At 46.9% G+C, this 60,948-nt stretch overlaps 1 protein-coding gene across 1 annotated transcript; it reads right to left on the bottom strand.

Moving 5' to 3' along the window:
• Nucleotides 1-10,403: 10,403 nt before the first annotated feature.
• Nucleotides 10,404-55,263, bottom strand: uox (urate oxidase). The gene is made up of 8 exons (XM_072274582.1): nucleotides 55,196-55,263; nucleotides 43,356-43,571; nucleotides 31,476-31,592; nucleotides 30,070-30,148; nucleotides 21,467-21,653; nucleotides 18,806-18,929; nucleotides 14,074-14,157; nucleotides 10,404-10,581 (listed from the first exon to the last, which is right to left on the bottom strand). Exons 1-8 carry the CDS (start codon nucleotides 55,226-55,228, stop codon nucleotides 10,507-10,509), a joined length of 915 nt encoding a protein of 304 aa, XP_072130683.1. The 5' UTR covers nucleotides 55,229-55,263; the 3' UTR covers nucleotides 10,404-10,506.
• Nucleotides 55,264-60,948: the final 5,685 nt, after the last annotated feature.

The raw sequence follows: 60,948 nt of genomic DNA, 5'->3' as shown, positions 1-60,948 counted from the left end.
TTCCTGAGTTGTTATGTGTGTGTCTTCAGGTTCCTGTACTTCCTTCATGGTAACAATAAGAGGAGTGCTTGCCCTGGGTGATGGGGCCCTTAAGGTGTCTTTTTGAGGCATAGCACATTGAAGATACCCTGGATGCTGGGGGAGTCTGCAATTTCCTGCAGCTTATCTTGATCCCGTGCAGTGTGTACACCCCCATGCCAGACGGTGATGCAGCCCGTTAGAATGCTCTGTAGAAACTTGCAAGTGTGTTTGATGGTACACCAAATCTCCTCAAAATCCTAATGAATATAGCCACTTTCGTGCTTTCTTTGTAACTGCAAAGGAACATGCTCACCCTTTCCAGTACTGACCCCCCGATGATGACTGGTCAGCCAAGCCTCCTCCCTCTTCTAAACCACAGGCCCAGTTTGTCCATTTTTTTTCCGTGTCTTATGAAGATACATTGAACGAGCTGGGGCTTTTCTCTTTGTGGAGGAGGAGGATGAGAGGTGACTTGATAGAGGGGTACAAGACGATAAGGGGCCTAGATCGAGTGGGTAGCCAGAGCCCAGAGCCGAAGTGGCTAATATGAGAGGGCAAAACTTGAAGGTGATGGGAGGAAAGTTTAGGGAGGATGTCAGAGGTTAGATTTTTACACAGAGAATGGCGGGTGCATAGAATGCCCTGCCAGAGGTGATAGTAGAGGCAGATACGTTAGAGAGACTCTTAGATAGGCATATGGATGATAGAAAAATAAAAGGTTATGTGGGATGGAAGGGTTAGAATGATCTTATAGTTGGTTAAAAGGTTGGTACAACATTGTGGCCAAAAGGCCTGTATTGTGCTGTGATGTCCTATGTTCCGTGATGTCTGTTTGCTTTTAACCAAAATCATTTTGTCTTTTATTTGCATGTTTGCACTTTATCCCATGTAAAGCTCTTTGAATTACATCGTCCGTGTGAAAAATGCTCTATAAATAGATTATTAGTAGTAATATTAATGCTAGTATTGATTTCTGTTGTAGATTGGGGAACACTTCATTGAGCACCTCCCTCTGCTCCATCTGCCAAAAGTGGAACGTCCTCGTGGCCAAACATTTTAATTTCTATCCCCATTCCCGTCCTGACATGTTGGTCCACAGCCTCCTCTTGTTGCACGATGAGGCCACCCTCAGGGTGGAGGAGCAGCACCTCTGGGTAGCCTCCAACCTGACGTCATGAATATTGAATTCTCTTCCCAGTAAACAAATCTTTCTCTCCCCTTTCCCTCTTCTGTTTCCCACTCTGACCTCTTACATCTTCTCACCTAAACACAAAATACTCTGCAGATGCTGTGGTCAAAGCAACACTCACAACACGCTGGAGGAACTCAGCAGGTCGGGCAGCATCCGTGGAAAAGATCGGTCGATGTTTCGGGCCAGAACCCTTCATCAGGACTGTAGAGGGAAGGGGCAGAGGCCCTATAAAGAAGGTGGGGGGAGGGTGGGAAGGAGAAGGCTGATAGGTTCCAGGTGAAAAACCAGTAAGGGGAAAGACCTCTTCTCACCTGCCTACCACCTCCCCCTGGTACCCAACCAACAGGATTCTGCAGATGCTGGAAATTCAAGCAACACACATCAAAGTTGCTGGTGAACGCAGCAGGCCAGGCAGCATCTCTAGGAAGAGGTGCAGTCGACGTTTCAGGCCGAGACCCTTCGTCAGGACTAACTGAAGGAAGAGTGAGTAAGAGGTTCCATAACTTCCGCCATTTCCAACGGGATCCCACCACTAAGCACATCTTTCCTTCCCCCGCCCCCCCTGCTTTCCGCAGGGATCGCTCCCTACGCGACTCCCTTGTCCATTCGTCCCCCCCATCCCTCCCCACTGATCTCCCTCCTGGCACTTATCCGCGTAAGCAGAACAAGTGCTACACATGCCCTTACACTTCCTCCCTTACCACCATTCAGGGCCCCAAACAGTCCTTCCAGGTGAGGCAACACTTCACCTGTGGGTCGGCTGGGGTGATATACTGTGTCCGGTGCTCCCGATGTGGCCTTTTATATATTGGCGAGACCTGACGCAGACTGGGAGACCGCTTTGCTGAACACCTACGCTCTGTCCGCCAGAGAAAGCAGGATCTCCCGGTGGCCACACATTTTAATTCCACATCCCATTCCCATTCTGACATGTCTATCCACAGCCTCCTTTACTGTAAAGATGAAGCCACACTCAGGTTGGAGGAACAACACCTTATATTCCGTCTGGGTAGCCTCCAACCTGATGGTATGAACATCGACTTCTCTAACTTCCGCTAATGCCCCACCTCCTCCTCGTATCCCATCTGTTACTTATTTTTATACACACATTCTTTCTCTCACTCTCCTTTTTCTCCCTCTGTCCCTCTGACTATATCCCTTGCCCATCCTCTGGGTCCCCCCCCCTTGTCTTTCTCCGCGGACCTCCTGTCCCATGATCCTCTCATATCCCCTTTGCCAATCACCTGTCCAGCTCTTGGCTCCATCCCTCCCCCTCCTGTCTTCTCCTATCATTTTGGATCTTCCCCTCCCCCTCCCACTTTCAAATCTCTTACTCACTCTTCCTTCAGTTAGTCCTGACGAAGGGTCTCGGCCTGAAACGTCGACTGCACCTCTTCCTAGAGATGCTGCCTGGCCTGCTGCGTTCACCAGCAACTTTGATGTGTGTCCCCTGGTACCCCTCCCTTTCTCCCATGGTCCAATCATTAATAACTTAAATTCAATAATTAATAATCATTTACCTCTTCAAGAGGAAGTGGGCGCAGGAGTTGAGGGAGGGAGATGATTGATTTTAAAAGGTGACATGTAACTGGGGTAGATGGGAATAAATTTATAATTGTGATGTGTAGAGAGATACAGTAAAAATCTTTTGTTTGCAATACCATCCAGGCCGATTGTTCAGCAAAAGAGCAAAATAAAATTGATCAGATAGGGTGAAGTAGAACAAAACAGCAATCTGGCAAGATGTATGAAACAGACCATAAAACTGTCTGCAGATATGTAGAAATTTACAAGGGCCTTTAAATTTTAAACTCTTAATTCTTAATAATTTAGATCTATTTTAACTGGTTTTAAAAATCCCTGATAATAGGAGACATTACAATAGTTTAAACAGCCCACTGGTAACAAAAGAAAGACTGGAACTATGTACACAGCAGGACAATATCCCAGCTGCTATGCTCCAAAATTAGTTATAGACTCACAATTCACAACAGCACAGAAACAGGCCCTTTGGCCCATCTAGAAAGTGCTGAAGTGTGACAACAAAGGTCAGCTCAACATTGTAGGCCCATTGGCCTGTACTGTCCTACACCCAATGACCACTTTATTAGGTACCTCGTTAATGCAAATATCTAATCAGCCAATAATGTGGCAGCAAATCAATGCATAAAAGCATACAGGCATGGTCAAGAGGTTCAGACCAAACATTAGAATGGGGAGAAATGTGAGCTAAGTAACATTGCCTGTGGAATGATTGTTGGTACCAGATGGGGTGGTTTGAGTATCTCAGAATCTGCTGATCTGGAGTTTACAGAGATTGGTGTGGAAAACAAACAAAAAAAGTCCAGTGAGTGGCAGTTCTGTGGGTGAAAATGCCTTGATAGTGAGAGAGGTCAGAGCAGAGTGGCCTGACCATTTCAAGCTGAAACTCAACCGCACATTACAACAATAGTACAGAAGGGCATCTGTGGATGCACAACATGTTGAACCTTGGAGTGGGTGGGCTACAGTCGTGGAAGACCACGAACATACACTTAGTGGCCACTATTAGGTACAGGAGGTCGCGAAGAAAGTGGCCACTAACTGTGTTCTAATGTACTGAACATGTTGTTGGTGACAGGAGAAAGCTTAGCGAATAACACTGTAGTCAACATTTAACCCACAATCTTGAACAATCACACATAAGGCATAAGAAATAGGCCATTTGGCCTATCTGCTCTGCCATTCCAGCATAGCTAATTTATTCCCCCCCCCCCCCATAATTTGACATCCTGACTAAGCAAGAAACTATCAACCTCCCTACTGTTCTTGCAGTGCATTGTGTACAAAGCTAGGTAGGGAGTTAAACACCTTCTCAGGGGTTTAGATGGGGTGGAGTTTGTTAGGTGTGTTCAGGAAGGTTTCTTGGCACAAGAAGAGAGGCTGTACTTGATCTGGTATTGGGAAGTGAACCTGCTCAGGTGTCAGGTCTCACAGTGGGACAGCATTTTGGAGATTGTGATCAGAATTCTACCTCCTTTACCACAACATTGGAGGGGATAGGAACAGACAAGTTAGGAAAGCGTTTAATTGTTGTAAGGGGAAATATGAAACTATAAGGCAGGAGCTTGGAAGGATAAGTTGGGAACAGATGTTCTCAGGGAAATGTAAGGCAGAAGTGTGGCAAATGTTCAGGGGATATTTGTGTGGCGTTCTGCAAAGGGATGTTGCAATGAAACAGGGAAAAGATGGTAGGGTATAGGAACTGTGGTGCACAAAGGCTGTTGTAAATCTAGTCAAGAAGAAAAGAAAAGCTTATGAAAGGTTCAAAAAACTAGGTAATGATAGAGATCTAGAAGATTGTAAGGCTAGTAGGAAGGAGTTTAAGAATGAAATTAGGAGAGCCAGAAGGAGCCATGAGAAGGCCTTGGCAAGCAGGATTAAAGAAAACCCCAAGGCATTCTACAGTTATGTGAAGAGCAAGAGGATAAGACATGAGAGAATAGGACTAATCAAGTGTGACAGTGGAAAAGTGTGTATGGAACTGGAGGAGATAGCGGAGGTACTTAATGAGTACTTTGCTTCAGTATTCACTACGGAAAAGGATCTTGGCGATTGTTAGGATGATTTAGAGCGGATTGAAAAGCTTGAGCGTATAGACATTAAGAAAGATGTGCTGGAGCTTTTGGAAAGCATCAAGTTGGATAAGTCTCCGGGACCGAATGAGATGTACCACAGACTACTATGAGAGGCTGAGCCTCTGCCAATGATCTTTGCATCATCAATGGGGACGGGAGAGGTTCCGGAGGATTGGAGGGTTGCAGATGTTGTTCCATTATTCAAGAAAGGGAGTAGAGATATCCCAGGAAATTATAGACCTGTGAGTCTTACTTCAGTGGTGGGCAAGTTGTTGGAGAAGATCCTGAGAGGCAGGATTTATGAACATTTGGAGAGGTGTAATATGATTAGGAATAGTCAGCATGGCTTTGTCAAGGGCAGGTCGTGCCTTATGAGGCTGATTAAATTTTTTGAGGATGTGACTAAACACATTGATGAAGGTAGAGCAGTAGAGGTAGTGTATGTAGATTTCTGCAAGGCATTTGATAAGGTATCCCATACAAGGGTTATTGAGACAGTAAGGAGGCACGGGATCCATGGGGACCTTGCTTTGTAGATCCAGAATTAGCTTGCCCACAGAAGGCAGAGTGGTTGTAGACGGGTCATTTTCTGCATGGAGGTTGGTGACCAGTGGTGTGCCTCAGGGATCTGTTCTGGGACCCTTACTCTTCATGATTTTTATAAATGACCTGGATGAGGAGGTGGAGGGATGGGTTAGTAAATTTGCTGAATACACAAAGGTTGGGGTGTTGTGGATAGTGTGGAGGGCTGTCAGAGGTTACAGCGGGTCATTGATAGGATGCAAAACCGGTCTGAGAAGTGGCAGATGGAGTTCAACCCAGATAAGTGTGAAGTAGTTCATTTTAGTAGGTCAAATATGATTGCAGAATATAGTATTAATGGTAAGACTCTTAGCAGCGTGGAGGATCAGAGAGATCTTGGGGTCTGAGTCCATAGGTCACTCAAGCTGCTGCGTTGGTTGACTCTGTGGTTAAGAAGGCATACGGTGCATTGGCCTTCATCAACTGTGGGATTGAATTTAGGAGCCGAGAGGTAATGTTGCAGCTATATAGGACCCTGGTCAGACCCCACTTGGAGTACTGTGCTCAGTTCTGGTCGCCTCACTACAGGAAGGATGTGGAAGCCATAGAAAGGGTGCAGAGGAGATTTACAAGGATGTTGCCTGGATTGGGGAGCATGCCTCATGAAAATAGGTTGAGTGAACTCGGCCTTTTCTCCTTGGAGCAGCGGAAGATGAGAGGTGACCTGATAGAGGTGTATAAGATGATGAGAGGCATTGATTTTTGTGGATAGTCAGATGCTTTCTCCCAGGGCTGAAATGGCTAGCTTGAGAGGGCATAGTTTTAAGGTGCTTGGAAGCAGGTACAGAGGAGATGTCAGGGGTGAGTTTTTTACTCAGAGAGTGGTGAGTGCGTGGAATGGGCTGCCAGCGACAGTGGTGGGGGAGGATACAATAGGGTCTTTTAAGAGACTCCTGGGTAGGTACATGGAGCTTAGAAAAATAGAGGGCTACGGGTGACCCTTGGTAATTTCTAAAGTAAGTACATGTTCGGCATAGGTTTTCTATGTTTTAAATCTCCGATCTGAAAGCATTCTTCAGGGTTTTTAATGAGAAAACTTTGCGAAAAGATATTTGCTGTTTCAAAGGCAAGGAAGGGGGTAGTGGATTGAGATGGATACCTTTCTCCATATTTGCCCCAAGTTGAAATCCAAATTAACCCATGCAGGAAATGATGTAAAAACAGCTTATGAACAGGAAGTGATGTTTGTACAAAACGAACTCTGCCTCGAGAGGCAGAACAACATCCACTTTTAAATATACCCAATGATTTGGCCCCCACAGCAGTCTGTGACAATGAATTCCACGGATTCACCACTCTCTGGCTAAAGAAATTCCTGTTTAACCCAGTTCTAAATGAACGTCCCTCTATTCTGAGGCTGTGCACTCTGGGCCTAGACTCCCCCTCTGTATGAAACATCCTCGCCATGACCATCCTGTCTAGGGCTTTCCATACTCAATAGACTGTAATGAGATCCCCCGTCATTCTTTGAAACTCCAGTGAGTACAAGCCCAGAGACATCAAATGTTCCTCATACATTAACCCTTTCATTCCCAGAATCATTCTTGTGACTCTCATCTGAACCCTCCCCAATGACAGGACATCCTTTCTTAGATAAGGGGCCCAAAATTGCTCACCATACCCCAAACAAAGTTTACAATTTTATTGGAAGAGGTGCAGTCGACGTTTCAGGCCGAGACCCTTCGTCAGTTCTAACTGAAGGAAGAGTGAGTAAGGGATTTGAAAGTTGGAGGGGGAGGGGGAGATCCAAAATGACAGGACAAGACAGGAGGGGGAGGGATGGAGCCAAGAGCTGGACAGGTGATTGGCAAAAGGGATACGAGAGGATCATGGGACAGGAGGTCCGGGAAGAAAGACGGGGTGGGAAGGGGGACCCAGAGGATTGGCAAGGGGTATATTCAGAGGGACAGGGAGAAAAAGGAGAGTGAAAGAAAGAATGTGTGCATAAAAATAAGTAACAGATGGGGTACGAGGGGGAGGTGGGGCATTAGCGGAAGTTAGAGAAGTCGATGTTCATACCATCAGGTTGGAGGCTACCCAGACGGAATATAAGGTGTTGTTCCTCCAACCTGAGTGTGGCTTCATCTTTACAGTAGAGGAGGCCGTGGATAGACATGTCAGAATGGGAATGGGATGTGGAATTAAAATGTGTGGCCACTGGGAGATCCTGCTTTCTCTGGCGGACAGAGCGTAGATGTTCAGCAAAGCAGCCTCCCAGTCTGCGTCGGGTCTCGCCAATATATAAAAGGCCACATCGGGAGCACCGGATGTAGTATATCACCCCAGTCGACTCACAGGTGAAGTGTTGCCTCACCTGGGAGGACTGTTTGGGGCCCTGAATGGTGGTAAGGGAGGAAGTGTAAGGGCATGTGTAGCACTTGTTCCGCTTACACGGATAAGTGCCAGGAGGGAGATCAGTGGGGAAGGATGAGGGGGACGAATGGACAAGGGATTCGCATAGGGAGCGATCCCTGCGGAATGCAGAGAGAGGGGGGAGGGAAAGATGTGCTTAGTGGTGGGATCCCGTTGGAGGTGGCAGAAGTTACGGAGAATAATATGTTGGACCCGGAGGCTGGTGGGGTGGTAGGTGAGGACCAGGGGAACCCTATTCCTAGTGGGGTGGCAGGAGGATGGAGTGAGAGCAGATGTACGTGAAATGGGGGAGATGCGTTTAAGAGCAGAGTTGATAGTGGAGGAAGGGAAGCCCCTTTCTTTAAAAAAGGAAGACATCTCCGTCGTCCTAGAATGAAAAGCCTCATCCTGAGAGCAGATGCGGCGGAGACGGAGGAATTGCGAGAAGGGGATGGCGTTTTTGCAAGAGACGGGTGAGAAGAGGAATAGTCCAGATAGCTGTGAGAGTCAGTAGGCTCATAGTAGACATCAGTGGGTAAGCTGTCTCCAGAAACAGAGACAGAAAGATCTAGAAAGGGGAGCGTGGTGTCGGAAATGGACCAGGTAAACTTGAGGGCAGGGTGAAAGTTGGAGGCAAAGTTAATAAAGTCAACGAGTTCTGCATGCGTGCAGGAAGCAGCGCCAATGCAGTCGTCGATGTAGGGAAGGAAAAGTGGGGGACAGATACCAGAATAGGCACGGAACATAGATTGTTCCACAAACCCAACAAAAAGGCAGGCATAGCTAGGACCCATACGGGTGCCCATAGCTACACCTTTAGTTTGGAGGAAGTGCCACTGCTTTATTTTCACCATGGATGTCCAGTCCTTATATACTTCCATTCCCCATCAGGAAGGTCTCAAAGCTCTACGCTTCTTTTTGGATTCCAGACCTAATCAGTTCCCCTCTACCACCACTCTGCTCCGTCTAGCGGAATTAGTCCTTACTCTTAATAATTTCTCCTTCGGCTCCTCCCACTTCCTCCAAACTAAAGGTGTAGCTATGGGCACCCGTATGGGTCCTAGCTATGCCTGCCTTTTTGTTGGGTTTGTGGAACAATCTATGCACCGTGCCTATTCTGGTATCTGTCCCCCACTTTTCCTTCGCTACATCGACGACTGCATTGGCGCTGCTTCCTGCACGCATGCAGAACTCGTTGACTTTATTAACTTTGCCTCCAACTTTCACCCTGCCCTCAAGTTTACCTGGTCCATTTCCGACACCTCCCTCCCCTTTCTAGATCTTTCTGTCTGTCTCTGGAGACAGCTTATCTGCTGATGTCTACTATAAGCCTACTGACTCTCACAGCTATCTGGACTATTCCTCTTCTCACCCTGTCTCTTGCAAAAACGCCATCCCCTTCTCGCAATTCCTCCATCTCCGCCGCATCTGCTCTCAGGATGAGGCTTTTCATTCTAGGACGAGGGAGATGTCTTCCTTTTTTAAAGAAAGGGGCTTCCCTTCCTCCACTATCAACTCTGCTCTTAGACGCATCTCCCCTATTTCACGTACATCTGCTCTCACTCCATCCTCCCGCCACCCCACTAGGAATAGGGTTCCCCTGGTCCTCACCTACCACCCCACCAGCCTCCGGGTCCAACATATTATTCTCCGTAACTTCTGCCACCTCCAACGGGATCCCACCACTAAGCACATCTTTCCCTCCACTCCTCTCTCTGCATTCCGCAGGGATCGCTCCCTATGCAACTCCCTTGTCCATTCGTCCCCCCCAACCCTCCCCACTGATCTCCCTCCTGGCACTTATCCGTGTAAGCGGAACAAGTGCTACACATGCCCTTACACTTCCTCCCTTACCACCATTCAGGGCCCCAAACAGTCCTTCCAGGTGAGGCAACACTTCACCTGTGAGTCGACTGGGGTGATATACTGCATCTGGTGCTCCCGATGTGGCCTTTTATATATTGGCGAGACCCGACGCAGACTGGGAGGCTGCTTTGCTGAACATCTACGCTCTGTCTGCCAGAGAAAGCAGGATCTCCCAGTGGCCACACATTTTAATTCCACATCCCATTCCCATTCTGACATGTCTATCCACGGCCTCCTCTACTGTAAAGATGAAGCCACACTCAGGTTGGAGGAACAACACCTTATATTCCGTCTGGGTAGCCTCCAACCTGATGGTATGAACATCGACTTCTCTAACTTCCGCTAAGGCCCCACCTCCCCTCGTACCCCATCTGTTACTTATTTTTATGCACACATTCTTTCTCTCACTCTCCTTTTTCTCCCTCTGTCCCTCTGAATATACCTCTTGCCCATCCTCTGGGTCTCTCCCCCCCCCCCCGTCTTTCTACCTGGACCTCCTGTCCCATGATCCTCTCGTATCCCCTTTTGCCAATCACCTGTCCAGCTCTTGGCTCTATCCCTCCCCCTCCTGTCTTCTCCTATCCTTTTGGATCTCCCCCTCCCCCTCCAACTTTCAAATCCCTTACTCACTCTTCAGTTAGTCCTGACGAAGGGTCTCGGCCTGAAACGTCGACTGCACCTCTTCCTACAGATGCTGCCTGGCCTGCTGTGTTCACCAACAACTTTGATGTGTGTTGCTTGAATTTCCAGCATCTGCAGAATTCCTGTTTGCGTTACAATTTTATTGCATTTATTCAGAACGCTTCAATCATACGGCTACATCGGTGGTTATTTCTGCTGTGTACATGATTAGCACTATCTCCAGTAGGACATTTTCTACAGCTTGGATGCAAATCTCCTCCGTACAGTTCCTGTAATATTCCCATACGGATTATCTGTCGGCAGCAGAACCTACAGGAGGTAAATAACAGACATCAGTGTTGGAGTTAGTTAATTGAATTCACTAACTTTAGCCTTTCACAGATTCAAGATCCAAGTTTATTCATCACGAGTACATTCAAGCACACAGTGAAATTCTCAGTGTTTTGAAACACCCAGCAGGTCAAGCAGCATCTATGGATGGAGAAACTAGTTATTAATAACAATAACATCCAGGAACGTCTGTACCCAGATGGGTGGTGTTCCGGTCAGCGTCTTTTCTTCGTGTCAGGAATAAAAAGCAATGCCTTCTCACTTCAGAAATGGAGACATGTCTACGTAACAGAGTGACACAGCCACTGTCTGGGGATCGCCAGGACGTGCCTGGAGCGAGCGCTGTGCAGGACAGTAAGCGAACTGCTGGCAGTGCACTGCTGAATCGGCGGGTGGGCTCCGGGAAACCCAAAAAAAGGTACTACCAGCATTCAAAGTAGCCCCTCAGCACCACAGGCTGTGACTGCTACATGTACTGCTCAGGGGAGCAGTTCACTTACAACTGAGCCCACTCAAGCAGTTAAGAGAAGAAAGACACACATGAAATGGTCATTAGAAGTAAACACTTTCATAATGCGTGTATACTACCAAGTAATGGAACTTGGGACCAACAGGACAGCATAGAGGCAAACTTCATCAACAGTTGCACAGTTTAGAAAGCCAGAATACTGTACTAAACACCACTAGAGTAGTCTGAAAGTTCCTAGCAACTGAGAAATGAGTGTGCTTGGCTATGCCCGTACCTCAGGTTTTAGCATCTTGAGCTAAGAAGAAAAAAATAATAATAAGGATAATATTAACTCTATCAAGCACTTATCACACAGATGATGTAGTTCAGAATGCTTTACAATGGGATAAAGTGCAAGTGTCAAAATCAAAAATCAAAATGAAGATAGAAGACATAAATATCAGTTAAAAGCAAGGTTAAATAAGTTTTGAGCTAGTTGTTAAAAGTGTCAACTCAGTCTGCATCCCTTATAGTTTTAGGTATTGAATTCCACAGTTTGGGAACATAGGTCAGAAAGGCTGACCTGCCTGTTATCTTTTGAGGGAGATTGTTTAATTTCAAGAGGGCAGCAGAAGAAGAGCTGAAAGCTCCAGCATGGTTGTAAAACAAATGTATCCCATTCTGTGATGTAACCCGGTTCCAGATCATTAAGAGCTTTAAAGACAAGAAAGAGAACTTTAAAATCAATTCTAAAAGATACAGGCAAAGGAACCAGACATGGAATGGAGGGATATTGGCCACGTGCAGCAGCTGAGCAGATTGAATTGGCATCATGGTTGGCATCAGCGTAATGGGCCGAAAGGCCTGTTTCTGTACCTTTCCATGTACTCCTTTTAGAACCTACAGCATTACAGCACAGCTCAGGCCATTCGGCCCACAATTTCGTGCCAACCTTTTAACCTACTCCAAGATCAATCTAACCCTTCCCTCCCACAGAGCCCTCCATTTTTCTATCATCCACGTGCCTGTCTAAGAGTTTCTTAAATGTCCCTCATGTATCTGCCTCTAGTTCCATGCATCTATCGTTCTCCGTGCAAAAAAAAAGCTACCTCTGACATGCCCCGTTATACTTCCCACCAAACACCTTAAAATTATGCTCATTTGTGTTAGCCACTTTGGCCCTGGGAAAAAGTCTCTGGCTGGCTGAAGGGTCTTGCACATTATTTTGACATCATCTTTCCTCTACACTCTGAACCCCTAAATACTACCTTATTATTATCTTTTGATCTGCTTATTTATTTTGTGATTTATAGCATTTTAAGTCTTTGCACTGTGCTACTGCCGCAAAACAACAAACTTCATGCCTCTTGTGACGTTTAAACACAGAATAGTGTAGAGTGTGTGCCAGGAGTGCTGGTGGAAGCAGATACACTGGGGGCATTTAGGAGATTCCTAGATAGGCACATGGATGATAGAAAAATGGAGGGCTATGTGGGAGTGGAGGGTTAGATTGATCCTAGAGTAGGTTAAAAGGTCAGCACAACATCATGGACTGAAGGGCCTGTACTCTGCTGTAGTGTTCTATGATACAAGGGATTCTGCAGATGTTGTGCAATTTTAATTGGTCACTGTAAATTGTCCCCAGTGTGTGGATGAGGGGTGGAATCTGGGGTGAGTTGATGGGAATGGGGGTGAGGGGGGAATAATGACAGCACAAAATTGTGGGCCGAAGGGCAAATACTGGTTCTATATAAATCAGTGATAATGAATCTGATTCTAACCCAATTTCTCAGATGTTTTCACCTCATCACTCTCTCCACAGAAGCTGTCCGACCTGCTGTGTGTTCATGGCACTTTGATTTTATTTCAGATTTCCAACAGCCGCAGTTGAATGAATTCAATATAACCAGACCAGCGAACTCAAAAACAGTTCCTTTCCCCAAGCAGTGAGGCTGATCAACACCTTCACCCACTAACCCACCTCTCCACACCCCCAGCCACCACTACTTCATCATTTCCTGTCAGAGTCACCTAACGTACAAACACTCCTGTGCCTATCGTCACTTTATGGACAGACAATCAATCTCTGTATACAAGCTATTTCATGTAATTATATTTACTGTGTTTTTATTATTAGTGTTCTTTATCTTATTGTGTTTTTTTGTGCTCTATTGGATCCAGAGTAACGGTTATTTCATTCTTCTTTACACTTGCATACTGGGAATTACATGAAACGATCTTGAATCTTTAACTGTGTTACGACAAATGACCCTGCTGGTACTTCTGAAATTTGTACTTATTATGATCAAATTGCATTGTTATCTTACATGCTGCATTTAATTTATAATACTGTGGCATTTCAGATGGCACTCTGCTTCTATAACATTTATTTTTACACCCAACAACATACAATGTACCAAGCCCCTTTGAAGCTGTCACGTGCTTCATTAAGACCACAGGGTCCAACATCAAGGAGTCTTTACAGATTTGATGAATCCAGTGAGCTTGTTGCTGTCTCCAGAAACTTAGCTCACTCTTTCCGACAGAACACGTGGACTCATGTTGGATTAGACTGTTTAATTGTTATTTTGTTTGCAATTTAACAATCTATGCCCGATTGCATTTTTTATAACTACGTGTAACTGTTTAGTATGTTCCCTAGTGGTCACAGTATGTATATGCAGTTGTTCAGAATGTCCCTGGTGGATATATTTGTATGATTCTGGAACCTTCTCCAGTGTTGTGTTATTTAAATAGGAGATATCTGATTGGTTGATTCTTATCTGTGAATTTGAATGGAAGTTTTTTTTATCTATAGAGCATAAAAAGAGCTACTAGGTGCCCTATTTCTTTTTGCTTCTCCTTCTCTTCACACATTAGTGTCTGGTCCTGTTACTGTCCATTCAAAAATTTTCTTTGTTCTATTAACACTCAATAAAATAATCATGAAGCAACAAGCTTTGTGCTTCTTTCCTGACTTCTGAAAGAACCTTGGGTTAAAAACATCAGAATCCAACACTCACCTCATTATTGTTTGAAATCCCGAACTTTGTCATATCAATTGTGAAGTAATGCTTATTTGGCATAACTATTTCAATCTCTTCCATCTGAAAAACAGAGGCACACAAAGGTGAGTGTTACAGCTGGCAGTGTGTGTCTTCCTGGATTAAACACAGTGTTACAGCGCTTAAATCCACATCTGATCAGAGCTCCTAAAGCTGCTTTCCAGCTCTGGAGACATCCACAATTCCAAGATTTCATTAAACTCCATTTAAAAAGGTAACACTCACAACACGCTGGTATTTGTTTTCTCATGGTAACTACATTATGAAGCTGCTTTTCTCATTTTTATCATCTTTCTGAGCTGTATTAATCCCAGATTGATTCTTGGGATGGCAGGACTTTCATATGAAGAAAGACTGGATCGACTAGGCTTATACTCGCTGGAATTTAGAAGATTGAGGGAGGATCTTATTGAAACGTATAAAATCCTAAAGGGATTGGACAGGCTAGATGCAGGAAGATTGTTCCCGATGTTGGGGAAGTCCAGAACGAGGGGTCACAGTTTGAGGATAGAGGGGAAGCCTTTTAGGACCGAGATGAGGAAAAACTTCTTCACACAGAGAGTGGTGAATCTGTGGAATTCTCTGCCACAGGAAACAGTTGAGGTCAGTTCATTGGCTATACTTAAGAGGGAGTTAGATATGGCCCTTGTGGCTAAAGGGATCAGGGGGTATGGAGGGAAGGCTGGGGCGGTGTTCTGAGTTGGATGATCAGCCATGATCATAATAAATGGCGGTGCAGGCTCGAAGGGCCGGATGGCCTACTCCTGCTCCTATTTTCTATGTTTCTATGTATTCCAGTTTGGGATGAAAACACCAATGCATTTGAATGGAAAAACCAACTAGAAGTGGGTAAAGCCCTCCCCACCACTCAACACATCTACATGGAGTGCTATTACAGGAATGCAGCATCTGTCATCAAGGACCCCGACCACCCAGGCCAGGCTCTCTTCTCACTGCTGCCGTACTTTGATAATAAATTTACTTTGAACTTTGAACTTTAAAATTTGGCTATGTTCTCATATTTATTTGACTTCATGCCACATGGGGAAGCCACTTCGCCTATCAAATCCATGCTAGCTCTCGGCACATTTCCATCAGTTCTGTCCTTCCACACAATTCCTTATATCCTGTTCCCTCTCACCTGCCCATTGACTTCCCACTGGTACTTAAACCACCCCCCCCCCACACACCTTTTGATGAATAACATATAGCCATACTCACTAACAATCCATAGGGTGTGGGAGGAAATGGGGGGAGTTTGCTAACTCCACACAAACAGCTCCAGGGGTGAGGACCAGTTTGATCACAGAGTGATACAACACAGGGAAAGGTCCTTCAGTCCATCAAGTCCATCCCATTCATCAGAGGAGGACCTCCAGTGGCCGGGGTCAACCATGGATCTTAAGACTATAAGACCATAAGATATAGGAGCAGAAGCAGGCCACTCAGCCCATCGATTCTGCTCTGCCATTCAATCATGGGCTGATCCAATTCTTCCAGTCATCCCCACTCCCCTGCCTTCTCCCCATACCCTTTGATGCCCTGGCTAATCAAGAACCTATCTATCTCTGTCTTAAATACACCCAATGACTTGGCCTCCACAGCCACTCATGGCAACAATATCCACAGATTTGCCACCCTCTGACTAAAGTAATTTCTCCGCATCTCTGTTCTAAGTGGATGTCCTTCAATCCTGAAGTCGTGTCCTCTTGTCCTAGACTCCTCTACCATGGGAAATAACTTTGCCATATCTGATCTGTTCAGGCGACATGCAAGTACAGCTAAGAAAGAGAGAGGTAAGCAATGCAGCTTAATTTAATCAATTAACTTTAAGTATGTTTTCTTTTAGAAGATGACCAAGACATTTAAAAATATTCAAACTTTTGACAGTGTGATAGTTAATTCATCTTGGGGCATTTATGTGGGTGGGGCTTGCTATTTATGAGCCAAAGTGTTCGTGTACCATACAGCCTTGCCATTTGGGATGAAACTGACTGCAGGGACTGCTGAACCCACTCTAGGTAAGTACAGGAAAGTGGCAAGCATAAGCGTCTGCCAGCTCCAAGGAAATTCTGGGTGGACATAAAGAATCTTCCAAGTTAAATATTATGTCCTAGCTGTCATACGCAAGCCAGGACAGTACAACAAGGAGAGAAAGCTGTTGCCTACATAACAGTCTCCCCCTCTCCATGCAGCTGATGAACCTAAAGAAAGAGCAGAGACCGACACAGCTTGGCACCAGCAGTATCACAGGAGTTGCTATTCAGTGTTGAACTCAACGTAGGACTGCCTTAGCAACTCCATCTCAGGATTTTTCCCTCTGGGTTTGCTCCCAAAGCCTTCCCCGTGAGTGAATAGAGAGGCAGCAGAGCTTTGAGCTCAGAGTTTTCCTTCTCCTAGATGAGCTGCCAATCACAGCTGATAAGCCCCATCTGCCCAAAGCAACTGGTCTTAAGGCACCAGTAGCCTCTTTTTGCCCTTCCCCTGTCAGTAGAGATGATTCCGCCGGGCTTAGTAGCTAAGCCAGATGTGAAGGTCAGGAGCTGGACTTGGTCGTCAGTGGCTATTGAGACGTACACAATTGGGGACACTTAATAAGTAGTGGGAGCTCGTCCTCAGTACCTCCCCTGGCTATGAAACCTGCCAACCATCAAGCTCTCATTTTGACAGATGTCCTACACTGGAGGTCCCTGGGGAGTGTTGAACAGAAGGACCTAAGGGTACGAATACATAGTTTCCTGGCCACAGGTGATAGAGTGGTGAAGAAGGCTTTTGGCAAGTTGGCTTTCATGGGTCAGGGCATGGAGCACAGGGACAGTGACGTTACATTGCAGAAGGTTGTGTGCTTCTTGTTAGCTAAAAAAGTTAAGAATCCTAGAAAGAGAAATTGGGATTCAAAGATGAAGAAACAATGTTTTAATTAAGGTTGGCATGTTAACGTAACGATTAGCACAATGCTCTTACAGCGCCAGCAGCTGGGGTTCAATCACACAGTACAGGAGACCCTGGGGGTTCAGTTCCCACCTGTCTGCATGGAGTTTGCACACTCTCCCCATGACCCCGCGGGTGCTCCAATTTCTCCAAAGACATACAGGTCAATTGGTTTGGAGGTTTGGAGACCTGATCAAAGGAAGAATGTGACGCAGACAGAATATAGCAACGCACACAAAATGCTGGAGGAACTCAGGCCAGGCAGCATCAATGGAAGGGAAAAAACTGTTGGTGTTTCGGGCCGAAACTGGCCATCTTGATGGAAGATTTCAGCTCGAAACGGTGGTGGTATATTCCCCTTCATAGATGCTGCTGAGTTTCTTCTGAATTTTGTGTGTATTGCTCAAGATTTCCACCATTAAGCATAAGGTGGCATCCATCAGTAAGGACCCCCATCACCCAGGACAGGCCCTCTTGTCATTGCTGCCATCATGGAGTTGGAACAGGAGCTCGGGGACTCACACTCAATGTTTCAGGAACAGCTTCTTCCCCTCCACCATCACGTTTCTGAATGAACAATAAGCCCATGAGCACTCATCATCATTATATGCTGTGTTGTTTGAGGTGGGTGACCTCGGTCTTTCCAGAACCATGACTGTTCTTGGCAAATTTGTCTACAGAAGTGGTTTGTCATTGCCTTCTTCTAGGCAGTGTCTTCACAAGACGGGTGACCCCATCCATTGTCAATTCTCTTCAGAGATTGTCTGCCTGGTGTCAGTGGTCACATAACCAGGATTTGTGATATGCACCAGCCGCTCGTACGACCATCCACCACCTGCTCCCATGGCTTCACGTGACCCTGATTGCGGTGGGGGGTGCCTAAGCAGGTACCACGCCTACACCCTGCCGGCTAGCGGAGGGAAGGAGCTCCCTATACTTCCTTTGGTAGGGAAGTATCTCCACACTGCCTTACTATTTTTTGTTCTCTTTTTGCACTATTCATTTAATGTAATTTTTAATATACAAACGTTTGTATATTTCTTATAGTTGTGTGGGCATATGGCCAAGTGGTTAAGGCATTGGACTAGCGACCCGAAGGTCGTGAGTTCGAGCCCCAGACGAGGCAACATGTGTTGTGTCCTTGAGCAAGGCACTTAATCACACATTGCTCTGCGATGACACTGGTGCCAAGCTGTATGGGTCCTAATGCCCTTCCCTTGGACAACATTGGTGTCGTGGAGAGGGGAGACTTGCAGCATGGGCAACTGCTGGTCTTCCATACAACCTTGCCCAGGCCTGCGCCCTGGAGAGTGAAGGCTTTCCAGGCGCAGATCCATGGTCTCGCAAGACTAACGGATGCCTTTTTAAAAATTTATTACAGTTGTTATTATTATGCATTACACTGTACTGCTGCCGCAAATCAACAACGTTCATGACATATGCTAGTGATATTAAATCTGAAACAGTTTCTGTTTTCCAGCATCTGCAGAATCTCTTACATTAATGAAGACAGAATATAACTCCAGTGACGGGGTCACTCCTGTGACCTTGTTGATATAGAATCCGTCAGTGAGGATTAGTCCACAAGAGAAAGGTAAGTTGTTGAGGAGAGTGGGCAACTGCTGGTTGAGGTTGGGTTGCTTATTGAGAGTGGAGTGGTCCAGAGCACGGGCAGGTATTGAGTGAAGATGGGTCCAGATTTATTGGGTTCTCAGGGGTTCATGATGGGAGAAACCAACTCCACAGAACAAGCACTGACCTCTGGAGCCCTGCTCAGACTGAGACACTGAGCTTCGTAGAGAGAGTTCTGAACAGACCGGGAATAGATTCCACAATCGTAGGGACCAGCGAACGACTCGAGGATGGAATCCTTCACAGTATTCCTAGGAGGAACGATAAACTCAATTTCAGCTGCTTCCTCAGTTTCCCCGCTCTCTCAGAGGCTGCAAGATCCCCAGTGGCATTAGGGTGGTGAAAGGCAGACCCTTACTGGTAAATGTGTGGACACATAGGGAGGAGCAACATCTGGGTAGCCCCTATCCTTACGGCATGAACACTGAATTCTCCAGCTTGCAGTAATTCCTCCCACCTCCCTCCTCCCCGTTCTCTGTGGGTCACGTTCGATGTACTGCTTGTTGACTTTTTCAAAAACTGTTTGTGCAATTTGTCCTCTTTTGCATATTGGATGTTTGTTGGTCTTTGTTGTGGGGTTTTCTTGTGTGGATTCTTTGTGTTTCTTTTGTTTCGTGGCTGCCTGCAAGGAGATGAATCACAAGGTTGTATGTGGCATAAGTACTTTGATAATAATAGTACTTTGAACTTGGAACTTCTCTCTGTTTCCATTTCCCATTCTGGCTCCCCTCTTGCCCCTTCTCTTCTCATCAGCTGCCTATCACCTCCCTCTGGTTCCCCCTCCTCCCCTCCTTCGCTCTCTTCCATGGTCCACTCGGCTCTCCTATCAGACTCTGTCTTCTTCAGCCCTTTACCTTTTACACCTACCAGCTCCCAGCTTCTTATTTCATCCCCCCTCCCCTATTTCCCCCTCACCTGGTCTCACCCATCACCTGCCAGTTTGTTCTCCTTCCTGTCCCGGCTTCTTCCTCCTTCGTCCCAGTCCTGATGAAGTGTCTTGGCCTGAAACATTGACTGTTTATTCATTTCCATAGATGCTGCCTGACCTGCTGAGTTCCCCCAGCATTTTGTGTGCATTACCCCATTTACACTGATGAAGGGTTCTGTGTGTGAGTGGGTGGGTGGGTGGGTGGGGCAGAGAAAGGGGCTTGTTTCCTTGTTGTTGTTTTGGTTTGTAGTTGTTTGTGTTGTTCTGCCAAGCATTGTGGGAATGCAATGCTGGCGCCGGAATGCGTGGTGGTTCTTGCAGCTGCCCCCAGCACATCCTTAGCTTTAGAAGATAGGAGTTTAGCTCTGTTAGTCACACGGACGTCGAAACACTGAAACCCACAGAGAAATGTGTCATTTTGCACCCAATCAAATCAGCAAGGATTGTGCTGAACAGCCGGCAAGGGTCACCACACTTCCGGTGCCTACGACGTTGTACAAACCTGCCAGAGCCACTGGCACCTAATCTCTTCTGCCTCCACATGGTCCATATCCCTCCCTCTCCCTCCAATCTCTGCTCATTCATGTGCCTGAAAGAAATCCTCCTGAATGCCCCTATCGTATCTGTGTCCAAAACCGTCCCTGAGAGTACCCACCACTCTGAGTACAATCCGTGTGGAGGAAAGACCATAGAACATCACACTATAAAACATAGGAGCAAAATCAGGCCATTCGGCCCATTGTGTCTGTTCCACCATTCCATCATGTCTGATTTATTATCCCTCTCAATCCCATTCTCCTGCCTTCTCCCATGACTATTGATGCTTGACTAATCAAGAACCCATTAACCTCCACATTAAATATCAAAGGTTCAAAGATTCAGTTTAGTGTCAGAGAAATGTATACAATATACATCCTGAAATGCTTTTTCTTTGCGAGCATCCATGAAAACAGAGAAGTGCCCCAAAGAATGAACGACAGATAAACTAAGAACTCCAAAGCCCCCCCAGCTCCCCCCTCTCCCGCGTGGACGTGGCAGCGAGCAACGATCCCCCTCCCCCCACCAGCAAAACAAAGCAAACATCGCCACCGCGCACTCAAGCGTGAGCAAAGCAACAGTAAAGACACAGACTTGCAGTTACCCCAAAGACTTCGCGTTTCACCCGGCATTCGACATACCACAGGTTCTCTCTCTCCCCAATAAGGGAGAAAAAGGTGTCTCCATTTTCCCAGTGAACGGGGAGACATAATAGACAACTCACTGGTTTATGATGTTAAAAACTCCATTACGTCGCTACTTTTGAGCTCTATACCCAATGACTTGGCCTCCATATCCATCTGTGGTAATGAATTCCATCGATTCACCAACCTCTGGCTAAGAAATTCCTTCTCATCTCTGCTCTTAAGACAAGTCCTCCTATTCTGAAACTGTGCCCTCTGGTCCTAGACTCCCCCACTACAGGAAACATCCTCTCCACGTCCACTCTACCCAGGCCTTTTAATAGTTTATAGGTTTCACTGAGATTCCCCCCCACCCCCACATTCTTCCAAGCTCCGGCGAGTACTGGCCTAGAGCCATCAAACACTCCTCACACCAGAACTGTTTCATCCCTGGAATCATTCTCGTGAACCTTCTCTGGACCCTGTCCAATGCAAGCACGTCCTTTCTCAGATAAGGGGCCCAAAACTGTTCACAATGATCTTTCCAAGGAATCTGTCCTTGTTCCTTACAGGGCTATGCGTGGTCTAAACACATTCCCAGTGACATGGTGGCCGAGACATTCGAGGAGAGTGGGGTTGATGTGAGGGAATTGCCTTGAATGACCCCACCAATAGCAGCGCTTTGGTTACACCAATGTACCAGACGGCATCGAAGTTGATTGGCCTTGACGTGCTGTAGCGCCACTTGGCGTACACAACGGTGGAGAAGATCCGATCCTTCACTTCAGGAAGTGTGGTGAAGCGGTCCTTCTGAAAGCCCTCGAACCCAGATTGCATTGTCTTCAGCACCTGCATGTCTTTGATTCCAGAATGAATCACGGCTGGCTCTGCAAACCAAAAATATGTAATCTGGTAAGTCACCAAAGACTATCAAATCTATACAGGTGTACCGTGGAGAGCATTCTCAAACACAAGAAAATCTGCAGACGCTGGAAATACAGGCAATACACACAAAATGCTGGAGGAACTCAGCAGACTAGGCAGCATGACTGATGAAGGGTCTCGTCTCGAAAAGTCAACTGTTTACTCTTTCCCATGGATGCTGCCTGGCGTGTTGAGTTCCTCCAGCACTTTGTGGAGAGCATTCTGACTGGTTGCATCATCGTCTGGTATGGAGACTCCAATGCACAGGATCGGGGAAAGTTGTAGAAGATTGTAGACTCGGCCAGCTCCATGATGGCTCCTAACCTCACCACCATTAAGGACATCTTGAAAAGAAGGCAGCACCACGGTAGTGTAACGGTGAGCGCAATGCTATTACTGCTTGGGAACTCATTGTCTGGAGTTCATTTCTGGTGTCGTCTGTAAGGAGTTTGTGTGTTATCCCTGTGGCGATATGGATTTCCTCCTGGTGCTCTGGTTTCCTCCCTCAGTCCAAAGACGTACAGGTTAGTAGGCTAATTGGTGTTGTCAATTGTCCTGTGATGAGGCTAGTGTTAAATAACTGGGTTGGTTGGTGGCACAGCTTGTTCTCTGCTCTACATAGATCTAAGCAAATTAGACAGGCAGACAGACAGGTAGACAGATAGATAAATAAATAGATAGATCCAGCATGAAGAACCTACACCACCTAGGACAGGGTGTCCAGGGTACTGTACCTTATGGTGATGGAGACGCTTGTGGGATCCTGAGAGTGATGCCGTCTGGAGTTTAGCTCCTGGTAGGGTGAGGATGCAGATGATGCATGGTGCAACTAAGGCCTCAGCAGTAGAGCAGGTGGAAGATTATGGTAAATCAGAGTCTCCGGAATCTCGGAACTACAAGGCCCACCACAACGGCTGTGCAGGTGGAGGAGGGCTGCAGCGGAAGAGGGCTGCCAATCGTCTCGGTCTCCATGCCATTGGATTTTGGCCCTTTCTCTGTCAAGGACTGTGAGGCGGCTGCTTGTGCATCAGTCTCCCAATGCTAAAAGGCCTCACGCACAGGAATTTTTCCTGGCTTGGCAATCTTGTGGCAATCAGGAAGCGGTGACTGAAGCAAGACAGTGAAGTCTGGGAGCTCTCAGCCACAACCTGGCACACAGGGTGTTAGGTACAGTTGTCTTGCTCTTGGATTGAGACAGACAGAGCTTTTTGACAGCTGCCCCCATGGCCGAGCACCTCTATTCTGGACCCACTCTGCTCACCTCTCGCGGGAAAGGTACCCTAAAAATAGCCTGCCTCCTCACTCCTGACTGGATTACCGCATCCAGTGGGATCACCATACTGCAGTGTGAAATAAAAGCAGATGAACTTGGAGCCTGGATTGTGCTGAACACTTACGGAGAGCGAAACCAGCAATCACCCTGAAAGACGTACTGCCATCATCTCAAGAGAGCCGAAGAGATTCCGAATTGACCTTGCCACTCTCTCTGAAATGTGATTGGCCAAGGAAGGACAATTGAAGGAGAAGAAGGGTGGTTACATCTTTTCCTGGAAGGGGAAATCGGCAGATGAACCCAGAATCCACGGAGTTGGATTCACCCTAATGAACAGCATCATCAGCCACCTTTCCAAATTGCATCTCATGACCATGCATCTTCAACTCGCTAACAACCAAATGGCTACAACTGTGAGTGCTCACGCTCCAACCCTAGACTCACCAGACGATGTTAAAGAGACATTCTATGTTGACCTAGACCGCATACTATCAGATATATTGTCATTCTTCTTGGAGATTTCAATGCTAGAGTTGGCAGGGACAGTGACTCATGGAAAGGCACAATTGGGAAGGAAGATGTTGGTAACATCAACTCCAGTGGAGTGCTCTTACTCTCCAAGTGTGCTGAACATGACTTGACCATCACCAACACCCTGTTCCGCCAGAGAAATAAGGTGAGAGCTTCATGGATGCATCCCCGTTCAAGGACTTGTCATCTTATCGACTATGTCATTGTTTGGAGGAGGGTTGGCAGAGGTGTAAAGAATATAAGAGCCATGATCAATGCTGATGATGGTGGGACAGACCAACAGTTTACTCACTCACAAACGTCCATCAAAATCATGCGGAGGAGTAGAGTGTAAAAGAAGCTGAGCCATCCCAGTTTCAACATCGAGAGCCTAAAGAAGATACAGTGAATGTACAACATCTCCAGGCTGCCCTTTCTGAAAGATTCCCAAAGCACACTGAAGACCACCATCCTTGATACTTGTAAAAGCATCATTGGGTACAAGACCAGGAAAAACAAAGACTGGTTTGATGAAAATGACAATGAAATAGAAGAGCTAATGAACAACAAAACGAAAACTATCTGTGCCTGGCAGAAGAACATCAACGGTAACGCAAAAAGATAAGCCCACTCCACAGCTAAGCCCGTAGTCCAGCGTAGAGTAAGGGAAAAAAAGAATCAGTGGTGGACTGAGAGATCCCTAGAAACACAGCAGCCTGCTGACTCAGGTGATATCAGGATTTCTTTATTGCACTCAAGGTAGTCTATGGTCCAAACCATCATGGCCTAAACCCCTTTCGCTCCAAAGATGGACAAAGGCTGCCCAAGGACAATGATGCCATCAATTCTCAATGGAAGGAACGCTTTCCAGGGCTACTTAATCCTAACACCTCTGTTGACATTGAAGTTGTCAACCCCTCCCACAAGGACCCATGAAAGAAGAGATGAGTGAGCCACCCAGTATCAAAGAGGTGCAGACAGCTTGCAAGAAATTGAGGAACAACAAGGCCACTGGACCTGATGGAATTACAACAGAAGTCCTCAAGGAAGGAGGCACAGAACTTTTAAATCATATTCATGACCTGCTTGTCAAGATGTGGGACCAGGAGAAGATTCCAGCTGCACCCAGGGATGCCCTGATTGTCACACTCTTCAAAAAGGGTGACAAAGCTGACTGTGGAAATTATAAAGGCATCTCCCTCCTCTCTACAACAGGAAAGATGTTCACCCAAATTTTATGTGACCTGCTTTCACCTCTGGCAGAAGCTCTCCTGCCTAAGTCTCAGTGTGGCCTCCGTCCAGCCAGAGAAATATCTGACATGATTTTTACACTACCCCAATTGCAGGAGGAAGCCTGGAACAAAATCTCCCACTTTATATGGCCTTCATAGACCTTACAAAAGCATTTGACTCTGTAAAATGCCTTGCCATTTGGCGGGTGTTGTCCAAAATCGGGTGCCCAGAGAAATACCTCAAGATCCTCCAGCTCTTACGCAATGATATGAGTGCAACAGTCATCAGCAACAGCGGTTCTGAAACAGCACCTTTTAATGTTGAGACCGGGGTCAAACAGGGGTACATCATTGCCCCAACTCTTTGCTTTTTTTATTACAACCATTCTTCACATCACAGGCCAAGTTTTCATACAAGGAGTCCAGATTCTCTATCAGACAGATAGGAGGCTCTTTAACCTTAACAGGTTCAAGGCAAAGAGCAAGGTGTCAACTATATCCATCATGGAGCTCCAATCTGCAGACAACAACACAATCGTAGCTCACTCTGAGGAGGATCTGCAGTGCATCATGGGAGCTTTTGTCAGAGCATACAAGCTCCTGGGACTTGATGCAAACATCAAGAAAACCCAAGCCCTGCACCAACCTGCTCCAGATTGAGCTCCTAAACCTCCAACCATCCAAGTTGAAACATCCCTCTGCAGAACGCTGATCATTTCCCATATCTTGGTAGCCTTTTTTCTTCAAGAGCCAACGCTGACCTTGAAGTAAATCGCAGAATAGGGTGTGCGAGTGGAGCTTCTGCCAGGTTGAGAAACCTTTTGAAGATCAGGATATTAAGACCAACACCAAGCTTCTGGTCCAGCAGGCACATAAAATCCCTGGAAACTTACATCGAAGATGCCTCAGAAAGATTCTGAGTTAGCTGGAAGAACAGGCGTACTAACTCCAGCATCCTGGAGGAAGCTAACATTAAAACCATAGCCACAATCGTGACTCAACACTGATTGTGATGGGTCAGCCACATTATCGATGTGCCTGACTCCTGCTTCCCTAAACAATTCCTGTTCGGCCAACTCAAGGATGCGAAGCGCACTCCTGGAGGGCAGAGAAAGCGGTTCAAGGAGACGATCAAGACCCAGCTGAGGAAGTGCCACAGCAACCTGAGTGGATGGGAGAAATTAATACAGGGTAGGGGAAGCTGGAGAAGGACTGTGGATGAGGGGACTGCACAGCTCGAAGAATATCTCCACCGTCCCACTGAGACTAAGCACCTTCAACGTAAGGAGAGACTAGGAAAGGCCCAACCAGTTACATCCATCACCACCTCAATGACCTACACCTGCCAACACTGCAATAGAACTTGTGGATCACAGATCGGCCTCTTCAGTCATCTCAAGACCCACGAGTGACCAGATCAACCACCAGGAGAAGAATCATACTCGACTACGAATGATCACTCATGATGATGATGATGACTGGGGGGTGTTGTTGAATAGAGGGAGTGAGGGGTACAGGTACAGGGTGTCCCGGGGGGTGTTGTTGAACAGAGGGAGTGAGGGGTACAGGTACAGGGTGTCCCGGGGGGTGTTGTTGAACAGAGGGAGTGAGGGGTACAGGTACAGGGTGTCCCGGGGGGTGTTGTTGAACAGAGGGAGTGAGGGGTACAGGTACAGGGTGTCCCGGGGGGTGTTGTAGAACAGAGGGAGTGAGGGGTACAGGTACAGGGTGTCCCGGGGAGTGTTGTTGAACAGAGGGAGTGAGGGGTACAGGTACAGGATGTCCTGGGGGGTGTTGTAGAACAGAGGGAGTGAGGGGTACAGGTACAGTGTGTCCCGGGGAGTGTTGTTGAACAGAGGGAGTGAGGGGTACAGGTACAGGGTGTCCTGGGGAGTGTTGTTGAACAGAGTTAGTGAGGGGTACAGGTACAGGGTGTCCTGGGGAGTGTTGTAGATAGAGGAAGCTACATGTGCAGTTTCAAAAATAAGGAAGTTATGTTGCAGTTTTATAAAACTCTAGTTAGGCCACATCTGGAGTATTGCATACAGTTCTGGTCACCCCATTACAGGAAGGATGTTGAGAGATTGGAGGGGGTGAGAATAGGTTTACCTGGTTGCTGCCTGGATTAGAGGGCATGTGTTATAACAAGAGGTTGGACAAAATTGGGCTGTTTTCTCTGGAGTGGTGGAGGCTGAGCGGAGATCTGATGAGAGTCATGGATAGAGTAGACCGACAGTATGGTTGTAATGTCCAATATAGTGGGGTAAAGGGAATTATAGAGGAATGAGAGAGGAGTTCGCCAGAATTGATCGGATAGGAATACTAGCAGGGATGACGGTAGAGCAGCAATGGGTGGAATTTCTGGAAGCAATTCAGAAGGCACAGGATATATACGTCCCAAAGAGGAAGAGGTATTCTAACGCAAGATGACACAACTGTGGCTAACAAGTGAAGTCAAAGCTTTCAAAACCCAACAGAAAGTAACTAAAAATGTCATTTCGAAGGTAAAGATGAAATATGAAAGCAAGCTCACCAATAATATTAAAGAGGATACCAAAAGTTTCTTCAGATACTTATTGTGTAAAAGAGAGGCGAGAGTGGATATCAGACTACTAGAAAACGATGTTGGAGAGGGGGTAATGTGGGACAGGGAAATGACGGATGAACTGAATAAATATTTTGTGTCAGTCTTCACTGTGGAAGCCACAAGCTGTATGGTGGAAGTTTCACTCTTCAGGAAGGGAGAGAGGCAGAAGAAAGGAAACTATAGGGCAGCTAGATTGACCTCAGAGTTTGGGAAGATATTGGAGTCGATTGTTAAGGATGAGTTCTCAGGGTGCTTGGAGGCACATGATAAAATAGGCCGTAGTCAGCATGGTTTCCTCAAGGGAAAACCTTGTCTAACAAATCTGTTGGAATGCTTTAAATAACATGCAGAATAGACAAAGAAGAATCGGTTGATGTTGTGTACTTGGATTTTCAGAAGGCTTCTGACAAGATGCCACACATGAGGCTGCTTAACAAGCTACGAGCCCATGGCATTACAGGAAAGAGTCTAGCATGGATAAAGCATTGACTGACTGGCAGGAGGCAAAGAGTGGGGATAAAGGGAACCTTCTCTGGTTGGCTGCCAGTGACTAGTGATGTTCCACAGGGGTCTGTGTTGGGATCTTTATGTTATATGTCAATGATTTAGAGGATGGAATTGATGGTTTTGTTACAAAGTTTGCAGCTAATATGAGGATAGGTGGAGGGGCAGATAGTTTTGAGTAAATATAAAGGCTACAGAAGGACTCAGATAGATTAGGAGAATGGCAAAGAAGGAATACAGTGCTGGGAAGTGTATGGTCATGCACTTTGGTAGAAGTAATGAAAGGATGTACTATTTTCTAAATGAAGAGAAAATACAAAAAAGCTGATGTGCAAAGGGGCTGAGGCGCTTGGCCAAGTGGTTAAGGCGTCAGTCTAGTGATCTGAAGGTCGCTAGTTCGAGCCTCAACTGAGGCAGCGTGTTGTGTCCTTGAGCAAGGCACTTAACCACACATTGCTCTGCGATGACACCAATGCCAAGCTGTATGCGTTCTAATGCCCTTCCCTTGGACAACATCGGTGGCGTGGAGAGGGGAGACTTGCAGCATAGACAACTGCTGGTCTTTCATACAACCTTGCCCAAGCCTGTGCCCTGAAAACCTTCCAAGGCGCACAAGACTAACGGATGCCTAAAAAAAGGGGCTTGGGAGTCCTTGTGCAGGATTCCCTAAAGGTTCATTTGCAGGTTGAGTCTCTGATGTGGAAGGCAAATGCAATGTTGGCATTTATTTCAAGAGGACTAGAATATAAAAGCAAGGATGTAATGTTGAGACTTTATAAAGCTCTGGTGAGGCCTCATTTGGAGTATTGTGAGCATTTTTGGCCCCTTATCTTAGAAAGGATGTGCTGAAACTGGAGAGGGTTCAAAGGAGGTTCACAAAAATGATTCCAGGATTGAATAGCTTGTCATACGAAGAGCGTTTGATGGCTCTGAGGATGTTTCCTATGGTGGGAGCATCGATGGCCGGAGGACACAGCCTCAGAATAGAGGGGTTTCCTTTTAGAATGAGGATGGGGAGGAAGATGAGGAGTGTGGTGAATCTGTGGAATTCCTTGCCACAGGCAGCAATGGGGTCCAAGTCTATATATATACTTAAGCAGAGGTTGATAGTTCCTTGAGTGGTCAGGGCATGAAGGGATATTGGGGGGGGGGGGAAGGCAGGGGATTGGGGCTGAGAGGAAAATTGGATCAGCCGTGATGAAATGACAGAGCAAACTCAATGGGCATATGTCTTAATCCTGCTCCTTTATCTTATGATCTCATGGTCTAATACCAGAGGGCACACACTGAAGATGAGAGGAGGTAATTTCAAAGCACATGTGAGTGGCAGGTCTTTTACACAGAGAGTGAAGGGTGCCTGGAATGCGTTACCTGGAGAGGCAGATACAGTAGCGACTTTTAAGGAATGTTTGGATAGAGACATGAATGAGGAAAATGGAAGGATAGGTACATTGTGCAGGCAAAGGAGATTAGTTAGTTGGCCATTTAATTACAAATTGAATTGTTTTGACACAACACGGTGGCTGAAGGGCCTGTTTCTGTACTGTGCTGTTCTATGTCCTCTGAGCCATGCCTCCTGTGAACAGGCGATGGATCAGCCTCTGCATCCAGCACATAATTCTCCGAAACATCCACCATATCTAATGGGATCCCGCCACCAAGCACATCTTTCCCTCCACCCCACTCCCACTTCCTGCTTTCCACAGGGATCGCTCCCTACACAACTCCCTTATCCACTCGCCCCTCCCCACTGATCTCCCTCCTGGCACTTATCCTTCCCCCTTCACCATTTTCCCTCTCTCACCTTATCTCCTTGTCCACCCATCGCCTCCCCCCTTCTCTTTCATCCATGTTCTTCTGTCTCTTATATCAACTTCCTTCCCAGCTCTTTATTTCATCCCCTCCCCCTCCAGGTTTCACTATCACCTGGTGTTTCTCTCTCCCCTCGCCCCACCTTTTAAATCTACCTCCTCATCTATTTTTCTCCAGTCCTGCCAAAGGGTTTCGGCCTGAAATGTCAACTGAACTCTTTTCCATAGATGCTGCCTGGCCTGTTGAGTTGCTCCGGCATTTTTGTGGGAGTTGCTCGGATTTCTGCACCTGCAGATTTTCCCTTGCTTGTGATGTTTATCAATCACTCACTGAGGCCATCCCACACGGACTGGGAATCACAGCATTGCCCAGGCTACACTGACCGTTTCAGAGGTAGCCCACCGCCAAGCTCAGCTGGATGGACTCTATGACCCTGAGCAGATCGGGGACTAGGAACGTACCATTCTGGGTCTCCTCAACCACGCAGAAACGGGTGGTTTCTCCGCTATGAATGAAGGCATGGGTGTGCTCCTGTCCATCCTAGGGGAAGGAATGAGCCCATGTTAGTTCTGGTCAGCTAGTTACCGAGGGTCGTTAACTAACCCTAATAACTTTAGTGTCCTCCTGACAATCCAAGTCCAACCTGATGGGGTTGATGGGACGATAAGAAAGACATACGACGTAGTTAATTAAGTCCAGAGACAGGATGTTATGTTGCATCTTTAGAGAGCTCTATCTTGGCCACATCTGGATTATTGGGTTCAGTTCTGGTCAATGCATTATAGGGAGGTTGTGGAGGCTTTGGAGAACATACAGAAGAGGTTTACCTGGACGCTGCCTGGATTGGAGGGCATGTGCTATAACAAGAGGTTAGACAAACTTGGATTGATTAACTAGAGCTGGAATCACAGACTGGGGTTCAATTCCTTCCACTGTCTGTAAGGAGTTTGTACGTTCTCCCCATGACTGCATAGTTTCCTCTGAGAGCTCTGGTTTCCTGCCACTCTCCAAAGACATCCGGGTTAGAGTTAGTCAGCTGAGGGCACGCTATTTTGGTGACAGAAGCATAACAATGCTTTTGGGCTGTGTTGGTCGTTGACACAGATGACGCATCTCACTCTATGTTTCGATGTTTGGATGTAACCGTGACAATTAAAGCTAATCTTCCCCTTTCTCTGGAGCGGCAGAGCACTTGAATAGGCACACAGGTGGCTATGGGCTGACCGCAGGAAAATGGGACTGTTTGGGTAACAATGTGGTCAGCATTGACCAGTCGGGCCGAAGAGCCTGTACTTGTGCTGTATAGCTCTGTGACTCAATCAGGTTAAGGTACATGGTGGACAATTAAAATTAGATATGTACATTAGATAGGAACAGGGGAGCACTGAGGTCAGAGAGCTGAGAGGCTGGAGGACATTACGGAACGAGAGGGAAGGAAAACCACGGAGGAACATGATAAGGTTTGAGAAGGATCCACAGAACGTAGGCAGGATAGAGGTGAGCAAATAATGAAATTACAAAGTGTCCTCAGCACTCCTGAACTGTTGCCCTGAGTCACCTCATGCCTGGTAGTGCAACGCTTTACAGTACCAGCGCCCCAGGTTCAATTCCCACCACTGCCTGTAAGGAACTTGTATGGTCTCTCCATCCATGAAGGCGTGGGGTTCCTCGGGGTGCGCTGGATTTCTGCCACATTCCAGTCATACAGGGCAAGCTTGTGGGCATGTTACACTGGCGCTGGAAATGTGGCAACGCTTACGGGCTGCTCTCAGCACATCGTCGGACTGTGTTGGTCGTAGACGCAAGCAAAACATTTCACTGTATGTTTTGGTGCTTCGATTACATGTGACAAATAAAGCTAATCTACCTTATGTAGGCGCTTCCAGGGTACCTCCTTGATGTAGACCTGTGCCCGAGAAACCTGGTGGAAGGACATCAGGAAATGGGTGCAGATATCCAGCGCAAATTCTTCAATGGTTTGAATCTGACAACACAGGATATTTCAATGTACACAGGAGTCTTCCCTCATTTCATTCCGTTATCCAACATGATGCGTAAATTGGCTTACTATTGTCACTTGTCCAGCGAAAAACTTGTATACTGTTTGTACAGATAATTTATGAATGGCTTTTCATATGAGGAGCGTTTGATGGCTCTGGGCCTGTATATAATGGAATTCAGAAGAGCGAGAGTCTGGTTGAAACCTATCAAATGGTGTAAAACCTCAAATGAGTGTATGTAAGGAGGATGTTTCCTGTGGAGGGAGAGTCTAAGACCAGAGGACACAGCCTCAGAATAGAGGGATGTCCTTTTGGAACGGAGATGAGGAGGAATTTCTTTAGCCAGAGAGTGGTGAATCTGTGGAATTCTTTGCCACAGGCAGCTGCGGAGGCCAAGTCTTTATGTATATTTAAAGCAGAGATTGATAGATTCTTCATTGGTCAGGGATACGGGGAGAAGGCAGGAGATTGGAACTGAGAGGAAAATTGGATCAGACATGATGAAATGGTAGAGTAGACTCGATGGGCCAAATAGCCTAATTCTGCTCCAATACCTTATGGTCTTTTTTAATCACATCAGCGCATGAGATGGAACAAGTGGTGCTTTGGAAAATGTGAAGTACTGCAGGTCTACTCCGTCAGCAAGTTGCTCACTGGTGGAGAAAGTGAAGGAGATGTGCATCATGCTGCAGGCTGAGACAAAGGAGGCCTACAGTCTAATAGTGAGTGATCTTCTTGTGATCGCTAGACCCCTTTTGGAGATTGTGAATGTGGTATGCCGCAAGTTCCATTCACTGATTGATTGGCCGAGGGCAGGGGCAGATGGCGGGGGAGCCACGTGGCCTCAGACATGGCAAGGACTAGGCCTCAAGCCAGAGTGTCGCCTGCATACAGCTGCCGGGAGAGAGGCGTTGGAGCTGGTGCACTCCACCAGGGGCCGAGTGGCACGACGTCCAGGCTGGAGTTGGTGCTTCCTCCAGCCAATGTATTTACTCAGCAGAAGACAAGCTTGGTTGAGGTCCTCTGCAGATTTTGGCAGCATTGGATGGCTCGAGTTTGGACTATCTGAGTTTCTATCTTATACATGCTATGTGTGCTTTGTACTGTGTGTGTTAGGGTTAGGGTGTGTGTGTGTGGGTGTTTTGTGTGTGTGTGTGTGTTGTGTGTGTGTGTGTGTGTGTTTTGTGTGTGTGTGTGCTTTGTACTGTGTGTGTGTGTGTGTGTTAGGGTTAGGGTGTGTGTGTGTGCGTGGTGTGTGTGTGTGGGTGTTTTGTGTGTGTGTGTGTGTTAGGGTTAGGGTGTGTGTGTGTGTGTGTTAGGGTTAGGGTGTGTGTTTTGTGTGTGTGTGTGTGTGTTGTGTGTGTGTGTGTGTGTTTTGTGTGTGTGATAAGGATGCCCCCATGTCGGCTACCCCGCAGAGTGTTATACAGCCAGCTACATCATGGTCGACGCTCAGCTGGAGGGCCGAAGAAACGCTATAAGGATCAGATGAAGAATGCTTCAAGGAAGTGCAAGATCAGACCTGAGGACCTGGAGGATGTTGCTGCTGACCGTACCACTTGGCGACAGCTGTGTAGGGACGGGGTTCATATGCTGGAGATGGAAAGAACAACCAGAAGACAGCAGAAGAGAGCCAGGAGAAATGCAGCCAAGGTTGCCACTACTACTACATATACATGTCCCACCTGCAACAGAGCTTGTGGGTCCAGGATAGGACTGTATAGTTATCAAAGATCTCACCGGTAGAGTGGACATCGTCATCGGATTTCGATGGACAACCCCGAAGAAGAAGAAGAGTGTGTGTGGGATTGGAAGAGAAGAGAGGGATTGGACAGGCTAGATGCAGGAAGATTGTTCCCGATGTTGGGGAAGTCCAGAACGAGGGGTCACAGTTTGAGGATAAAGGGGAAGCCTTTTAGGACCGAGATGAGGAAAAACTTCTTCACACAGAGAGTGGTGAATCTGTGGAATTCTCTGCCACAGGAAACAGTTGAGGCCAGTTCATTGGCTATATTTAAGAGGGAGTTAGATATGGCCCTTGTGGCTACGGGGGTCAGGGGGTATGGAGGGAAGGCTGGGGCGGTGTTCTGAGTTGGATGATCAGCCATGATCATACTGAATAGTGGTGCAGGCTCGAAGGGCCGAATGGCCTACTCCTGCACCTATTTTCTATGTTTCTATGTGTGTGTGTGTGTGTGTGTGTGTGTGTGACTGTGACTGTTGGTACTGTGTTTTGCACCTTGACCTCAGAGTAACATTGTCTCGTTTGGCTGTATTCATGGGCATTCATGTATGGTTGAAGGACAATTAAACTTCAATTGAATAGAATTGAGTCGGAGAGGATACAGAAGAGGTTCTCCAGGATCAGAGGGTGTGTGCTATAATGGGAGATGGGACAAACCAGGGTTGTTTTCTTTGGAGTGACGGAGGCTGGGGGGGGGAGAGCTGATAGAGGCATAGACAGAGTAGACAGGGAGTATCTGTTTCCCAGGGTTGAAATGTCTTATACCTGAGGGCTTGCATTTAAAGTGAGAGGGGTAATTTCAAAGGAGATGTGAGGAGCAAGTTTTTTTACACAGAGAGTGGTGGGTGCCTGGAAGGCTGGAGCTAGGGGCAGATATATTAGAGACTTTAGAGAGACGTGTAGATAGGCACATGAGTGTGAAGAAATGGAAGTATGGACATTGTGTAGGCAGAAGAAATTAATGTAGTTAGCCATTCAGTTGCTAATATAATACTCACAAGATGCAGGAAGAACTCAGCAGGCCAGGCAGCATCCATGGAAAAGAGTAAACAATTGACTTTTTGGGCCGAGACCCTTCAGAACTGATGAAAGGTTTTGGCCCGAAAGATCGACTGTTTACTCTTTTCCATAGATGCTGCCTATCCTGCTGAGTTCCTCCAGCATTTTGTGTCTATTGCATGGATTTCCAGCATCTGCAGATGTTCTTGTGTTTGGTTACTAACGTAGTTGGATCAGCAGAAGATTGTACTCAGAAGAGCCTGTTCCTGTTCTGTTCTGTTCTACGTTAAGAAGGTAAAGCACTAACAGAATGCAGAATAGAGTGTTACAGTTACAGAGAGAGTGCACAGCAGGCGGATGTCAGGTGCAAGGACCACAAAGAGGTAGAATGAAAGATCAAGAATTCATCTATATTGCACTAGAGGTCCATTCAATAGTAATGAAGAAGTCCTTCAGCCTGGTAGCTTCCAAGTCTATGTATTTTCTGCCCAATGGGATGAGTTAGGTCTTGTAGACAAATTTTCATTTCCTGGGCCTCCTACATCAACCCTAGCATGGTCACCAACGTCACTGGATCATTGAATCATGGGATGGTTGGTACAAAGTTCAAAGTAAAAAGTAAATTTATTATCAAAGTACATAAATGTCACCACATACTGTATTACCGAGATTCATTTTAGTGCAGGCAATCACGATAAATACAAAAAAATACGATAGAATCAATGAAAAACTACACACAAAACAAATCTGGACAAACAACCAAAGTGCAAGAGAAAACAAATCTTGCAAATACAAAAAGAAAAGCAAAATAATAATAATAATAGATAAGTGAGTAATAAGTAAACTGACAGCATGAGCTGTAGTGTTGGTGACAATGAGTCCACAGGTTGTGGAATCAGTCGGGACAGTGTTGGGATGACTGAAGTTCTCCATGCCTGTTCAGGAGCTGAATGGTTGAAGGGTAATTACTGTTCCTGAACCTGGTAGCGTGGAACCTAAGGGTACTGAACCTCCTTCCTGACGCCAACAATGAGAAGAGAGCCTGGTCCTTGATGATGGATGCTGATTTCCACCACCCCTCTCCTCAGTGACAACCTTTCTCATAGTCAGAGCTGTAGCGTTCTACAGGATGGAAACTGGACCTTTAGCACAGCTCATCTATGCCGATTGTCTTGCCCTATGACCTAGTCTTATCTGGCCACGTTGGCCCACACCCCTTAAATCTCTCCTGTCAATGGACTTATCTAGAAGACTTTTAAATGTTGGTAATATGCCTGGTTCAACCACCATTCCAAATACTCATCACCCTTTTGTGTTATGGAGCTGTCCTGAAGCCCCACTTACATCACTTATCTTTGATCTTAACTCTCTGCCCTCTTCTTTTAGCACTGCCTCCTTGACTATGTGCTTTCACCCTGTCAGTGCCCCATATGGTTTTCTATACTTCTATCAGGTTACTCTTTGATCTCCCACATTCCTGGGAATGAGATCCACGTCTCTACAATCTCTTCTTGTAACTCAGTCCAAACACCATCCTGGTAGATCCTTTCTGCACTTTCCAATACCTTTCCTATAATAGGGTGATCAAATCTATGTACGATACTCCCCTCACTTTCTTGTTCTGGCTTCTTCTCCCTTCCTTTCCAGTCCTGATGAAGGGTCTCGGCCTGAGACGAGGACCATTTATTCCTCTTCACAGATGCTGCCTGACCAGTTGAGTTTTTACTTATTTTGAGATACAACATGATAACAAGTACTTCTGGCCCAACGAGTCCACCCGGTCATGGGGAGAAGGTAGAAACTCCTTCCCGACAGTGGCAGGAATTAAACTCGGGTCACCGGTGCTGTAATAGCATTATACTAACCGCTAGGCCACTGTGCAGGAGTTCCTCCAGAATTTTGTGCGTGTGTTCCATGATACTTCAAGTGCACTGTGGCTCCTTGTTAGAGTGAGTTTTTTTGGATAGATGATTTGTATACACTTAAATGACTTTGGCCACCAGACTTCTATTTGACAATGCGCTTCCTAAAAAGGTATGAATACCAGATGCTTCTGGCGCTGTAGTTTGACCAGATGCTGTAGTTTCAAAGACAGTATTATCTATATATTATAAATATTTATTGTCTTCTATGTTAGCACGTAAAATGCCAAATAAATGTATTGTGGATTGAACTAAAGGCTGTGGATACCAACCCAGACATGTTGGCGTCGGAAGGAAAGGATGAAATCTGAAGGTGTGATGTTTTGTATTGAAGCACCTTCAATTACTCCAAAAGACTGAGGTTTGGTAAAATACTGAAAGGCTTTTATTCACTGTACAATACGACCTCCACAGTGAGTGTCTGCCCCCGGACTGAGGGGGAGGGGCAAGGCGAACACCTTTATACAGGACTCTGTGGGAGAAGCCACAGGGGCAGTCAGCAGAGGGGTGTGTCCAGACAGGTAACCGAGTTACAACATATATACATGGTTACAACATATATACATGGTTTACCACATTCACCCCTCCTTTTTTTTAAAAAAGAGCCCCGCGAGGTGAAGTGACTGACAATATTTACAAGAAGTATATTTACAGGTTAAGTCTATCAGGCGGTCGAGTCCGTTGCTGTGATCTACGTAGCACCGGCGATGGCGGTTGTGCTGGCTCCGGCCTGACTTCAGGTACCAGCACGTTAGGCATCCGTAATCCCTCGTGCGTGTGCCTCGCGCCCGGTATGGGAGTGTCATGTGCTGTCTGTATAGGGTTTGGGGTGCACGGTGTCTCGTAGGTACATACATTGGTGGGTACGGGGTCAATCGTCACCACGGAGTGTTCAGGGTAGGGGCCCAGAGCTCCTGCGGGCGCCAGGTCGCGGATGGAGGCCGTGTCCTCCCGCCCATCAGGTAAAACCACGTAGGCATACTGGGGGTTGGCATGAAGTAAGTGAACCCTCTCAACCATTGGGCAGTATTTATTGCTCCTCGCATGTGTCCGGAGCAGCACTGGCCCCGGGGACGTCAGCCAAGATGGTAGGGTGGTTCCAGTGGTCGATTTTCGGGGAAAAGAAAAGAGTCACTCATGAGGGGTGGTATTGGTGGACGTGCATAACAGGGAGCGGATGGAGTGGAGTGCCTCGGGAAGGACCTCCTGCCAGCGGGAGACCGGCAGTCCCTTTGACCTGAGGGCTAAGAGTGTGGCTTTCCACACTGTGCCATTCTCCTTCTCTACCTGTCCATTCCCCCGGGGATTATAGCTCGTGGTCCTACTGGTTGCAATTCCCCCAGCCAGTAGATATTGGCGCAGCTCATCACTCATAAATGAGGACCCTCTGTCACTGTGGATATAGCATGGGTATCCGAACAGAGTGAAGAGCTTGCGCAGGGCTTTTATAACTGACGTGGTAGTGGTGTCGGGGCAGGGGATGGCGAAGGGGAACCGCGAGTACTCGTCAATTACGTTAAGAAAGTACACATTGCGGTTGGTGGAGGGAACGGGGCCCTTAAAGTTGACACTCAGTCGCTCAAAGGGGCGGGTGGCCTTGATGAGTTGTGCCTTTTCGGGTCGGTAGAAGTGCGGTTTGCACTCTGCGCAGACTTGGCAGTCCCTGGTCATCATCCTGATCTCCTCAAGGGAGTAAGGCAGGTTCTGGGCTTTCACGAAGTGGAAAAGCCGGGTGACTCCCGGGTGGCAAAGGTCTGCATGTAGGGCGTATAGCCGGTCGATCTGCGCGCTGGCACATGTTCCCCAGGATAGGGCATCGGAGGGCTCATTGAGCTTCCCAGGCCTGTACATGATGTCATAGTTGTAGGTGGAGAGTTCGATTCTCCACCTCAGAATTTTATCATTTTTGATTTTGCTCCGCTGCTGATTATTAAACATGAATGCGACTGAGCGCTGGTCAGTTAGCAGGGTGAACCTTTTGCCGGCAAGATAGTGCCTCCAGTGCCCTATAGCTTCCACTATGGCCTGGGCCTCTTTCTCTACCGCAGAGTGCCGAATTTCAGGGCCTTGAAGGGTATGGGAGAAGAACGCCACTGGTCCTCCTGCCTGGTTGAGGGTAGCAGCCAGCGCAAAGTCGGAGGCGTCACTCTCTACTTGGAAGGGAATGGCCTCATCCACCGCATGCATTGCTGCTTTGGCAATGTCCCCTTTTATGCGGTTGAAGGCCGTGTGGGCCTCGGCAGAGAGGGGGAATGTGGTGGACTTGACCAGGGGGCGGGCCTTGTCTGCATAGTTAGAGACCCATTGGGCGTAATATGAAAAGAAGCCCAGGCACCTTTTGAGGGTTCTGAGGGTATTGGGAAGAGGGAGTTCCAACAGAGGGCGCATACAGTCGGGGTCAGGGCCAATGATTCCATTCTCCACGACACACCCAAGGATAGCAAGTCGGGTGGTCCCAAATACACACTTGTCCTTGTTATAGGTGAGGTTGAAAGATTTGGCCGCTTGGAGAAATTTTTGGAGGTTGTTGTCATGATCCTGCTGGTCGTGACCGCAGATGGTGATGTTATCCAGATATGGGAACGTGGCCTTCAGTTGGCACTGGTCCACCATCCGGTCCATTGCCCTCTGGAAGACAGATACACCATTCGTGACACCAAAGGGGACGCGCAGGAATTGATAAAGCCTGCTGTCCGCCTCGAAGGCGGTGTAAGGGCGGTCCTCCCGGCGGATGGGGAGCTGATGGTAAGCGGATTTTAGGTCTATGGTCGAGTACACCTTGTACTGTGCTATCTGATTGACCATATCCACGATGCGGGGTAGAGGGTACGCGTCGAGCTGCGTGAACCTATTGATGGTCTGGCTATGGTCCACGACCATCCTATTCTTCTCCCCATTCCGAACAATGACCACCTGCGCCCTCCAAGGACTTGTGCTAGCCTCAATGACCCGCTCCCTGAGCAGCCGCTGCACCTCCGACTTAATGAAAGCTCTGTCCCCCGCGCTGTACCTCCTGATTTTAGTTGCCACGGGTTTACAGTCGGGGGTCAGGTTGGCGAACAGCGGTGGGAGAGGGATCCTGAGGGTGGAGAGGCCGCAAGTGGTGTCGGTAGTGCGGCAGTTGGCATGATGTTGGGTGGGATGCGCGGGTCGGTGTGTGTGTGTGGTCAGTAGCGGGGTACGTGACATATCTCTAAAAAACAGGGGATTTATGACAGTAATTGGCGGGAGGGGCCCATCATACTTCATTGTCACGCTTTTCAGGTGGCTCTGGAAGTCTAACCCCAATAGCACAGGGGCGCACAGTTGAGGCAAGACCAGTAACGTAAAGTCCCGATATTCTGTGCCCTGCACCACTAGTGTCGCTACACAACCCCCCCGGATGTCTGTTGTATGCAACCTGGAGGCCATGGTGACCCTCCGACTTACCAGCTGTATCATGAGTCCACAATGCTGCACTGTGGCCGGGTGGATAAAACTCTCCGTGCTCCCTGTGTCAAACAGGCAGCTTGTCCTGTGCCCCTCCACCAGGATATCCATCATTGACCTTGCGAGCTGGTGGGGAGCACTTTGGTCGAGGGTCACGGAAGCCAGGGTGGGGTCGCTGTCTTGGTCCGGCGCGGTGGGATGGCCCGTGAGCACCCGTTGGTCGTAGGCGGTGGGAGGTGGCGCCGACCAAGATGGCCGCCCCCATGTCTCGCACGTGGTGGCGGCGTGCAGGGAAGATGGCGGCCTCCATGTCTCGCATGTGGTGGCAGTGTGCAGGGAAGATGGCGGCCCCCACGTCTCGCACGCAGCGCTGCTCGATCCCGCTCGCGGTTTTGACTTACAGACCTTGGCGAAGTGGCCCTTCTTTCCGCAGCTGGAACAGGTAGCTTGTCGGGCCACGCAGTGTTTCCGGGGGTGCTTCTCCAATCCGCAGAAGTAGCACTTCGCGGACTCACGACTGGCTGCAGCCGAGGTCGATTCGCCGGCGGGTTGCGGGGTCTGCGGCGCCCACGAGGTCATCGGGGGATTGCGTGCCTGGAGAGCCTCGGAGTTATGTAGAGCGGCCTCCAACGTATCAGCCAGCTCGATCGCCGAACTTAGGGTAAGATTGGCTTTTTCCAGCAGCCGCTGGTGCACGTACACTGACCTGGTCCCCGTAACGAAGGCGTCTCTCACTAGGAGTTCTGCATGCTGCATCGCTGTCAGCTCCTGGCAATTGCAGGCCCGCACGAGTGTCTGTAGGGCCCGGACAAACTCAGCATTCGATTCCCCGGACCGTTGTTGCTGTGTCGCTAAGTGATGCCGAGCATAGACGCTGTTTATCGGCCGCAGGTATTGTCTTTTGAGTGCGTTCATCGCGCCACCGTAGTTCGGCTGGTCTCTGATCAGCGAATAAACCCGTGGACTGACCCTGGAGAGTAGAACTCTGCGCTTCACTATGGGGTCGGTCGCTTTAATCTCCTCTAGATACGCTTCGAAGCAGGCCAGCCAGAGTTTGAAAGCGTTTCCAGCGTCAGGCATTTGCGGATCGAGGTCTAATTTGTCTGGTCTCAGGGCCTGTTCCATGTTTTAAAATATACAGCGAATACAATTGAAGCACCTTCAATTACTCCAAAAGACTGAGGTTTAGTAAAATACTGAAAGGCTTTTATTTGCTGTACAATACGACCTCCACAGTGAGTGTCTGCCCCCAGACTGAGGGGCAGGGGCAAGGCGAACACCTTTATACAGGACTCTGTGGGAGGAGCCACAGGGGCAGTCAGCAGAGGGGTGTGTCCAGACAGGTAACCGAGTTACAACATATATACATGGTTTACCACATGTATGTAGCTTCAAAAGGAAACATTGTCTAAGCATTGTCTATAACTTTTTAAGTAGCGATTGCCTTTGTGTTTAGCATATAAATATCGAGCCTACATTGAGCTAACAGACCTTTCTGCGGAAAGCGTCTCCGTCCGTTAAGATGCCAGCTGTACCTTGTTGTGTCGAATAAAGAAGCTGCTTTGTATCTACCAGTGACTCTGTCTCTCTGGTGATTTCATCCACGCTACAACACCCCTCACCAGCATCTTGTATAGCTGTAAGATTCCTTCCCAACTCCAATACTCAATGAGGAAGTACAATATGCAAACAAAGCCTATTACCCTGCTCTGGTGGTGCAACAGGTGACATGGAAGCTGTGTAGCCTCGGTTGCAGCAAGGACTACAAGTCGCAGGCCTGCCTACTGCTGCAGATCAGGTGGGGAAATGCCAGAGGGGGTGTCACAAGCACGGATTCATCAGCGCAGCAGTTCCCGCAATTGCGCTCATGAATATGTATACGTCAGCGAATGTGATGGTATTTCACTCCATTCTCTTTGTTGTAGTTTGTTGAGATTTGAGCAAAGCACAGGAACATTTGGCTGCCTAATTGCATTCAGCCTTGCCTGAGATTTTGGACTGTCGAGTCAAATGATTCTGAAGACTAGCGCTATTAATTTTCTATTTAGTTATTCCTTTCAGCTGCAGTGTTGGCTTTGTTTTCCATTTGAGAGTTTTAGTTATCAGCCCTGTTTGGTTGGCCTAGTGTTTATTGTTTTCTTTTTCCTCTCACTCTGTTCTCATTAAAGTCTGTGAACTATTGACCTGCTTCATTGTCGCTCGCTCTGCACTTGGGCCCGTATCCGTACGTACTGACAGGCGTTGCAGCATGGCGTCTGTGCTCAGCGGTGGTCTGGCCTCTCCTGTCAGTGCTGCCTTCCTGTGTTCAAGTGGTGGAAGGACAGGCTGGATTGTGTGAGTTTGCACACTGCCGGGAGGCTGTATCATTAATAGTGGGACGTGTCGCTGAGGGTCGTGGACTATATATATATAAATAAATGTGTGTGTGTGTTTTTGTGAATATGCTTCTTTGCTCACTTATTTTGAATGTGCTATTTTGTGAGTTTTGCACCCTGGCCCCAGAGGAACGCTGTTTCGTTACTCTTCTCCAGAACCCAGTTGTCTAACTGAGTTAGTCCTATATCCAAACCTTTCCTAACCATGTACCTTTTAAATGCCATAATTCTGCCCACCTCTCTCACTGAGGACAGCATGATTGTGACGCTTTGCAGCGCCGACTGTAAGATTGGGGTTTGATTCCTGCCACAGTCTGTAAGGGGTTTGTATGTTCTCTCCATGACCGTGTGGGTTTCCTCCATGTGCTCTGGTTTCCTCCCACATTCCAAAGACGCACGGGTTAGGGTTAGTGAGTTGTGGGCATGTATCTTGGCACTGGAAGCATGGTGACACTTGCAGGCTGCCCCCAGCACATCCTCGCTGATTTGAGTTGGCCCACAATGTTGTGCCAACTTTTTACCTACTCTAAGATAAATCTAGCCCTTACTGCCTACATCGCGCTCTATTTTTCTATCTTCCATGTTCCCATCCAAGAGTTTCTTAAATGACCCTAATGTAGCACCCTCTACCAACAGCACTGGCGTGGTGTTCCACGTAACCACCATTTTCTGTGTGAAAAAAAAGATCTCTGTACATTGAAAATTTACACTTTTTCAATGAGACAAATAAAGCTAATCTTCCCCTCCACCCACCTTTTTATTTTGGCATCTTCACATTTCATTTCCAGTCCTGACTTGGGGGGGGGGGGGGGGGTCTCAGACTGAACCATCAACTGTTCATTCATCTCCACAGATGCTACCTGACCTGCTGAGTTCCTCCAGCATTTTGTATGTGTTGCACTGGATTTCCAACATCTGCAGACTTTCTTGCGTTTATGAAAGCTAATCTTTAAATCTTTTCTCCATGGGAAAAGGACTGCGACCTCTCACCTACCATCAGGCGCAAGACTGGCCCGTCATAGACAAAGTACGTATACCATATACAACCTTCAGATTCATCTTCTTGCAGGCAGCCACTGAACAAAGAAACACAATGGAATCCATGAAAAACCTCACACAACAAAGACCGACGGACAACCAAAGTGCTAAAAAGGAACAAATCGTGCAAACAATTAAAAAAATAAGCAGATAAAAGACAGAGCATGAACCATAGAGTCCCCGAAAGTGAGATCACCGGCATGGGGTCAGAGGTCAGGAAGACACTCTGGCCGTACTCACCCCTCGGAGCTTCGCCAAGGCGTGAACCGTATTTTTTATGGTGTCGGTGGGAATGATGTCCGAATTGTCTCCATGGATATAATCCTTCTGTGACTTCAGCGTCAGCTGGACATTAGCTTCAATCTCTTTGATGTGATGATAGTTTCCCTCTCTCTTGACCCTCAGCACCTTCACCATGTCTTTCCCGTACCCTGTATGGACAAATTCCACATCTGCCTGCAGAGTGAAAGGAAATATAATTGGATCAAAGCAACAGGAACTCCACCACGTCTGTCCCGGCTGTGAAAGGAGGAGGGTTGGGTATGGGGCTAGCAAACCCATCCCGTAAAAACCCAGAGCTCCAGAAACACCAAGAAGCTCCAAAGACCTCATCCCTGAGAGGACACACCTAGAAGATGGGCTACACCTGGAGACAATGTGAAAGACTGGCCCAGGACAGCGGACAGGTGAGCTGCCGTTGGTGGCCTAGGCCTCAGCAGTGGTGAGGAGCTCAAGAAGCCATAATTATTAGAAACACTTGTCTGCTGCAGACAGTATCTGCTGAGAAGGGAAACAAAGTTTACTGGTTGTAATCTTCGGATTCATTGGGTTTGAATCCAAGACTCTAAGCTATCATTGTAAGAGCAATTCGGATTCAGATTAGTTTATGGTCATATTTTTAGGGGTGTATGGGGTATCTAGGGAGGGGTATTACCTCTGGTGAAGGGGCTTGTTGTGTCCATTCTGGGACAGCTCACTCACCTTTGGTCCCCATTTACAAGAGGACTAGAATATAAAATCAAATGTAGAATTCTAAAGCTTTATATGGTGTTGGTCAGACAGTGCTTGGAATATTGCAAGTCCCATATCAAAGGAGAGGATCCAGAGGACGTTCACAAGATCCCAGCAATGACAGGGTTAACATTTGAGGCGTGGCTACAGTCTCTGGGCTTGCACGTGATGGAGCTCAGAAGGACAAGGGGGGGTCTCAATAAAACCTACCGAAAACTGAGAGGCCTGGATAGAGTGGGATATGGAGAGGATGTTTCCATTAGCAGGAGAGGCTATGATCCGAGGGCACAGCCTCAGAATAAAGGACATCCTTTTAATAACAGATACATACTACACCCGATGAGCACAAAAATAACAGACTGGTACAGAGTGCAGTCAAGTGACCTGAGGCAGGGCAGGAAGAAATGTTGCAGGAACAATAATGAGAGAGATAGAATTCAGGGTTGGAGAATGTGGCAGCCCCACTGGGAGGGGGATGTGAGAGAGATGAGTGGTTCAGGAGTCTGACAGCAAGGTGGGCGGCGGGAGAAACTGTTCCTGAGTTTGATCATCTGGGCCCTCAATCAAGTTCCTGTATCTTCTCCCAGAAGGTGGAAGAGAGAAAAGGGAATGCATCCCTGACCTTTCACCCCTTCTCTTCTCCTCACCTCACCTCACCTGCCCAACACTTCCCTAAGATTTCCCTCCTCTTTCCCTTTGTTCCATGGTCCACTCTCCTCTCCTATCAGATTGCTTCTTCTTCACCTCTTTACCATTTCCACCTATCACCTCCCAGCTTCTTACTTCCTCCTCCCTCCCCCCCCCACCTGGTCTCACCTATCACCTGCCAGCTTGTACTCCTTCCCCCTCCCCCCTCTCCACTTTCTTGTTCTGGCTTCCTTTCCAGTCCTGATATAATCTCTCGGAGTGAAATATGGACTATATATTAGACTCATGGAGTCATAGAAAAGTAGAGCACAGTAACAGGCCTTTCAGCCTATCTAGTCCATGCCTACTCCCATTGACCTGCAGGTGGGACCATAGCCCCCCATATCCCTGCCATCCATGTACTTACCCAAACTTCTTTTAAATGTTGAAACTGGCCCCTTGGTATTATTAAGGATCTCACCGATCCATCTGGCCCCCTTTCTACCACCAGGCAGGAGACTTTGATGCATAAAGACAAGAACGGTTAGGATGGGAAACAGTTTCTTCCCTCAGGTCAGTAGACTTCTGAACTCCCTGCCGCATCACATTCAAAGTGTCACCAGTTAATCTGTTCTGTACCTGACAATATTTAATTTGGGCACTTTAATTTGTTTAGTTATGTGTAATTCATCTGTAGATTTCATCCTTGCTTTCATAAGTTACTGTGTGTTATGTGTACTACTGTGCTTTATAACCTGGTTTGGAGAAATATCGTTTTGTTTGATGATGTACATGTATATAGTTAAATGACAATAAACTTGACTTGGCTTACACCACCTGTTCCTCTCCGTAGGTGCTGCCTGACCTGTTGAGTTCCTCCACCATTTTGTGTTTGATCCCTGACAAAACTGTTGGCCTTCCTGAAGCGGCAATAATAGACTTTATTGATCCCAAAGGAAATTACACTGTAACAGTAGCATTACAAATGCACAGATATAGATATTAGAAGAGAAGTAGAAAGAATAAAAAATAAGTTACCTCAAACAATCTAACAGGAGGGGTCATCACTTGCCCGGCTACAGTTTGACTCATTATAGAGCCTAATGGCCAAGGATTAGGATGACCTCATATAGCGCTCTTTGGAGCATCACAGTTGTCTCAGTCTGTTACTGAAAGTGCTCCTCTGCTCAGCCAAGGTGGTATGCAGAGAAACATTGTCCAGAATTGCCAGGATTTTCCATAGAGTCCTCCAGTGTGTCCAGATTGACTCCTATAACAGAGCCAGCCTTTCTAATCAGTTTATTAAGCTTGTTGGCATCACCAGTGTTGATGCCATTGCCCAGCACACCACCGCAGAGAAGACTGTACTGGCAACAACGGTCTGGTAGAACATGTGAAGGAGAGGTCTGCATACTCTAAAGGATCTCAGTCTGCTCAGGAAGTAGAGGCGACTCTGGCCCTTCTTGTACACAGCCTCTGTGTTGGTGATCCACTCAAGTCTGTCATCCAGGTGCACCCTCAGGTACTTGTAGGTTCTCACCACATCCACGTCCTCACCATCTATAGTAACAGGGAGCTGTGCAGGCTGAGTCTTCCTAAAGTCCGTCACCATCTCCTTTGTCTTACTGATGTTGAGCTGCAGATGATTCAGCTTGCACCATTCGACAAAGTCCTCAACCAGGGCCCTGTATTCATCCTTCCATCCTTCCTTCATACACCCAACTATTGCTGAGCCATCAGAGAATTTCTGCAACACACACAAAATGCTGGAGGAACTCAGCAGGCCAGGCAACATCTATGGGAAAAAGTACAGTTGATGTTTCAGGCTGAAACCCTTTGGCAGGACTGGAGAAAAAAAAGACTGAGGTGTACATTTAACAGCTGGGGGAAGGGGAGAGAACCAGCAGGTGACAGGTGAAAGCTGGAGGGGGAGGGATGAAGTAAAGAGCTGGGAAGTTGATTAGTGAAAGAGACAGAAGGCCATGGAAGAAAGAAAAAGGGGGTAGGAGCACCAGAGGAAGGTGATGGGCAGATAAGGAGATATGGTGAGAGAGGGAAAAGGGGATGGGAAATGGTGAAGAAGAGGAGGGATGGGGGCCGTCACCAGAAGTTTGAGAAATTGATGTTCATGCCATCAGGTTGGAGGCTACCCAAGTGGAATATAAGGTGTTGTTTCTCCAACCTAAGTGTGGCCTCATCATGACAGTGGAGGAGGACGTGGATGGACATATCAGAATGGAAATGGGAAGTGGAATTAAAATAGGTGGCCACTGGGAGATCCCACCTGTTCTGCAAGATGGATCATAGGTGCTCGGCAAAGCATTCTCCCAATCTACATCGGGACTCACCGATATACAGGAGGCCACACTGGGAGCACCAAATGCAATAAGTGACCACAACAGGCTCACAGGTGAAGTGTCACCTCACCGGGAAGGACTGTTTAGGGCCCTGAATGGTAGTGGGGAGCTGGTGTAGCACTTGTTCCACTTGCATCGATAAGTGCCAGGAAGGAGATCAGTGGGGAGGGACAAATGGACAAGAGAGTTGCGTAGGGAGCGATCCCTGCGGAAAGCAGAAAGTAGGGGAAGGGAGAGATGTGCTTGGTGGTGGGATCCCATTGGAGGTGGCGGAAGTTTTGGAGAATTACTTTCTGGACGTGGAGGCTGGTGGGGTGATAGATGAGGACAAGAGGAACCCTATCCCTGGTGGGGTGGTGAGGGGATGGGATAAGAGCAGACTGCGTGAAATGGAAGAGATGCAGTTGAGGGCAACATTCATTCATGGCCTCCTCCACTGTCGTGGTGAGGCTACACTTAGGTTGAACATAGAACATAGAATAATACAGCACAGTACAGACCCTTCGGCCCACAATGTTGTGCCGACCCTCAAACCCTGCCTCCCATATAAGCCCCCACCTTAAGGTTGGAGGAACAACACCTTATGTTCCGTTCGTTTAGCCTCCAACCTGATGGTATGAACATCAATTTCTCAAACTTCTGGTAATGCCTCCCATCCCTCCTCTCCTTCACCATTTCCCATCCCTTTTTCCCTCTCTCACCATATCTCCTTACCTGCCCATCACCTTCCTCTGGTGCTCCTCCCCTTTTTCTTTCTTCCATGGCCTTCCATCTCTTTCACCAATCAGTTTCCCAGCTCTTTACTTTATCCCTCCTCCTCCAGCTTTCGCCTGTCACCTGGTGGTTCTCTCTCCCCTCCCCCCCAGCTGTTAAATCTACTCCTCAGCGTTTTTCTCTCCAGTCCTGCCGAAGAGTCTCGGCCCGAGACATTGACTGTACTTTCCTCCACAGATGCTGCCCGGCCTGCTGAGCTCCTCCAGAATTTTGTGTGTGTTGCTCGGATTTCCAGCATCTGCAGATTTTCTCTTGTTAGAGGATGACATGACTCAGTGTTGTAGCTGACATCTGAGGTATACAGGGTAAACAAGAAGAGAGCCAATACAGTCCCCTGTGGGGCCCCAGTGTGCTTTTAGCCACACAGCTCTCTGAAGCTGCAAAAACTATGGTCTGCCAGTCAGGTAGTCCATTATCCAGGATACAATGCAAGTGCCAAACCTGCACTGAATGGAGTTTCCCCGAGCAATGAGGGCTGTATGGTACTGAGGATAAGTCACCTGGGTTAGATGGACACATCCCAGGGTCCTGAGAGAGGTTACTGAAGCGATAACAGATGCATTGGTCATGATCTTTAAATAATCACTTGATTCTGGTATGACCCCAGAGGACTGGAAGTTTGCAAATATCACTCCACTCTTTAGGAAGGGAGGAAGGCAAAAGAAAGGGAATTATAGGCCAGTTAGTCTAACTCTGTGGTTGGGAATGCGTTGGAGTCTATTGCTAAGGATGAGGTTCCGAGGTACTTACGCAAATGGGAGAAGGCTCTGTTCGGCAGGTAGATACAGCATCTCCAACTCCAATGGGCTCGGCAAACTGCCAATCTATCCAGGGGTCAGTGATTGAGACTGTGACGGGCAGGGTGGTGTTGATCTCTCTCAACAGGTTCTGTCGGCCCAGAGTAGAGCAGGCACAGATACAACCCGTCAGGATACTTTCTAAATCATATCTGTGTAGAATCACTGTGGCCTGCTTCTACAGCCAAGAATGAATAATAGACACAGTCTGGACCCTGACCTGGAGTTACACTCAGACTTAGGTTCTTTGCGACGGTGGGACCTGTTCCTGGGTGCTTATGAGAGGCCTCCTTTCGATATTCCAGGGACGCGGACTAGCGAAGATAAGCGCGCCTTGGTGGTTCCGAGGTTTTGTGACCCTGTCGGTGGGCTGATTGTAAGCCAGTGCTGCCAACTAAAGTGTCGCGGGAGACAAATTGGAAGAATGGGCAAAAAAGTGGCAGATGGAATGCAATGCATGATAATGCGTTTTGGTAAAAGGAACAATAGTGCGGACTATTATCTAAATGGCGAGAAGGTTCAAACATCAGAGATGACTGTAGAGGGACTTAGGAGTTCTTGTGCCAGCTCCCAGAAGGTTAATTTACAGGTTGAGTCTGTGGTAAAGAAGGGGAATAGAATATAAAAGCAAAGAGATAATGCTGAACCATTGTAAGATGTGAGTCAGGCTGCACTTGGAGTATTGTCCCAGTATCTCAGGAAGGAGGTGTTGTCATTGGAGAGAGTCCAGAGGAGCTTTACGAAGATGATTCCAGGAATGAAGGGGTTAACGTATGAAGAGTGTTTGGCAGCTTTGGGCCTGTACTCACTGAGATTTAGAAGAATGTGTGGGGATCTCATTTAAACCTACCGAATGTTGAAAGGACTAGATAGGGTGGATGTGGAGAGGATGTGGGGGTATCCAGAGCTAGAGGGCAAAGCCTCAAAATTGTGGGATGACCCTTTAGAACAGAGGTCAGGAGGAATTTTTTTTAGCTAGAGAGTAGTAAATCACTGGAATGTTCTGCCGCAGACTGTGGTGGAGGCCAAGTCTGTGGGTATATTTAAGGCGGAAGTTGATAGCTCCCTGATCACTCAGGGCATCAAAGGACATAGTGAGAAGGCAGGTGTATGGGGTTGAGTGGGATCGGGGATCAGCCATGATAGAATGGCGGTGTAGACTCAATGGGCCGAATGGCCTAATTCTGCTCCTATGCCTTATAGTCTAATGGTCTTATAATAAACCTGATTCTGATTCAAATACCTGCTTGCTTCAACCACATCCATGCTCGCATTTGAATGTGGTTGCTGATCAGAGAAGAGACACCATGTTTCCTGAAAATGGGGGAATATTCCAGATGTCTAGGAATGGAAGGCCTCATTTTGAGAGCGGATGTGATGGAGGAACTGTGAGGAAAGGATGTGTCCTTACAAGTGACAGTGTGGGAAGATGAGTTGTCTGCATAGTTGTGGGAGTCAGTGAGCTTATAATGACGGCCCATGAATAGCTTGTCTCCTGACAGAGAGACGGAGGGAAGGAGTCAGAAGATGGTACTGTAGCATAGTCATAGTCATACTTTATTGATCCCCGGGGAAATTGGTTTTTGTTACAGTTGTACCATAAATAATCAAATAGTAATAAAACCATAAATAGTTAAATAGTAATATGTAAATTATGCCAGGAAATAAGTCCAGGACCAGTCTATTGGCTCAGGGTGTCTGACTCTCCAAGGGAGGAGTTGTAAAGTTTGATGGCCACAGGCAGGAATGACTTCCTATGACACTCTGTGTTGCATCTCGGTGGAATGAGTCTCTGGCTGAATGTACTCCTGTGCCCAACCAATACATTATGTAGTGGATGGGAAACATTGTCCAAGATGGCATGCAACTTGGACAGCATCCTCTTTTCAGACACCACCGTCAGAGAGTCCAGTTCCATCCCCCACAACATCACTGGCCTTACAAATGAGTTTGTTGATTCTGTTGGTGTCTGCTACTCTCAGCCTGCTGCCCCAGCACACAACAGCAAACATGATCGCACTGCCCACCACAGATTTGTAGAACATCTTCAGCATCGTTCGGCAGATGTTAAAGGACCTCAGTCTCCTCAGGAAATATAGACGGCTCTGACTCTTCTTGTAGACAGCCTCAGTGTTCCTTGACCAGTCCAGTTTATTGTCTATTCGTATCCCCAGGTATTTGTAATCCTCCACCATGTCCACACTGACCTCCTGGATGGAAACAGGGGTCACCGGTACCTTAGCTCTCCTCAGGTCTACCACCAGCTCCTTAGTCTTTTTCACATTAAGCTGCAGATAATTCTACTCACACCATGTGACGAAGTTTCCTACCGTAGCCCTGTACTCAGCCTCATCTCCCTTGCTGATGCATCCAACTATGGCAGAGTCATCAGAAAACTTCTGAAGATGACAAGACTCTGTGCAGTAGTTGAAGTCTGAGGTGTAAATGGTGAAGAGAAAGGGAGACAAGACAGTCCCCTGTGGAGCCCCAGTGCTGCTGATGTGTGCAATAACTTCACAGTGCCCATGAGCACCAGTCAGGGTTCAATTCCGCCAGTGCCTGTGTGTTCTACCTGAGACCTGGTGGGCTTTCTCTGGGTGCTCCAATTTTCTCCTACATCCCGAAGATGTAAGGGTTAGTGAGTTGTGAGCAAGCAAGTCGTTGCTGGGAGCACGGCAACGCTTACGGGCGGTCCCCAGCACAATCCCCAGACTGTGTTGGTTATTAAACACATTTCACTTTGATGTTTGATCATACAGGTGGCAAATAAATTTCTCCTTTTTTCTGCGAATTCAGCCTAATTCTACTCTCGTGTTTTATTATCTGGTGGTCTCTCTTTAGTGGGGGATAGTTCAATCGGGGGGTAGAAGCTGTACTGCAGCCTGGTGGTACATGCTTCCACGCTTTTGTATCTTCTGCCTGATGGGGGACGGGAGAAGAGAGAATGTCCGGCGTGGGTGGGGTTTTCGATGATGCTGGCTGCTTCACTGAGCCAGTGAGAGGTTGTGTTGGTTGTTCACACAAATGAGATATTTCACTGTATGTTTCGATGTATCAACATACATGCGACAAATAAAGCTAATCTTTATTCCAAATTTCCCAAGTAAACTTAAGAGCAAGTGATTCAAATTTGCAAATTCTGCAAGGGTGCTGGAGAAACAGACAGTGTTGGGTAGGGCACCAGAGAAAGCATGGAACATAAACCTAAGAGATGCTGGAAATCCAGAGCAACACACACAAATGCTGGAGGAACTCAGCAGGCCAGGCAGCGTCTTTGGATGGGAATAAACTGTTGACCTTTCAGGCTGACACCCTTCATCAGGATTCATGGACTGTTTCAAGTGAGCAACAAGTGTCCTGCGTTCCAGTCTCTCCCCGGTCTCTGAACTCTGTAAATGATCTATCCTCTTTGTTGACCTTTCTTTTCCAGCCTTCAGTCTATTCACATTTCCCCTCGCCCATCCCCATTGACACCGAAACTTGTTTGCAATAATATTTTACATCTCTACAATCTCTCCCCAAACATAAGACCATAAGACAAAGGAGCGGAGGTGGACCAATCAGCCCATCTAGTTTGCTCCATCATTCCATCATGGCTGATTTATTATCCCTCTCAACCCCATTCTTCGGCCTTTTCCCTGTCTCAACTACTTTTTTCCAGCAGCTTATATCACACATTGACCACTGTCTGGGTGAAAACATTGCCCCTCAGCCTCCTACAATATCTCTCCACTCTTACTTTAAATCATCGCCCTTCAGTTCTCGATTCCACAACCCTGGGGATAAAGACTGCAAACATTTACCCATCTGTGCCCTTCATGATCTTACACATGTCTATAAAGTCACCTCTCATTAGCCTAAATTCAGAAAAAACAATTGGCATAAAGTATTCAATTTACAAATTACTTTAAGATCTCAAGATAAGAACATAAAAAATAGGAGCAGGAGTGGGCCATTTGGCTCATCGAGCCTGCTCCGCCATTCAATAAGATCATGGCTGATCTGGCCATGGACTCATCTCCACCCACCTGCCTTTTCCCCATAATCCTTAATTCTCCTACTATGCAAAAATCTATCCAACGTGTCTTAAATATATTTACTGAGGTAGCCTCCACTGCTTCACTGGGCAGAGAATTCCACAGATTCACCACTCTCTGGGAAAAGCAGTACCTCCTCATCTCTGTCCTAAATCTACTCCCCCAAATCTTGAGACTGTGTCTCCTAGTTCTAGTCTCAACTATCAGTGGAAACAACTTTCCTGCCTCTATCTTATCTATTGCTTTCATAATTTTATATGTTTCCTTCAGAATTCCAGTGAGTACAGTCCCAGGCGACTCAATTTCTCCTCACAGTCTAACCCCTCATCTCTGGAATCAACCTAGTGAACCTTTTCTGCACTGCCTCCAAAGCCAGTATATCCCTCCTGAAGTATGGAGACCAGAACTGCACACAGTACTCCAGGTGTGGCCTCACCAGTACCCTGTATAGTTGCAGCATAACCTCCCTGCTCTTTAATTCAATCCCTCTAGTAATGAAGGCCAACATTCCATTTGCCGCCTTGATAGTCTGCTGCACCTACTAACCAACCTTTTGTGATTCATGCACAAACACTCCCAAATCCCTCTACACAACAGCATGCTGCAATTTTTTACCATTTAAATAATAATCTGCTCATTCATTTTTCCTTCCAAGGTGGATGACCTCGCACTTACCAACATTGTAATCCATCCGCCAGACCGTTGCCCACATACTTAACCTATCTCTACACCTCTGCAGACTCCCCTTATCTTTTGCAAAATTTTTTTTCCCACTCAATTTAGTGTAGCCCTCAGGTTCGGCCCGCGGTTTAATCTAGGGGGAGACAGCCTCCGGCCCGGCCAAACTTGAGAAATCTTGTTTGTGTGGATGCTGCATGATGTGTTCCCCTGTTACAAATCAGCACCATGAAATAACAAACAGTACACAATATATGATTAAACGATGGAGCTTTATAGTCCCATTGTTTAGGCATCATACACTGGTTTTTGATTGAACTATTGCACCCTTTATTTCTATGAGAAACTCAATCATACTGTGATCACTCCTTCTAAGAGGTTCCCTAACTACAAGATCACTAATTTCATCTGCCTCATCGCACAGGACCAGATCTAAGATAGCATGTTCCCGTGAGGTTCAGAAACACACCGTTCAAGAAAGCCATCACGGATGCATTCTATGAAGTCCTCCTCAAGACTGCCTCGACCAGCTTGATTCACCCAATCGATGTGCAAGTTAAAGTCCCCCATGATAACTGCTGCTCCATTCTTACATGCCTCAGATATTTCTCTGTTTATTGCCTGTGCCACTGTAATGTTATTATTCGATGGCTGATAGACAACTCCCAGCAGTGATTTATTTTCCTTTACTATTCCTTTACTATTTCTAATCTCTACCCAGATAGATTCAACATTCTGCTCCTTAGATCTTGTATCGTCTCTCACTATCGCCCTGATCTCATCCTTAATTAAGAGCTACCCCACCTCCATTATCTTCCTGCCTATTCTTCCGTAATACCTGATATCCTCGGATATTTAATTCCCAGTCCTCTCCACCCTGCAACCACGTCTCTTTTGTACTGATTTGTGCTACAAGTTCACTGACCATATTTCGAATACTACAGACATTCAGATAAAGTGTCCTTATACTCATTGTGCTTTTAAAATCATGTAAACTTTTTCTCTTTTGTACTTGACTTATCTTTACTCCACTCTTACTTTTCCCTTTTTTATCTTTTGCTTTTTCTTTATCTTTATCCACATTTTCTCTTTACTTTATCCATACTTCTCCACTCTGTTGTACTCACGCCCCTACTATTTAGTTTAAAGCCCTATCCACAGCCCTAGTTATGCGATTCACCAGGACCCAGGTCCCATCACGGTTCAGGTGGAGCCCGTCCCATTGGAACAGCTCCCTCCTTCCCCAATACTGTTGCCAATTTCCCATGAATGCAAACCCACTTCTCCCACACCAATCCTTGGGCCAAGCATTTAGCTCTCTAATCTTCTTGCCCCTATGCCAATATTTGCAGGTGGCTCAGGTAATAATCCAGAGATTACTACCTTTTTGGTTCTGCTCTTTAATTTAGTCCCTAGCTGCTCAAATTCCCTCAGCAGAACTTCTTTCCTCATTCTATCTACATCGTTGATACCCACATGGGCATGACAACTGGATCTACCCCCTCCTGCTGCAAATTCCTCCGCAGGTCAGACAAGATGTCCTGAACCTGGACACCAAGCAGGCAACACAGCCTTCAGGACACCCTACCCTCATGGCAGAGAACTCTTGTCTATTACTCTGACTATACTATCCCCAATTACTCCTACGTTTCTCTTCTCTCTCCCCTCTGTGATGAAACAGCTAAAAATTAAGTCAAAAACCACCATTAATTTCTAAATCATGTTCCAAAACTATAATAGTTATTTTTCTTTGGCAACATATAGTGACAATTGGATAATGTATGATTTTGTTGACCTACCTTTTTATAACTGGGATAGTACATGCTGGACATTTTGCTTGGAGAATGACAATGTGTCTGTCGTTGGGGATGGTATTTTTAGTGATAACTGTCACTCCTGTGTGTCTTATAGTTCACTTACCCCGTAGTTAATAATTAAATCCGAGGTTCCAGTTAATTTTGACAGAAGAACTGGGAAATTTCATTGGATTATATTTTATCTCAGGGTGGCTTGGCCTCCTTTCAGCACGACTTCTAAAACTTTGACAAACTTCTATAGATGTGTGGCGGAGAGTATATTGACTGGCTGCATCACAGCCTGGTATGGAAACACAATGCCCTTGAATGGAAAACCCTATAAAATGTAATGGATACAGTCCAGTCTATCATGGGTAAAGCCCTCCCCTCCACTGAGCACATCTACGTGGAGTGCTGTTGCGGGAGAACAGCATCCATCATCAGAGACCCCCACCACCCAGGCCGTGCTCTCTTCTCACTGCTGCCATCAGAAGAAGGTACAGGAGCCTCAGGGCTCACACCACCATGGTTCAGGAACAGTTATCACCCCTCAGCCATTAGGGTCTTGAACTAGAGGGGATAAGTTCACTCAATCTCACTCATTTTAAACCTGAACTGTTCCCACAACCTATCCACTCGCTTTAAAGGACTCTTCATCTCATGTTCTTGATATTTATTGCATATTTATTTATTATTATTTAGTTATTTTTCTTTTGGTATTTGCACAGTTTGATATCTTTTGCACATTTCTTGTTTGTCCAGCTTGTTGTATGTAGTTTTTCATTGATTCTATTGTGCCTCTTTGTATTTGTTGTGAATGCCCACAAGAACACTAATCTCAGGGTTGCATATAGTGACATATATATAAATTTACTTTGAACTTTGATAACCTGCCCATTTTGTGTTTGCTTCAGCCCCCAGCTCTACAAGAAGGACATGGTGCAAAGAGACCTTCCGTTTCCCGGACACCGCTGTGTGAGTTGACGGATTGAGCTGTTTGGGATTGGATGGCATGGGGTGTCTTTCAGGAGTTGAGGGATGGGGTAGCAGACAGAGAATACAAATGAGAATTTACAAAACCAAAGTCAGAAGTCAAAGTCAAGGTAACTTTATTATCAAGGTATGTATACTGTGTGTCACCATACTACCTTGGGATTCATTTTCTTGCAGACATTCAGAGGAAAATAAAGAAACTCAAGAGAATTTATGAAAAACTATACATAAACAAGGAATAACAAACAGCCAATATGTAACTGAAGGCAAGTGGTGCAAATAAAGAAATAAATAATACTGAGCACATGAGGTGTGAAGAGTCTTTGAAAATGAATCTGCAGGTTGTGGAATCAGTTCAGTGTTCAGGTGAGTAAAGTTATCCACGCTGGTTCAGGAGTCTGATGGTTGTAGAACCTGTTGGGGTGGGACCTAAGGCTTCTGTACCTCCTATCTGATAATAAAGAACACAGCCTAGATGGTGGAGGTCCTTGCTGATGGATGCTGCTTTCTTGTGACAGCGCTCCATGTAGATGTACTCGGTGGCGGGGAGGACTTTAGATTAGATTAGATTAGATTCAACTTTATTGTCATTGTGCTGAGTACAGATACAAAGCCAATGAAATGCAGTTAGCATCTGACCAGAAATGCAAAGAATAGTGTTATTTACAAAATAACTGCGAATAAAAAGTAAGTGCTACAGCACACAGATATAAAAGTACTGAGACAGCACAATATGGCTGCAATACTGCTTAGCACTGTGATGTGAGGTTCAGCAGGGTCACAGCCTCAGGGAAGAAGCTCTTCCTGTGCCTGCTGGTGCGGGAGCGGAGGCTCCTGTAGCGCCTACCGGATGGGAGGAGAGTAAAAAGTCCATGGTCAGGGTGAGGTGCATCTTTGATAATGCTTTTCACCCTGCCCAGGCAGCATTTATGGTAGATGTTCTCAATGGTGGGCAATTGGGTGCCGATAATCCACTGGGCAGTTTTCACCACACGCTGGAGTGCTTTGCGGTCCGATACAGGACAGTTGCCATACCACACTGAGGTGCAGTTGGTGAGTTTGCTCTCAGTGGTACAGCGGTGAAAGTCCGTCAGTATCCTGGGACAGAGGCGAGCTCTGGCTGTGATGAACGAGGCTGCATCCACTAGTCTCCTTTCCATCAGGAGCAATTTGTACAATCACCGTTCTAAAGAGATTAGCGTTATCCGTCACATGGCACTCCCACTCCCGGAGCTCAGTAGCCGACTGTTTTCCAACATTCTCCAGCCGCAACTTGGAATATGGTGCCTCCAGGGTGGGGCTCTCCGCTCCCCTGTGGACGACTGATTCCAGGGCAGTGTCACCGACAGAGGTTTCGCGAGAGAAGGAATATCAGGATTTTGCTGCGGCGGATGTACGAGCGGAGATCTCTGTAGCTGAGTGCTTGCACTCTCTCAATGGTGGGGAGAGTTTGCTGCCGACCCTCGAGTCGGAGAATCTCAGAATAAAAAGGAACGCGGCTGACTGTAACATCGAGAACAGCGACTGCTGTTGGTCTCCCCTTTCGCTGTGAAATGGGTGATATCTCTCTGTCCTCTGTTAGAGAGAGAGCCTCCGGCATATCGAACTGTCGGGTCAACAATACTTGTTGTTGGCTGCAGATCATACTCTCTCTGGGGGCTTTGCAGTTTGGTGGATGGTGAGTGCTGACACTTTCTGCTGAAGTGGCGGGGGAGGTTGATGTGCTGGGAGGGGGAGAATGGGAGAGGGGGCTTTGATGTTCTATCATTTTTCTGTCATTCTTTCTTTTGGGGTTCTTTTGTTTCTTGCAGATGTCTGCGAAGGCAAGTATTTCAGGTTGTATATTATTTACATTCTCTGACTATAGACAGAGCCACTTGAATTTCTACATTGAAACATCAAAACACAGAGTCAAATGTGTTGTTTGTGTCGAGGATGTGCTGGGAGAAGCCCGCAAGAGTCTTATCACTAAGGTGGGTATTCAGTCTTTTCCCCGGGACACAAGTGCCTAAAACTGAGGGCGTAGACCCGCAATAGGGTGGTGAACCTTTGGCACACGGTGTGCAGTGCAGCACTCGATTCTTTAAACCATACCCTCAATACAAGCATAGCTAACGATTATACTTTACTTTAAAATGAAGCAGCCACAACCCGAGAGCAGTGAGATGCTTTCACAGGAAATGTCTCACGCAGGTTTGGCGCTAACGTCGGTGTCGGATGATACATTTTGTAATCCTCGCAGTCCTCACAATTGGGTTTAATACCAATGGCATGTATTGTGAAATTTGTTGGTGTGTGGCAGCGGTACATTGCAATACATAATAATAAAAATTGTGAACTACAGGAAGACGTATATGTGTGAATTAAATCAGTAGTGCAAAACAAGTAGTGGTGTGGTGTTCATGGGTTCAGTGTCTACTCAGAAATCTGATGGCGGGGGGAAGAAGCTGTTCCTGAATCACTGAGTGCGTGTCTTCAGGCTCCTGTACCTCCTCTCTGATGGTAGCAATGAGAAGAGAGCTTGTCTTGGGTGATGGGGGTCCTTAATGGTGAATGACATCAGTATTTTTTTTAGATTATGAAGACACGTAGTCCTCTTTTATTGTCGTTTAGTAATGCACGCATTAAGAAATGATACATTATTTCCTCCGGTGTGATATCACAAAACACAAGACGGACCAAGACTGAAAAAACTGACAAAACCACATAATTATAACATATAGTTACAACAGTGCACAATACCATAACTTGATGAAGAAGTCCGTGAGCACAGTAAAAGTTCAAAGTTTCTCGAATGTCCCACATCTCACACAGACGGGAGAGGGAAGAAAGACTCTCCCTGCCATACGGACCACAATCCGACTCTGAGTCATTCGAAAACTTCGAGCCTCCGATCAGCTCTCCGACACCGAGTACTGAGCGCCATCTCTGTCCGAGCGATTCGACCTCTTTCTCGGTCGCCAAAAGCAGGCGAGCAGGGATTTTGAGGCCTACCCTCCAAAAGATTCCCGACCGCACAGTAGCGACAGCAGCGAACGAGCATTTCAGAAATTTCTCCAGATGTTCCTCTGTGCTTTCACATCCATTCTACATCAAATCAGAATTGTCCACGGCCCCTATTTAACAGATACAACATCGTTTTTCACCGGAGGGCTGCGCACGCACGGCCATCTTCTCCTCCTCCCGCCTTTTTGGATAGTAAATGTTACAATAACAATACAATTTAGAAATTATATTAATCTTTTTAAAAGACAATTGGAAAATAACATTAATAATTTTTGAACAGGGTTTGTAAAATGCTTCAGTTGTTTCAGTCTGTCTCTATAATACCTCTGTTGGCAGTCCGTCGTATCCGACGATGACGGGAAACCTGTGCAGGACAGTGGAAAAGTCAGTGTTCTGGGATAGTTCCACTCGCCATCTCAGAAGTCCAGCTCCAGTGGTACGAGTAGTCATCACAAACTGAAACTGGGGTCTCCTTTGGCTGTAGTGGACAACGGTGACTTCGTTTATACCTCCTCATGCCCTTCTTTCTCCATGAAGCATGGCAGAACCACCTTCCTTGCTGTTGGATCTCACTGTGGATCCCACCCGCCCTGCCAGACTTCACCTGCTAGAACAGGAATGTCCCCGTCTCACCGGGGTATGTGGTCACCCTCACCAGGAACGTCCCTTTCTCACTTCTGTCACAGTCTTGGAGGACTGAACCCAAGTGCGGAGGACTGGCAGGCTTTCTCTGTCACAGGGGTTGCCGGCAGCGACCCAGCCCAGGAGACGCAGACGGCAGGCTCGCGGCTCGACCCAGGAGTGGAGGAAAGGCAGGAACTCCATAGAGAGACAGAAACAAGAGGTTAGACATGGGAATACCAACAGAGCCTCGGAGGAGCTACTGAGTGACACCGGAAGGCAAATCATTTTCTCCAACACAATGACTGTGCTGAGGAGCTGAATGAGAGTCCTCTTCAGATAATCATAGAATGCGGGAAACATGTGTCAGTCGCAAGTAACTTGACAAGATTAAACCGAAAGCACAAGGGTTTAATGGCTCTAGTTAAGATAATGATTAGTAAATATAGGTGCTCAAGAACCCGAGAAGCTCGATGCTCAACAACAGGCTGCAGAGGCCGCAGGGTTTATAACACTTTTATTAATAGTAAAACGATGAATACCCATAAATATGCAACAGGGATCACCCCTTCTCCTTAAAAAAGTACAAAATTATTGTTGCTATTTCATTAATCAATGATAACCCCTGCTCAAAATTACCATGGCATGCAAGAGAGTTTTTCAGACAATTACTATTGATTTGGGCACACAATCTCAATAAGGTTCGAAACCCCTGGCATAGGGGAAGACCATAAGACAAAGGAGCAGAAGTAGGCCATTTGGCCCATCGAGTCTGATCCATTCTCCTATTTAGTCCCACTCCCCCGCCTTCTCACCATAACCTTTGATGCCTTGGCTACTCAGATACCTATCAATCTCTGCCTTAAATACACCCAATGACTTGGCCTCCACTGCTCCCCGTGGCAACAAGTTCCATAGATTCACCACCCTCTGGCTAAAAAAATTTCTTCGCATCTCTGTTCTGAATGAGCGCCCTTCAATCCTTCAGTCATGCCCTCTCGTACTAGACTCCCCCATCATGGGAAACAACTTTGCCACATCCACTCTGTCCATGCCTTTTAACATTCGAAATGTTCCTATGAGGTCTCCCCTCATACTTCTAAACTCCAAGGAATACAGTCCAAAGGCGGACAAAC

This window comes from Mobula birostris, chromosome 12 (assembly GCF_030028105.1).
Source record: "Mobula birostris isolate sMobBir1 chromosome 12, sMobBir1.hap1, whole genome shotgun sequence".
Lineage (NCBI taxonomy): Eukaryota > Metazoa > Chordata > Chondrichthyes > Myliobatiformes > Myliobatidae > Mobula > Mobula birostris.
The sequence above is the reverse complement of the archived record's forward strand: the minus strand, read 5'-3'. Positions and strand labels throughout refer to the sequence as shown.

Coding starts and splice junctions, on each gene's coding strand:
- uox (XM_072274582.1), bottom strand. CDS start 55,228: ATGTCCAGCATGTACTATCCCAGTTATAAAAAG. Junction 21,654..30,069: donor GGTTGAGGAGACCCAGAATG/GTACGTTCCTAG, acceptor TTTGGTTTGCAG/AGCCAGCCGTGATTCATTCT. Junction 10,582..14,073: donor GGATTTCAAACAATAATGAG/GTGAGTGTTGGA, acceptor TACCTCCTGTAG/GTTCTGCTGCCGACAGATAA.